The sequence below is a fragment of the Lycium ferocissimum genome, chromosome 7 (assembly GCF_029784015.1).
Source record: "Lycium ferocissimum isolate CSIRO_LF1 chromosome 7, AGI_CSIRO_Lferr_CH_V1, whole genome shotgun sequence".
NCBI classification, from domain to species: domain Eukaryota; kingdom Viridiplantae; phylum Streptophyta; class Magnoliopsida; order Solanales; family Solanaceae; genus Lycium; species Lycium ferocissimum.
Window position 1 is genome coordinate 14,837,669 of NC_081348.1, and position 72,089 is coordinate 14,909,757.

Here is a 72,089-nt window from a genome sequence, read left to right on the forward strand (position 1 = left end):
TCCATTTAAGTTGTCACCAATAATCAGTTGAAACGTTTTAATTATAATGGGCAATTTGCAGAATTGTCCTTTGATGGGGTTGGTTTTTAATTTTTGGCCCTCAAATTAGTGGTCTTTAACTTATAGTCTTCGCTATAAGCTTCTTGATTCCAGGTTCGAACTCCCGCTTAATCAAAAATTTTAAAAAAAATTAAAAATCGCAAGGCATAAGTTGGGATTCGCAGGGCATAAGTTGGGATCCAACTTATGCCTAAAAAAAAAAAAAAAAAAAAAAAAAAAAAAAAAATTGCTGGAATTTTGCAAACCTCTGCCTTAAGGCATAAGTTGGGGTCCAACTTCTCCAACTTATGCCTTGCGAATCCCAACTTATGGTTTGCGATTTTTTTTTACTGAGTCTGGGTTCATACTCAAGACCTTTGGGTGTTAAGCGAAGGGAAATTATTAAAGACCACCAATTTGAGGGGCAAAAATTAAAGACCAACTCAAAAGAAGGGTAATCCGCGCAAAAAAAAAAAAGAATTATAATAGTGATCAGACAGGTACTTCTTCATGCAACTAATGTTGTAAACCGGGATGACCCAAATAGTGCTTATAGGCCAGTTATTTGGACAGAGGCTGGCCAAGCTGTTGGGCCAGGGGCTACACCGCGAATGGGCCAGTCATTTGGACAGCCCAACAAGATATTTGTTTGGGATCCAGGTTGATTTATATATAACGCCTTGTGGGAGCAAATGGGTTCATGCGTAATATGAAAGAAACTGTATGTTTCTCTCGTCCCCTTTCTCTCATAGTCTTAACTTTTCATCCCCATTCTTATCTCTATCATGAGTTACTTGATTTCAGTATTTTTCATTATAATTGAGTAGTTTGAGTGTAAAAGTTGTAATTTAGCAATCAGTGGTTATATATATTTGTGTTGAGAATTCGGGCTTTTTCAACTAACTTAGTAAAATATATGTTTTGCACTTAGACTGAAGGAGTTAATTCCCTAAAAGGTCACCCATATTTTGACAATTGCCTCATAATATCACTTTTGTTTCATTTAGGACTAGAATATGAATATCTAAGGGTGGGATTTCGGGCCGTCGGATTGAATATGAAAGTTTAGGTTTGGATTTTCGGTTTTCGGATTGAAGAAATTACAATCCAAACCCAATCCAAAAAAGCTCGGATTGGATTGGATTGGATTTTTTAAGTTTGGTTTGGATATTTTGGATTTTCGGTTTTGCTTTGAGCCTTTAAGGTAGGCTTACTAGGAATGAAATTCATGTGCCCTGGTTACAAGTTACAGGTCTTAGCATAATGTGAAACCAAATATGTGGATTCATCAAAGAATTGTTACCACTAAACCAAAAGGTATGATGTCACATAGTTAAGTTCTACATTATTGCCTTTGTTTCAATGGAAGCTGCCTTATTCTTATAGTAGTGAAGTAAACTCCAGCTTTGCAAGCTATATTATATTTAACTTAGGGTTAAGGATAAAAACCAAACCTCAAGTATCATTTTTTTTTTTTTTGAGTTTCCTACCTGAACTATCAGATGTGAGAGTTTAATATCACGAACTAGTTTGCAAAACACACCTCAACTATCAATTGTTCACTTTTCCTACCTGAACTATCACTTTTCCTACCTAAACTAGTTTGCAAAACACACATCAACTATCAGTTTTGAGGTGTGTTTTGCAAACTAGTTGGTAACAGTTTAGGCAGGAAACTCTCACAACTGATAGTTGAGGTGTGTCTTTCAAACTAATTGGTGATAATTTAGGCAGGAAACACTCACACTTGATAGTTCAAGTAGAAAACTAAAAAAAAAAATTGATACTACTTGAGATGTGTTTTTGTCCACTAATTCTATGTTGGACTTAATATTATACTGGACCTTAGGACTAATTAGTAGTGGGCACATATAATATGAGTAAGGCTAAATATAAAGTGCAGATATTTTGGATTTTTGGATATCCAAAAATCCAACGTACTAAATCCGATATCTAATCCAAAATTCAAAAAATTTTAAAAAAATATCTGAAGTCCAATCCATAATCCAAAAATCCAAACCATATATCCAAAAAATTAAGATTTCAGTTTGGATTTCGAGTTGGCCCAAACTATGCCCACCCCTGAGAATATCACTCAACTATCCCCATTTTTCTCAAAAAATACTAAACATTACAAACCTCCTTCTCTCCTAGTTGGCATGCCATGTCACATTAAAATTTTATTTTTTTAAGAGAAAAGACATCATTTCCCCCTGGAACTTGGCAGCAAAACTCACTTTAGCAACTAAACTTAACTGGTAATTATTTACCCCCCTAAACAACTTAACTGATAATTATTTACCCCCCTTAGCGGCGGGACCCGGTTGAGTGTATTACACTCGCGCCACGTCATTGCCACATCATTGCCATGTCATTGCCACGTCAAAAATTAAAAATTACCAACTCTTCATTTTTTATTTTTCTTTTATTATTTTTTTCTCTTTCTTCTACTTTCTCCTCATTCTCACCACACTTGCACCACTGCCACCAACACCACCGCCGCCCCACCTTCTTCCGCCCCTCCACCCCCACCCCAGCTGCATTGTGATTTCTTCATTATTGAAGAACATCACCACCACCACGCCAACCCCCACCCCAGCTGCATTGTGATTTCTTCATTATTGAAGAACACCACCACTACCACGCCAACCCCCACCCCAGCTGCATTGTGATTTCTTCATTATCAAGAACACCACCACCACCACGCCAACCCCCACCCCACCGCATTGTGATTTCTTCATTATTGAAGAACACCACCACCACCACGCCAACCCCCACCCCCAACCAAACAACCAAACCCACCTTCTTCCGCCCTCCACCCCACCCCAATTTTGCATTGTGATTTCTTCATTATTGAAGAAATTGCAATGTTCAATTTCTTCAATTGAGGCAATTTCAATTTCTTCATTATTCAACCGAGAAAAAACTATCAACAATTTCGCCACACACACTCCATTTGAACTGTAAAATAACCATCACTTGAAGAAATTTTATTATTTTTTTCTCTCCACCCCACCCGATCCCACCCCACCCCCCCCCTCTTCTTCACCCCACAAATTTTCGTTTCTTTTTGTTTATTCAAAGTCAAATTCGTCTCTTCCCATAAAAAATCTTGACGAAGGTATTGAAACAAAAATCACAATATACTTGCACTCCGTAAAGAAACTAAATTGAAAGAAACAAAAAATTATCCAACAAAGAGGCATATACATTTTCGTGCAATTCATCAAGAAATTAAGCATTTCTTCACCGAAAATTTGTCGCTCGCTCTACTTGGACCATTCCATTTCCATTCAAATTCGAAAAAAATAACTAGCAAATGTTAATGTAATTTTTGCAAAATTTGAAATAGCCCCAACACAATACAAGAGATCGCCGCAATACCATGAAATAGCCCCAAAACCAACCGCCAACCTTCACCAAATGTACCATGAAAAATGCAAATTTAAACCACCCCTTTCAACAAAAAAAAAAAAAAAAAGGAAAACCATTAAGAGAATTAGGATGGAACCTTACGGGTATTGAATAAAAACTTGGAGAAATTGGGGTTTAGAAACTCGGTAGAGGAAGCAAGGATGGTGGGAAGGAAGATGGGTGGTGACGAGTGGCTTAAGGGTGGAGATGGGTTGGTTTTGGGGTGAAGGAGAAGGTGGTTTGTTGGTCGGTTAATGGGCGATGGTAGCGGTGCGGTGGTGGTGTGATGGAGATCGGTGGGTGAAGGTGGTGGTGGGTGACGGTGACGGAGGGCGGGTGTGCGACGGGTGGGTGGGGGGTTGGAAGAAGGAGAAAGGGAAAAGAATAAGAAAGAAAAGGAAAAAGTTAATTTAAAATGGAAAATAAAATATTAAGAAAATCTTAATATATCATCCAATTAGAAGATGACATCTGTACAGTTGAGACCACTTTTAGTGTTTATTTTTTCCTCCCACGCGCTTTTAAGAGATTGAGTACACTTTCTTGCCACGTCACCCGTTAAGGGGGGTAAATAATTATCGCTTAAGTTGTTTAGGGGGTAAATAATTACCAGTTAAGTTTAGTTGCTAAAATGAGTTTTGATGCCAAGTTCCAGGGGGAAATGATGTCTTTTCTCTTTTTTTAATAATAAATTTATGGAATAATTTCGAAGACCTCCCTCTAAGTTTGTCTTGATAACACTTAGTTCCCTTGTGATTTAGGTATTTGCACTAACCTCCCTTATTTCAATTTTTGTAACCAAACTTCTTTAAATAATTAAAAATCTATATTCCAAATTTACCCTTTTATAATTTAATCATGCGAACAATGTTTCATAACAGTTCTCTCACCCTAAAATTGTTAGGATTATTAAATTAATAGTTAGGCTAAAAATTTAAAACTATCTTATATCTAAACAAGAAATCCTAAATTGTAGTGTTAATGTAACATCACTATGAGAAATCCTAAATTCTAGTGTTACGGTAATATTTCTCTTTGTTCTTATAATCATGTTATTAATAACAATATTTAGGCTAAAAGGAGCACATCTCGCTTTTAGTATTTAGAGGGTGAAATGAATAATCCATTTTTTAAATTCTTATAGTTGGATTATTGCAATAAGTTTTAAACTAATTTTTTTTTTTGGTAGAAGGAGCATAATTATATCTATGAAAAATGGTTGAAAACTGTATATACAGCGTGAGACTTTAAAAATAATTAATGAAGTAGTATGAAGCCCAAGCTTTTTGAGTCAATTTTCATATCACACTTGTTGAATTTCATGTTTTAGAGTTCGAGATTAAAATTTTCAAGCACAACAACAACAAAAACCCAACACTTTTACCTATAAAATTTGATATTTATGAATTAGGAAAAATCTTACGATCAATGAGAAACTATTATTGTCAAAAGTTTAAACATTATAAATAAGGTTACAAAAGGGTATATTAGCAACATAAATATTTTTTACATAAATATTTTTTAGTATTTAAAATTAGTTTGGTTACAAAAGAATCAAAATAAGGGAGCCTAGTGTAAAGGGAACTAAGTGTTATAAAGGCAAACTTGGAGGAAGGTCTTTAAAATTATTCCATAAGTCTATTATTAAAAAAATAAATTTTAATGTGACATGGCTGTCAACTAGGAGAGAAGGAAGGTTTTGTAAAGTTTAGTATTTTTTGAGGAAAATAGGGATAATTGAGTGATATTCTAGTACTAAAAGAAACAAAAATGATATTATGAGGCAATTGTCAAAACATGAATGATCTTTTAGGGAATTAACTCAGAAGCGCATGAAGCACTTTAAAATATATTTATCTTCTTTTCTTCAAAATTAATACGTGGACCCCATATCATTCTCATTCCTTCTCCTCCAGTTTTTTCCACCATCCTTGGCCCAACTCCACCTTAAAATTTCAGAGGCGGACCCAGAATTTTAAGACGGCGGGAGCATCATTATCTCAACATAAACGCCAACAAAATTTTTAATAACGATTGAGGGATAATACCCTATCGGACCGGTCACTAATAGCGTAGCAGTGATGAAAATACAAGTATATAGGTCAAATATGTGTAATAAATAAAATTTAATATAGTGAAACAAATGAAAGAGATAGCTCAGTGACTAAGGTTGTGCAACATGTGGTAACAATGCAGGTTCGAATCTTGGCGAGCTCATTTAACGCTTATTGTTTTCCTAGAAATAGGCTCAAAAAAATAATTAAAAGTGACATTCGGGTTCGATCCGAGGTGACATGTAAGGGAAGCAGCAGTTGCAACCAACGTGCCCCAAAAACACTTTCGTTTGTTAGAGTGCACAATTAAATATATACTAATTTCTCAAGATATATACACATATATATACATAATTTTTTCCGAAGGGTGAGAGTGCACGTGCACACCCACCCTTCCATGTGGGTCCGCCTTTGCTTAAAACCATGAGTTTTTGCCATCAACCAACTGAATGATCAAGACTAGGCAAAGTTTCTCAGTAACAAAATATCTTCTTAAAAAAACCACAAAAAGACTCGCCCAAATCTATCAGTATTTGTCAGACCCACCACTTAATTCAATTCCCAACATGGATACTTCCGGGTAGGGGTGTTCATGGTTCGGTTTGGGTCGGTTATTGGTTAAAACCATAACCAAATCAATTTAGTCGGTTTTTAAATGTCTAAAACCATAACCAAATCAAGTAAAATAATAACCACCGGTTTGGTTATTGTCGGTTTGGTTCGGTTTGATTCGGTTTTTCAATTTATGACTAGCGTGACAATTCAAATATTCTCTTTCTACGTTCTTCAAATTTCTTATGACTTTTTTCCTCTCGCTTGAGGGCGAACTTTCTTGCGTATTGAGGGAAAGACATCGTGGCAATGTAAAATGAAAAGAAATAGTAGGATTTTTACTTTTTACCCTTATGCTTACGACTTATTAGAGTTGAGGCTTGGATTGTTGGACTTGGACATATTCTTTTTAGACATGGGCCTTAAAAATAAGTAGACCAAAATTAAATTAATAATTAAAAGGTATAAAATATCTTTAATTATTTATGAAAAGTTAATATTATACATATAAATAATTATAAATTTTATGTATATAATTATCGGTTTGGTTCGGTTATTTATTCGGTTATTTTTTACTATAACCATAACCAAACCAAATATTATCGGTTTTTCAAATTTAAAACCAAACCAAACCAAATGTCGGTTTTTTTTATTCGGTTTGGTTAAATTTTCGGTTTGGTTTTGGTTTTAACCAAAACTGTGAACAGCCCTACTTCCGGGGAAGAAGAAAAGAAAGGAAGGCGGAAAAAGTAGGAGCTTTATGGTTCGGCCGTTTTTTTTTTTTTTAAATTATACCATATCAATTTTTCGGTTAATCTACTGATATAACCAAAATTAGATTTTTCAAAACCGTCAAATCCTCTCAGTTTCTTTTCGATATCAGTACGGTTCGATTAATTTTCGATAATTTATTTAATGTAACCTTATATAAAATTATAGTAGATTTTAATATTACACCTAAAGTATATAATTCTTTATTAGAATGCCTGGTATACAGGAGCGGAGCTATAATGTTAAAGGGGGGTTTGGGCGAACCCAGTAACTTTTGCGTAGACCCTATATTTTTACTATAGAAAAACAGTAAAAGTAGATATTATTACTTGCAAACCCACATACACAAATAAATGGATGGTTCAGTGGTAATGCAGAGAGTAGAAAAGCTCTTTCTTTCCATAGATGTGGGCGAAACTCCACCAGTGCCTATGTTTTTTCATTTTTTTGTTGTAATAAGAAAGATTCTCTTTTAAGTCACTTTTTAAAATTAGAAGAACGGATAAATTCAACTCGTGCAGTTCTTTTCCTTTGGGGGTAACTTTTTCCCTTTTTGTTATCATACATAATAGTATACAAAATTTCTTTTAACACTTTATATTTTAAAAACAAAACATAAAATTGACAAATCAATAAGTAAAAAAGCAAACCGAATTCTCCCGATACTTGTTGTTACCATTCTTTTTCATCGTTTTCTTTCACAGAGCCAAACCCAAAATTAGATTTTCAAAATATATTAAATACTGATACTTGTTCGTTAGTTTGATGGTTGTTATCAGGGGTAGTTCAAGGGTGAAGCTAATAAAACCTTTGCTTTAGCCCCCAAAACTTTTACGGATGAATTTTATGATTTTATTTTTTCTTAGACAATATTGAAGATTGTAAAAAAGAATTACAAAATTTAAATTAAAAGAAGGGAAAAAACTATCTACTTTTTAAGAGAAATATTTTAGAACTTTGAACTAAATTACTCAAAATCTTCATATTATTAAATAACGTTTTTATAACAACATCTAAGGTAATGTATTTAAAACACATGACTAACATCTTATTAACCTTAATTAATCCTCACTATTATAAATATGAATAATAATGTTACTATGTGAAGTAAATGCAACAATTATAAAAAAACAAAAAAACAAAAAGGCAAGGCTAGATTTTTTATTTTATTTTTATTTTTATGTATGTGTATATATTTAAGGTCTCGGATTAAAATTTAGCTTTAGACCATTACTTTTATTGAGACGCCCGTGGTTGTTATACATTAGCTTGAGGTCGGTGTCCTGTCTTAAAATTCCGAACTCCAAACCTCAAATTCTGGCTCCGCCTCTGCTGGTATATATTCTAAATCACTTTATAACAAATGTCAAAATCATACTTCGTTTGCACCATTAGCATTAGAACGAGAAAATCAAAGAGTGAAAACAAGCTCTTCAATTCATAGATCTACTGCCTCTTCTTTCCCATAACCCTTTTGTTTCTTCTAAAGAAAATTAATATAGCATAAAAACTACGAAAAACAATATGAAATAATGAAAAAAAAGTGGGAAGAAACTAAAGGTAGCAAGGCAGCAACCTTTAATCACTGTATCTTGATTCCCAGTATGAGAACTGAAAAGATATGCTGAGTCCTAGACTCTAAGCAGTAAGCCAAATAACGTGTAATTCCTGGTGAGTTTTGATATTACTTATAATTCAACAAAACCCCTAAAGCCCAACGCCCAAGGTAGAAAAATTTTAATGCTTTATAATTTAAACTTAACATATAAAAATAGATTTTATATATATATATATATATATATATATATATATATATATATATATATATATATATATATAAAAAATTTATTCGGTATAGTTCGATATTATTTCGGTAATTTTTATAAAATAAATCTTTTGACCTAATTATTCGGTACCGTTATTAGTATATACTAAAAACCTTCGGTTTCACTAAAAAAAATCTAAAAGTCGGTTCGGTCGATCCGATCGATTTTGCGAATAGCTTTGACACCCCTGACTAGGAAAAAGCAACGGCGGTTGGGGAATGATTTGGATGAATGATGAAGAAGACGAGGGGTTAGGTCCTATTTTTTTTAATTCTAATTCCTTCTATTTATTTGTTGCATTTGTTTTACTTCGTTTTTTTTTCCCTTTCAACACGTGTATTGGATTTTATTGTTAAATTATTGTTTTACTAGTAAATTCAACCACGCTTCGCGCGGTATGAAAGATATCAATTAATTGAGTAGTATCTTAACTTATAAAGCCTACATAAAATTTTCAAGTAGATGAAAAAAACACTAACAAAAATTATTCAATCACCACTTTTCGAAATAATACTCTAGCTAATCAGTCATAAACTTCTATATATTGTTTCTTGAATTGTTGCCTTCAATTCCACTGGTATGTTCCTCACAGTTTTGAATGGAATAAGTAGCAAGAGTGATAGATTGATCTCACTATTCCAAACCCTGAAGAGACACTCACTATTCCAAACCCTGAAGAGACATTCAAAAACAAAGGGAAAATGTTGAAATAATATACTCAAAAGATACTAATAAAGTGGGGGCAAGCAACTGAAAATCATCACGAAAATCACCATGAGAGCTACGAATTGTTATAAGAATAGGAACTAATAATGCTTGAATTTTTCACGGCATAATTAAGAAAATAATCAACGAAACACAAAATTCTCAAAAATATGAAAAAAAGAATGCCAAAGGCTTATAAATGTGACTATTCTTCGACTGCTGGATTCAAGACAATCATTATGAATAGTCATGAAAATCTCAAACGTCACACGCTGGTTCTCTAAACCCCTAACTCTATTAACCTCACAAGACTTTGTTCACAAAACTCCAACTCTGTATGGTAGATTCTTCCTAATAATTCACATGCCTTTTTATATCATCTCCTTAACATATATCTTAGCTAAAGAATACCTTAAATGCAACAAATAATAAAGATAAATACAATGACAATAACTTAGAAAAGAGGTTTCAACAAAATTTGTATCTTTGATATAGCTGCACTTTGGATGAAGTTTTCCTTCATGTAACTCACAGAAGGGCCAAAAAGTAATGCAACAATTATTTGCCCTCGAGAGCAACAACATTTATCAGGTCACAGACTACCGTTTTTTCTCATCAGAAGAGAGTTTAATGCTTAATATTCACCTTGCAAATCAACAAAATGTGCTCATGTATTAGCACGTTAAAATATAAAACATAAACCAGAAATAGACATATAAACAAACTCACCTTTGTAGCTCAACAAACACGACATCCCTGATTTTCCCTTTTGCTTGGTGCACAAGAAGGGTTCCCATAGTCCTATATCTTGTGAACTCATTAAATACAACCTATACAAATGGAAAACTGGCTTTAATTGAATAAAAATAAGCTGATGAGATGAGCAAGATATAAAATGATAGTAAATTACCGATTGGATATTAATAAAAATGGTAAACTAAAGATAAGAGATGATAGATAGACTTTCTGTAACTTAATTTGCATTTACTTTTCATTTTTTTGGTAAAAGATATTTCTATAAAGATGGTTACCATGGAAGAGCAATAATCAAGACAACTCCTACCACCAAAAGATGTGGTGCAGCGGATGGGGCTGCTCCTCCCTTAACCAGATGCCGAGGTTCGAGTCCCGAGATGAAAAAAATCCTGATAAGGCCGCCCCCCAAATGGGGCCACGCGCGCGCGAATCTAGATATAATTGGGGAACAATTCTTGACGAACATCGGGTGGAAAACCAAAAAAAAAAATAAAAAAAATCAAGACACCTCCTGATAAGCAAAAAGAGCAGGACTTACAAAAAGAGAGAAGTTACCACCTCATTCAGTAAAGATGAAAAGATAGCCAGACTTCATAAGATTTTTGATCCCTGCAGTATAGTTTTCTTATCCAGAAAAAAGGACTCATCTGAAACCGATGGGGAAATTTTTTTCTTAAATGTGTTTTCCTCTAAATTGCCTCACATTCCAAGTGATGAAACACACATAAATATAAAAGCTCCACGAGAATTCACAGCCTTACTGGATATTAATAATCTTGATCCCGTCATGACTCGCCTAAAGAAAGTCAATTGGTACGCATTAATTTGGATCTCTTCATTTTGTACTTTGGTCTGCATTCGAAAAATCAACCAATATAATTAAATTTCCCTATTCTCAAACGATAAGCTAAAACAGAGCAGAATATCTAGAAAATAAGAAAATGGATACCTAGAAGCATAAAAGACTTCATATAGAGCCCCTCCTAAAGAAAGCAATTCAGTTTTCTTGAATCTTGTTTGCACTGGAACGTGAACACAAAGTTATGAGATATCAGGGTAAGTTCAACTTTGACATTCAAAGTTAACTTGAAATGTCTAAGGACATTATAAAATAGAGGAAGGGAGAAAAGAACCGGTATATATTTGGAGTTGTAACACTCTTGACTTAAAGGAATAAAAGCTATAAAAAAAATAAAAAAAGAGTCTGAAAAATCAACTTTGCAAGGCCCTTTTTCTTGTAATAAAAAAGAAAACTATTGTTTTGAAGAAGAATTGTCATTCAACTTTTAAAAGGCCTTTTTTTCCTGTATTTAAGAAAAAAGCTATTGTTTTGAAGAAGAATGGCCATTGTACAAACCTTGTCTGTTCTTAGCAGCATTCTTGACTATTACTAATTACACAACCATGATAAGATATTTGCACTTTTATTTCTGAAAGGTTCTTTTTTATTAAATCCATTTCCAGAAAGAGAGTTCAATGATTAAAAAAGAAGGAAATTGCCTGCAGACCTTGCACTACATCGTATGCAAGTATTTTTTTTTAGAATTAGATGTACTGAAGAACAATTGAACCAAGAGAGATAAGCACCAACCTTTATAGTGAAAACTTTAAGGAAATTCCATAAAAGCTCAATTCCTATAACGGGGCTTTCGTTTTCACTACTGCAAGGAAAAAAAGTAGAACTAAGAGACACATTCTCAAAACTAAAACGCAAATTCTTCGGACAGTGCTAAATTTAGAAATTGTACCAAAACCGTGTTTTTCTATTTGTTAATTTCTAATGGATTGATATATAATGATTATTTTTAAATCAGTGAGTTCACTGATATATTGATAAAGAACGATACTACTCAGTCAATAAATTCAACAAATTAAGATTAAAAAAAAAAAAATCCACAATGCAAGTATGCAAAGCCAAAACTGGGGAAAACACCATTTTGTAGGCAATCATAATAGACAAATAGAGCGTTAATCCAAGTACACCAACAAAGAGCACCTAGCAGGCTAAAAATAAATTGAAGAATTGAATAAACAAGTGAATTCTCAAATTTGTATATACAAAAAGAATCAACTGATCAATTCAGTAAAATTTTAGTTCTACCTTAAAATTAAGAAAAAGGAAAGAGAACTGCACCACATATCATCACATTTGCTAAAACATTCAATGTAGAATTTGCAATCAGGGCATCAATGCCACTTCATATGCATGAATTCTCAAATAGACATGTAAAAGAGCAATGGACGAATAATACAACTTCTTCAACACCCATTAGGCAATCTTTAGAGTCTAAATTTTCAAAAGTTGAAAGTTTGAGAAGAAATTTTTCCACAGATGTTACGAAGCAAAACCTCTAGCCTTTGTCAATTGGGAAAAGACTTTAGAATTCATCCACTAATTTTTTCAATAAGGTCTCTTGGTTTCTTCTTTATGGTCCATAGATGAATTTCATTATTATCGTTGTTATAGTTCCTAGGGGTGCAAGAGGCGAAGAGGCGTCTGTAATTGGGAGTTTTAATTTTAAGGCCGTAAAATTGTTTTTTCCCCTCAAAATTCAGTAAAAATAGATAAATACCAACTCTGTGATTCTGTGATGCCAATTCTGCTTTTATATATATATATATATATATATATATATATATATATATATATATAAGATTTATACCCCTCAGTGCTTTTTATATCTCGCGTAAGGGCTGTCGGGTTAGGTGTTCAAAAGACTAATCGTTGGTAGAAATTAAATTAAGGGTCATCTATGTATTTTTTTTCTTTTTTAAAATAACAATGATAATGGTATTCCAGCCAATTTACGCGTATCTCGAGTATTTCACGAGATATCGGTTATCTACTACTTCCTCATTCAATTTATGTGACACTCTTTTCTTTTAGTTAGTCCCATAATGATTGACACATTTCTATATTTAGTAACAATTAAACTTTAAATTTACCTTTTTACCCTGAACGAAATGATTTCTAGCCATAAAAATTTTTATGATTATTTTACATCACAAGTTTCAGAAGTCTTCCTTTATTTGTTAAAAACGGGTCAAACACCCTCATATTAAATAAGACGGAGAAAGTATTTTTTTTTTGTATTTATTCCCCCACGATTAAAATAAAAAGGGCCTAAAATGCCCTTGAACTATCGGATTTGGTACAAAAATGCCCTCCGTTTACCTTTGCCCTCTAAAATGCCCCTGCCGTCAACCTATGGAGCCTAAATTGCCCATATTTTTGACGGTTCCCTTTAAAAAAATAATTAAAAATCCATTTATTACGTGGCACGATCTTATTGGTTTGTTTTAAATTAACCTAAAATAATTATATCCCAACCCAAAATCCGGATCCACCTAACCCACCCCGATTGTAGCGTCACCTGTCCCTGCCGGTAAGCCACCATTAATCTCCACCGTCCCTTTCCTCCATTGAAACAACCCAAAACCTTCATTAAAATCACCACCGTAACACCCCTCATCCAAATGGCTATCGAGCCACCATTAAATAGCCATTGAACCACCAGCCATGAATAACCCAAAACCACCAGTCGATTCCTCCATTGAAACATTGCCCAATTTCACACTTATTGCAACCCCCTTTGATACATTCTCTTCTCTCTTCTACTTTAGTCTTCTTCCTCCCATCAACCCCTCCCTCCTCTAATATTTTCTGTATTTACTTACTTGTTTGCTCATTTTTCAAAAGTAAACCGTTTAATTATGCAAAATTCAATAGTTCAGGGACATTTTAGGCCCTTTTCTGTAATTCCTATTATATACTCATCCATGATATTTCATCTTATTATATAGTATACAATTAATCAACACGAAACGTCATAGAATCTTGAGGTGATGGCTGTGAATAAAAAAGGGCAATTTGCACGATTTCCCTTATTCGGAGGTGGTCTTTAATTTTTGCCCTCAAATTGCTGGTCTTTAATTTTTGTCCTTCGCCTAAAATATCTCGAGATTCTTGGTTCGAATCCAGGCTCATTCAAAAGGAAAAAAAAAAAACACAAGGCAAAGTTTCATTGCAAAATTAGGCCTATTCAGGAAAAATTTAGGCCTAAGGCCTAACTTTTGTAGAATTCTAGCAGAGGTAAAAAAAAAAAAAAAATCTTGCCTTTAGGCAAACCTCTGCCTTAAGCCAAAAGTGATTTTTTTTTTTTTTTGCCGTAAGGCAGACTTTTCGCGAAGTCATGCCTTGTGAAATTTTATTTTTGACTGATCAGGAGTTCGAACTAGGCCTATGCATAAAATTGGTTCAACTCGAATTTCCGAACCAATTCGAAACAATTCCGATAATTCAATTTGGATAATACAATTCGATTTCGATTTACAAATGCAATTGTAAAATATTACAGTTTAACTGTTCGGATACGGTTGGCTTCAATTATCAACCGAACCGACCCGAACAAACCGAATTTATATGCCACTAATGACTAATATGATTAATACTCTAATAGCCTAACTATATATACGCTTAATACTTAATAGTGAAGTAATATTTATTTAACTTCAAAAGTGGTACAAATGAATGTCTGCACGCACATCTTGCACTGGATATTCATGGACTTCTTGTTGGCCTCAAGCTGACTTCCCTTTCGGTCTTTCATCTTTTCAGCGTTCTTCTCACGAGCCATCTTTTTCTGGCTTGGCTAGGTGGGATAGCCGAGCCATTCCCTTTTCTTTCCTTTGCCTTTTGGCCATTGCCTCCACCCATGGCTTTGTTTGTTCTTTGATCTTAGCATGTACAAATTAGAGTTTTTTTTGGTTTTTTTGAGGATGCAAACTGAGTTATTATGCTTGTCTGCTTGCAAGTTGCAAGATGGATTATTAATTTGGTATATGTAATGTGGTGTTGGCGGTTTTGTATGCTTGCACAAGCTGTCAAGCTCTTGTTTTGCTATTTATATGTTATTATGCTTGCAAGTTTATTATTTTTTCTTGGTTAATGTCTTGGTTATAAGGCTGCAAATTTAGGATCTCATTATTTTTTGTTATGTTTACTCTAAAACTGAAATAAAAATAGTTACTTGTTTAAATTTTGAACAAATCGATTTGTGTCACCGAACCGAAATAATAAAAAACGGATCGAATTGAACCTAGAATGGATCGAGTTTAGTTGAGAATTTTAGAAAGTCAAAATTTGAAATTTCAACTCGATGATGGCCAAAACCGAACCGAATCGGTTGGTGCACAGGCCTAATTCGAACCCAGAACCTAGGGTTATTTTCGGCCACTTTTTTAAGCAAAGGGAAAATATTGAAGACCAGCAATTTGAGGGGCAAAAATTAAAGACTAGAGCCTTTGAAGGGTAATCCGTGCAAAAAAGCAGCATGCAGTTATCAATATATATGTGCTAATAAACGACGGGCAATTTGCACGATTGCCTTATTCGAGGGTAGGCTTTAATTTTTTCCTATCGCCTAATATACCGAGGTTCTGATTTCGAACCCGGTTCAATAATAAATAAAAAAATCGCAAGACAGAGTTTCGTAGCAAAATTATGCTTATTTAAGGCATAACTTTTGCCCGAATCAGAGGTTTCGCGAAAGCCTTGCCTTGCGATTTTTTTTTTAATTGAGTAAGCGGTGGTTCGAACTCAGAGCCTCGGAGTATTTTCGTCCACTTTTTAAACGAAGGCCAAAAATTAAAGACCAGTGCATTAGAAGGGAAATCCGCACAAAAAAATGATAAAGGACTGTGTTAACATTTTAATTTTGTTCCTAGCTAGTCGTCCAACATTGCATTTTTTTGTGCGGAGTGCCCTTCAAATGCACTGGTCTTTAATTTTTGTCCTCAAATTGTTGGTCTTTAATTTTTTCCCTTCGCCTAAAATTTTGTAAGTTCCGGGTTCAAACCCCGCTTAGTCAAAAATTTTAAAAAAATTCGCCAGGTAGAATTTGGATTAGCAAGGCATAGTTTTGCCTGCGAGACTCTGCCTTAAGGCAGAATTCTGCTTGAAGGTAAAATTCTTGAAGGCAAAATTCTGCCTTAAGACAGAGTTTTGCCCAGTTTTACCCAAAACAAGGTAGAGTTTTCTAAGGTATAGTTTGCCTGCAAAACTCTACCTTAAAACATAGTTTGTAGGCAACCTCTGCCTAGCGATTTTTTTTTTTTAATTTTCGCCTGAGCAGGGATTCGAACCCGGAACCCTGAGGTTTTAAGCCAAGGGCAAAAGTTAAATACTTTCATTTTGATGGGCAAAAATGAAAGACCACCCCAAAATAAGGGCATTACTGCGAATTGCCCTCATTGTTAAGCACTTGGATTGGACCTACGCACGGCCCTCCCGCATTGTACCTTTTTTTTAAAAAAAAAAGTAATAATAATAATTTTTTTTTTATTACATAAGGAATAGGGAGGGAAATGGGAAAGGGAATTACAATGTGGGGATTCGAACCCTCACCAATAAGATGAAAATTCAGGTAGCCAACCAACTCAACTACTAAGATCCCTACTCTAGTTGACCAAACATGGCTGAGTATAATACTCATCACTTCGGTCTTCGGCTGTATAAATTTGTATATTATATATAGATGTGTATATTATATGTATAGGAATGTATACAAAGGCGGATCTAAGATTTAAACTTTAGGGGTTCAATTTGTTAAGATTCTTAGTATTGAACCCATTGTATTTTAAAAGTTATGGGTATATGTCTACTATATATTGCAATTTTGATAAATTTTTACACATAAATTTATGCTCCATGCGTACGTTAGGGGTTCAGTTGAACCCCCACCTAATATGCTCTATACGCCCCTGTATGTATGGTACAAGTATATTTAATTAAAACTATACCTTTTTTTTTTTTTTTTAATTAAATTGATACGAGTCTCGAACCCTTGATCGAGCGGAAGACATTTAAGCATATCTACCACTAAGCTTGGGGAAGACTCATATATAAAACTCTACACTATCTATACATTGTGTCCTTATTTTATAAATTAGATGGCCGAATGGTGAGTGACTGTAATTTTCCTATGAAAAATATGGTAGATAATGATCGATTCAAGTTAAAACTGACCTCACATGCCATCTCTATGTATGAGAATTACGTATCCAAGTTTGCTAACTCTAAAAACAAAAAATGTTTGGCTAACTCTACTACAAGAAACAGAAAGAAAAGAGATGCCAGCTTTCTCCTGATCTTCCACTTCCCTTTTCCATCATATACGACATAAAGCAAGTCAACAAAGTAACTGAAACAAGTTAGTATTTTTTTTCCCAACATCATGTATAAAATCATCGATCATTGTTACAAAGGTATCTGAAAATAAAGCCTGAACCTCCAAACTTCACCATGAGACCATCATTTTCTCTTGTGATTATGCTACTTTCAATCTTGCTTTCGCCATCTTCATCGGTTGCATTAATTAAGTGCAACGATATAGATGGGCCTATGAAACCTTGCATAGATTGGATGACGACTGGCTACATGAGAACTGGGGTGCCTCCAGAGGCTTGTTGCAACGAGCTGTTTAAACTTGTAAGCATGGGAAGAAACACTGGTGAAAAAAAAGCTATTTGTGAATGTGTCAAGTCTGAGATGCAAGACCTGAACATCAACGATATAGTAGCTCAGTCACTTCCAGGACGCTGTCAAGTGAAATTGTCCTTCCCTGTAACACCAAAAGTGGATTGTTCCAAGTAAGTTTAATTATTATAGGGGTTGATTTAAAACACTAGAAACATCGTTTTAAATCTTTAGTCGAACTATCATTACACTTAAAAACACCCCAAAACTTGGCTAACTACAATTTAGTTCACCCCCACATTGACACATGGCACAGCAAGTGTGCTCAAACTCCAACAGGCGCGTGACTCGCTGCCACATCAGCGTTTTTTATTTTTTTTAGTTTTTAAACAAGAAAAATCAATTTTTTTTTTTACATTTCCCTTTAATTTTTTTTCCTATTCCAACATCTAAATTATCCCCTTCCTCCATTAAAAAGTGGACTTTTTTAAAATTAGAAAAAACTAATTTTTTTTTAAAAATGTGGAAAATCCATTTTTTAAAATATAAATACGAATGGATTTTTTATTAAAAAAATCTGGAAAACTGATTTTTTTTTTTTTTAAAAAAGTGCAAAACCCGTTATTTAAAAAAAAATCTGGAAAATTGATTTTTTTATTAAAAGACCTGGACTTTTTAAAAATCTAGAATACTACTTTTTTTAAGAATAAATTGGAAAACTGATAAATTTTTTCTAGATTTGAAAAATAATCTAATTTTCCAGGATTATTTTTTAAAAAATAAATCCGGGACTGGATTTTTTATTAAAAAATCTGGACGGGATTTTTTTTTTTTTTTAAAAAAATCTAGTTTTCCATTTTTTTTTTGTTTAAATCAAAATTTCCAGATTTAAAAAAAACAATCCATTGTTCCAAATTTTTTATAAAAAAATTAGTTTTACCATTGTTTTTAAAAATAATTTATCTACGTGGAGGACACATAGGATGAAAATGCCAAGTGGACAGCGAGTGCATTCCACTTGCTATGGCATGTCAACACGGGGGTGAATTGAAACGTAGTTAGCCAAGTCTAGGGGTGTTCTTAATTGTGACAATAGTTCAGGGACTAAAGTACGAAAACGTGTCAAGTTTAGGGGTGTTTTCATCAATTCAGCCATTATTATATGCACCCTTTTAACTTAATTTTGCAATTATATACTTATAATAGTAACAGATACTTATAATAGTAACAGAAGTGCAGCAAATTAAAAAGGTTTTTTATCTTTTTTGTTTCAACTGTGATGACCGGCAAGCTTGGCTGGTTCACGGCCTGACTACTTGCTATTGATTAGGCTTAGGTATATATAGAAAGAAATCACCTAGCGCTTTAATTTGTCTCTCTTGAGATTTAAGATGTTGCAATAACACATAATTTGGTGAAGGGGGTGGTATGTAATTGTTATAACGACTATTGGGTAGAAAAGGTATATTATTACAAGCTAGCTATATTAAATTTTGAATAACTAGCTGAAACATTGACTAAAACATAATGTTATTTACTAGCTAGTATAAGTTTAGATGATTGATCCTATCATAATTTTGTGACAGGATATGATGAACCTTGGAGTGATCTCGAGGACTTGAATAAGAAGGATGGAGTGCTGTCAATCTGTCATGAGGGAACTATTTCCTTATTAAAATAAAAAAAAATAAAAAAAGAAGAACAAACAAATGGTCTTGGACATATAATTCCTAGACAATCGTTCTTAAAACATGCAATATTTGGCTAGGACTACGTATTCCTTGATTGGAACTATTGTATTCCTTGTAAAATATCCATTAACCTTTTGCGTGTTTTCCTATATAAAAATTTCACTTTTCAGAATTGTTGCATTGCCTCTTAAAATTATACTTGCCTCCTATGTTTTCTGCGCTTTTCTTTTGGAGGAGAAAATTGGAGGATCGCACAATGGAGGGGGTCGACGGTACTACGAATCAAAATCTACATTTTCTTCTTTTTCAATTTTTTGGAAAAAGTACAAAGAAAAAAGTAATAATGATTAGCGATCTTCTTTTATCGTTGTAGTATTGAATTGCCACACGAAACAATGGGTGCTAGCTCAATAGTATAGTTGATCCTAACTCTTTGGAATATTATGGCCATTTTGTGCCAACTTATTAAATTTTGGCTAATATATGTCAATTAAGTCTAACACTTAGCACACCATGCCAAATTTACTTGTATAAATTTGCAAGATTCCTTCCCCTTATCCCTCTCTAGGGCTATTAATGCAATAAGAAGAAGAAAAAAGGGAGGGAAGATGGTTAGAGCAATGAGAGGTGCATAGGAAGAAGTGCCAATAACTCATCGAAAATATTCAAGGACATATTCTTGTGACTCATGAAACAAAACAGATTTTTTTTTTTTTTTGGGCTGAAAATGACTATATTATAGGTCTAGAACAAAAGTTCCTTTATAAGCCAATAAAAAAGTTCACTGGTTATCTCATTCATTGTAGTCTAATTAATACTCCAGTTCAGTAAATGCACAGTGATTAGGAAACTACTGCGTTTTAAGGCTCAGAAGATTTAAAGATTATTTTCTAAAAAGGAAGTTAGCATAAGCTTATCAACCAAATTTTGTAAACAAGAGAATTCACTATCTTAGACATTACAAAAGGAAAGTGTTGAAGACAAAAAGAATATGGTTGAAGCATCTTATCAATATGCAGTCACATTAGGAATCTCCTTTTAGCCTTCCCACTAACCTAAAGAGATTCTCACTCTGAAAGCTATTAACCTTTTCCCAGAAAAAAATAACATTGAAAAGGGAAAAACACACCATATGAATCTCCTCCATTAACAAACATATGGCTCCTAAGACAGGAGCAAACAAACAATTACAAATGTAACATCTAAAAAGGGGATTATTCCTTTGTGTCCCCAACGACATTTTCATGTGGAGACCTTCTAATTAAAAGAAAGGGGAAAAACTTTTCATACAATTAAAGATCAACGATGATTCACATTTTGCTGCAACTAACCTAGCCCCTAAAACAAAAGTTTTACGAAGAGTAAAACAATGACCATACAAGAACTCATGTCAAGATTACAAGTTTTACTACATTAAAAGACCAATAGAAAAGATTAAAAACACTTTAAGGATCTTGGTCATGGACAATTAGGATTTCTACCAGGTCCACCATAGTAAAAGTAGCTCCCCCAGTCATTATTCTTCCCTAGTTGAACATCATAGCAACTGTTATCCTCAGTATAAATCGCAAGGTCTTGAGGAGCTCTCAAGTTATTTGAATCATCAACTACCTGTTAACAATGGCGAAATCAGGAATTTCGCTAAGGATGTTTAAGATTTCTAAATATATATAATTTTTGACCTATATATGCGGTATTACTTTCTATATACACAGTATAATTTTTCAACGACAATGTTCAACTGACCTGTACATTCCTGAAATAGCTAGATTTCCCAAATCCTTCATCAGGGAAATGGCCACTCCCCATTTGAGTTGTGGTGTGAAGTCCATCAGATTCTGAATTCACCACCTCCCCACCCCATTCAACCATTGTAGCATGGTCTGTTAAGTAAGAAAACAAAAAGCCTGGCCAGTATCCCAGTACATAGTCATTCCCAAATTGCATCCACCAGTTTCCCTCTTTTGGGTCCTAAATAATTTCAAGATAAGTAAATAAAAGTTAAAAAACAGATTTTTTATGAATTAAATGGCAGAAGAGTACACTAACTCAAAAACAAAGAAAAAGAAAAGCATGGACTCATCAAGAAAATGTCAGAGATTCTCTCTGTCTTCACATAATTTAATCAATTATGCATTCACATTCAAATAATGGACGCCTCAATAAAAAATGCAGAGGAACAAACTAGGGTGTACTTTTCTATAGAATATGAGGTATAATTGTTGAATGCAAGATTTGTGAATCCCATAAAATAAATTACCTTCCAGACAAGAATGCTTATATCATATTGTGAACCATGATAGCTGGAAAGAGGGTTAATGGTGGCCCCCATTGCTATTTCATTATTGATTTGAATAAAGCCTGAGCATAGCAGGTTGTAGCAGCCCGTGGCTTGATAAGCATCACTCTGTGCAAAATAATTTTCCCAAAATTTCAATTTCATAGCACACATTCTTTGATTTAGAAATTTATGTGTATGCTAGCAGTATTTTTATAAGAGAAGAAAAAAACATTTCACTTACAGTCCAGTAGGTGAAAAGTCTTGTGTTGTTATCTCCATACAAATCAGGACTAACCTGTTTTTACCCCCAAAAGGACAAGAAGTCACCAGACTAATAGATACAGACATATAATATGACAATAATTTCACTCTCTAATTGTTCAAACAATAATTGAATTGTCATCTAAAAAGACAAACTAAAAAAGGAATATATTTACCTGCCAGCCAGCTTCAATACTATTAAGATCTGAATCAAAAGAACCACCAAGAAGCCAAATCTGAGATAAGCTAAACTCATTGGGTTGCTGAATTTTAGGTTCCCAAACGTTTATGGTTGCTTTTGCACCATAATACTTGTCTCCTTCAACATAAGCTATTGCATGCTAAAAGAACTCCAAAGGAACAGAAACAGAAAACCAAAACAATTAATTCAATGAAACTTCATATTCTACTTAACTATAAAGAGAATTAAAGAAGTTAATTTAGTGTACCTGATGACCAGTTTGGCTAACAAGGCCAGGTCTACCAGATTGTGGTTTAGCAATGGTAGAATGTTTATTCTTCCTTCCATAGCTTTTCATGTTACTTGCTCTTAAAATGTCATCTTTTTTGGTTCTTCTAATTGGAATTGTTCCTTCTGGACATTTCCCATTCAAATGCCATAGTTGTGTAATTGAATTTGACCCTTCATTCTTGGTATTTGCTTTAGACATTTTTCCATTACGAAATAGGCCTTCTGGATGATAATTTGGCATCATCTAGTACCACGCAAAAAGAAAAATACTCAAAATTTTCCCACCAAGATTACTACTACAAAAATTGAATTCAAAGGGTTTTTTTTTACTTTGGGAAAAGCTAACCTGTAAAGTGTGATTCTTGAGTAAAGGATGATCAAAAGCTGGTTGGTGAGACATATTAACACAATCAATAATATCACCATCTGGGCTCTGTTATTTTTTCCCAAAAGAAATTACCATCAATAACAAAAGACAGACAAAAAAATGGAGCAAAAAAGGGTATATTGTATTAACCTTGATGGACTTGATTGGAGTTTTGTTTAAACGATTCAAATGCTTTTGAACCTCAAGTTTTTGTGCAGAAAGAGACATGCCCTGTTTGGCTTCTCCAACAGACACCATGAAAAGCAAAAACAAGCAAAACATCCCTTCCATATTCATCTTCACATTGTCAAAGCACACCTTATCCATTACAAACTCTATTTTCCAAGCTTTTTGGTGCACTCTAACTGAACTGGGGCTTCTTGAATTCTTCAACCATGAATATGAATATTTGAAAAACAAAAAGGGGACAGAAAACAACAACAAAATTTGCCGACGCTCGTGAAGAGTGTAGGGGTAAAATGGGAAATATATTCCAAGAAAGGAAGAGGAAGTAAAAGAATGGATATGGAATGTGAAGAGGTGGAGAGTAGGGAAATGTAGTTTTCTGTGATACTAAACATAAACAGCTGCAATTTTTTGTCCTTTTTGTTGTACTGTTTGATGTGTGTGAGAGTGTGGACCAGTGATGTGATTTTAGTCTTGCTCCACATTAAAAATAAGGTGAGGAAAATAGGAATACTAGTATGTAATAGTAAAAACATAAGATTATGAATATCTGTAAATTTAAATAATTTTGTTATTTTTTTTAAAAGTAAGAAATTAAGTTTTTGGATAGTATTTTCTTGTAACAATTAAATAAGTTTTAAATATGAAATGTTATTATAGGCATATTGTGCCAATTTTAAAAAATATATACATAAAATACCTAATTTTGTGGAGAGACCATGAGTTTACGTGCTTCATAATTCCTTATATAAATTCGCCCGAGAATATAATCCTCCCAACCATTGTAGACAATCTCTTCATGTCGACTTGTTGAGTATGATTTTTTTTTTTTTAATTTAAAACTATGAGTCTATTTTTTATTTTTATTTTCTTGCATTTAGAAAATAGATGAAATCACCATTTTGAATTGAAATTCTACCTTTTAGGTGAATATGACATTTGAAATAAAAATTACAAATTGAAGTCGAAATTTTGTTCAAATATCGTAAACAAATACAAATTTCAAATCAAATCTTCAAATTTAAATTCTAAATTGCATGGCCAAACGAACCCTCGTTTTTAGAAATTAGAGCAAAGTAAATATTTTTAAAATTAAAATAAGAAGAAGATTGTGACCCAGAAATTAAGAAAGCTATTATATATAACAGAACATTAATTTTCAAGTCGTAATGTTTATTACTGATATTATTAGTAGTGGACTAGTGGTTACTCGTTGGGGATACGGTGGAGTACTTACATCGCTGAAATTAGCCTTATCATTACTTTTCTTTTTCATCAGAAACTGTCTATAGAAATGTTAACTCATAAATATTCTCCAAAACAAGAAAAAGCTTTTTGTGGTCCAATTTTTTTTGTTTCCTTCTATTAATTGTTTCCAAATCTATAATACCGTTTAACCAGTTGTATTAATTTCCCATCACTTTGTCAACTACATTAATCTAAGACTATATATATCTATATATCTACCCATATGCCATGCATCGTCTTTACTCTTTAGTCTTTCCTCATCAAGTCCCCCATATGTAGGCACATTGTAATGGCACTACCAGGGAAATTAAAGCCCTAATTAAGTTGAAACTTTTATCCATAACACACAACACCACCCCCCCCCCCCGGCGCTGGGGGGATTTTTACGGTAAACAGCAGTCCAAAATGGCCCATTCAAAAAAATAATCATAATTTTTACAAAATATTCACCATATACTTTCATATGCAGCCCCTAAACTTGTCTTTTTTTTCATTTTTGCACCTCAACTAAGTATTGTTCCTATTGAGCTCCTGAACTCGGTCTCAAGTGTGTCTATCAAACACAATCCGACTTACATAACATATATGAGTTTCATTTTCTTTAGTCTTGCGCGTGAATTAAAAAATGGGTGGGGGGTTTTAATTGGTTGAATTTTCCACGTAGGATGCGATTGACATTCACGCGCAAGGCTAAAGAAAATAAAACTCACCATATATGTTATGTAAGTTGGATTGTGTTTGACGATGCACACACGGCGCTTGGGGTTGATAGGAACAACAACACTTAGGAGTGCCAAAAAAAAAAAATAAAAAAAAGGCAAGTTTAGGGGCTACATATGCATTAAGCCTTATACACACACACCCATTGATTATACAACTATTATATATTTATTATACACTTGCTATACATCGAGCTAGTATACACTGTGGGCGGATTTAGAGTCCCCGAACAAACGCAAAAATTAGGCCGGTGGTCTGCGCTGTCAAAATCGTCTCTAGTGTCCCTGTTCGATTCCCATTGACAACATTATTTTTTATATTTGGCTTTTGTTATTTTTTTTAACCCCTGAATGAAAATCCTGAATCCGCCACTGTATACACTTGTGCCCCTATTAAAGGTTACAACTAGGCACACGTAAATAACTTTTAGCCATCTAAACAAAACTTTAAACTTCTTTTTTTCTCTCTCAAAACTTATATCTTTCAAAGCCTAGGGGAATACGACTAACGTAGGTTCCATGTTGAATCACAAGATAATATTGCATTTTGACGAGAGAGGATCCTTTTCTCTTGCTTGAAATTTATTTCTCAAGATAGGATTAATTATGCCTTAACTTTGTCAGAATAACTAGTGGTTCATCTAACTAATAATGAAGATGTATATTTGACCCATTAATTGATGCAATCATTATGTAATTTTAATTTGAACTCAATGGATGCGACAAACTAATATACGGCGACAACAGAAACGGTACCACACGAGTTATTGCTAATTTGCTATCTTTTCCCCTTTTTCCTCGGGTTATATCCATACTTTTCTCCGTCTAACAGTGCATTCCGCCCTAATATAATTATATTAGTTTTGATTAAACATGAAAACTAAAATAGTAAACATTGTTTTTTGAATTGTATAATATTAAATTATAAATGTATGGAGTATATACAAACATCCTTTGAATGTCACAATCTTAAATAAGTCATCCAGAATGTTGGAATTAGAGAATTATCAAATATAAAAAGAGGTATTTTAAAAAAGAAAATAAACTAAACCAAAAAATAAGACACTTAAATTGAAACAGAGGAAGTAGTATATATCGAAACTTTATTCATCTTGTAATTTACATTCAACAAAGTAAAATTCCCTTTAGCATTTAGTAGACACAAATTGTGTAATTTGAAGACAAACACATTGAATGCAATTTGTCTTTAGCTTGTGGAAGTGAATAAGACTATAGTGACTATAGTTAAAAAGTTGTAAAACTTTATATGTGAACAACGATACATACTTGTGACAAGAGGTGCCCCCATGCACCCTATTTTACTTTATAACACACATGGGTGATGACATATTCATACAAAATTTAGTTAGTAGTCCATCAAATCGGTTACAATAATGGGGGGTTGGGTTTGACCCACAGTTAGGCTATCATCCACTTTTGTGAAGCAAAATTGCCTATACGCTCCACTAATGGCCAATTTCATAATGGATGCTAGCTAGGGTTTGTATGAACGGTAAAGGCAACTCGTAAGGTCCATATCTTTTGAAAAAGATGAGGACATAGATTTGAATGGGGGAATTTGAATTGTTTCCAAAGATAATAAGGACTTGATCCTGTCCTTTTGCAATGGAAATTAATTTTCTTTTTGTTGCTATTGTTAGAAAAATCAAGAACTTTTTGAAAAAATTTGATCCTTATATAAAAAACTTTTGAGTTAATGTCTTGAGAATTTGAGTTAATGTCTTGAGAAGCTAAGCTTTGATGGTCCAATATTTTCTCAAGGGAGAGTCAAGAAGAAATAGCGGCTAAGTTTGTGGTGCAAAGGGTTTTTAATTCATTTCGCCCGAATTGTATAAGCTAGTTTGGTGTACATATTTAGCACCATTACTATATATAAGAAGGGTCAATATAACTTTTTTGTAGTACTTAGATAGAGTCCTTAGTTACATTACAACTAAGGGTTACCAATTAAAGATTTCCTCTTCCAAATTTATCCCTATATTTGTCATTTATTGTTTCCTCTACTATGGGGTATTTTAAAAATATTAAAACACTTTCAAGCCTTTTTTGATTATAGAAAATCCCTTTGACTAACTTGTTTGAAGTAAACGTGACGTGTACTATAACTTCTTCATATGCCTTATTTTTACTCCTACTTTATTTTTTTATTACTTAAGGTGCCACACCAATTTTGGTAAATTTAGAAAATTTTAAGGCCCTCTTAAAACGCTTAAGAATTGTGAATTGTCATGATGTCAATAAAAAAAAAACACATCACTATGCATAATTTGAGAGAATACACCACATTTGCAGTTACATTAACTAAAATATGTACTGTATTGATCACAAAAATTGAAATTTCTCTAATTAACAGCTCTTTAATTGTTCAGTGTGAAACTTTAAAAATTTAATAGATAAAATTGGTCTTCATTTGGATTAGATATTGTTACCTAAAATATTTATTTTTATCTAATCATTTGTTAACAATATTTAAATTTAAATCTTTTCATAGGCATGTCTTGTTTGTTTGTACGTTGATTACCCATATCGTTCTTGCTTAAGAAATTAACTTTCTCTTTTGGATATTATTTGGTGTATTATGATTCTTTATTTTTTAAATTTATATTTACACTTAAAAATTACATAAAAATAAATTATAATATGAACTTGATGGAATAGCTTAAATGTTGAGAACATCTTTGAAAAATATGTAGTTAATGAAATAATTTTTAGTTTTTCAAGGTAGTAATGTCAAACATCTTGTGACAAAAGGAAGTAAACTTTTTATGTTTTTCAGTATCATTTTTTTTTATGCGGGTAAAAAATATGTTAGGCGGTGTCTGTTAGTATAGGGAAACATGATTAAATGAATCATGAGGCATTGAATCTTCATTTGTGTTTGAGAAAATAATTAAAATGTACATTTTATAAAATAATGTACCATTTGAACTAACAAGAGGAAAAAAAAATGTCATTTTCTCATCACGTTAATTTTTAGAAAGTAAAAGGAAAGTCTAATTATATTAAGAAAACTAATTAATTTTTTTCTAATTAATTTTCTTCATCTTTTCAGTATACTTTGTATATAATTGAATTAACATCTACAAACATTTGCAAAATATGAAAATTTATTTTTATTTATTTGAAAGTTATCTTTGTTTATAAGTAATCTCATTAAAATCTCAACAAAAGAATAAATATAGCATATCTAATTGATATCTCTAGAACCAAACTATCTTTCTTTTTTTTTGGAATAAAATGTTATAGTTCATATTGGATGTTGTTAAAAAATTAAGAGACTTTATATCATGCATTTGTTTGAAGGTCAAAAAAAAAAAAAAAAAAAAAAAAAGTTCTAAAGTAAGAGGAAAAAAAGAATTTTGGTTTAATTTTCAAATATTTTTATGCAATTTAAATATAGAAGCCTTTAATTTTTAAGAGTTTGCAATGAGTTTGCAAAAAATATCAAATTAATCTTTAAATAAGTTAATGTGACAAAGAGTGGGATTTTTTTTTTTTTTTTTAAATTACAAATTTAACTTTTAATCTTGGTTTTGGGTCCGTGCTAGATTTTGCAGAAAATATCGAACTAATCTTTTAATAGCTTAATGTCACAAAGAAGCGGACAAAAACTAAAAATAAGTACAAATTTAACTTTCAATCGTAGTAAGCACGGGCCAAAAGCCACTAGTATGTGTATATAAGTTAAAATTATTGTGTTTTGCATATATAATAGATGCATAGGCGGAGATAGGATTTCGGGCTTATGAGTCTGAGATTCTAGTCATTTAAAGTTAATGGATTCTAAATTAGTAATTTGTACATAGTCAATAAAATTTTAATATAAATATAAGGCTTGGATCAAAATTATTGGGTTCAGTTAATTACGTAACTGAAATGTTATCTCTGCTCCTGAATATATGTTGAATTCCCTTTGATTTTTGATGTGTTTATTTCCTAATATTTTAAATTTCCTTTAGTGAAAATTTGGCTCCGCTGTCCTAAAGAGAGAGCAAAAAAGATTAGACGAATCGGACGTGCCCCTGTAAAGTATGATAATTTTGAATTTGATGGACCGGCAGTGTTCTACTTTAATGGATCGGATGCGTAAAATAATAATTAGATCAAGATATCAGATTATCATTTGGATAAAATTTAGAGAAAAGCGGAGAGCTCCAAATACTTAATCAATTTGTTAATCATCACTTCAATTTACAATATGATTAATGAAAGTTGCACTACGAGAAGAGGACAACCTAACTACCTAGTGACAGATCACCCCTTTAAAGGCTGATGGAAAAGGGTGGGGAAATTATAATAAAGTTTGGTACTCATCCAGCTTTTGGAAACAAAGTGGAACCTCTTTTTAAAATTTTATTTTTATGAGCAGTTCTGATTTTGCCATCACAAATATTCCTGTTTTTGACACATGCTGTTTAGTTGTCAAGATTCTTATGCTATTTCCTGATGCGCTTACCACCTTAAAGAAAATAGGAAAGGTAAAATCTACACACCTATAAGTAAATATATTTAGAGGGTGTTTGGCTAAGCTTATAAGCTGGTTTGACCAGCTTATAAGCACTTTTTAATTTATCTACGCATTTGGTAAACATCAAAAGTGTTTATAAGTCACAATAAGCTATAAGCTATAAGTTGGTCATCCCTAACTTATTATTTATAACTTATAAGCACTTTTGGTTTGACCAACTTTTTTACAATTTATCCCTAATATTCTTCTGCAATTCCTTAAATACCTTTTCTTAAATCAAAACCCCTAACCCGTTAGCATTAGTACTTTTGCAAATTCTCTACACTTAAAATTTTCTCTACATCTTAAACGTTAACAAGAATTCCTTTACATTCTCGTTAGCATTATTTGGGGTAATAAATTTATTTCTTTTTACATATTGTTTTATGAAGATGCATCCTGGAGTATTTTGCAATTTCTCTTGAACCCCTTATCTTGTCTTGTTCCTTCTTGATATATTAATGTCATCCATATATTTTTTCACTTATGCTTGTGCATGTATTCTTTTAATTATTAGTATATAATTTGCAGCAGTGATAAATATGATATGTTTTTGTCGTGAACTTGCATGTGTGTCATATTAAATGTTACATATACTTATGATTATATTTTTGCTTATTATAAGATAATTTTATAAAAATAATTTTATCTAATCAATTTTGTATTAAAATAAAGTGAGACATAAATTATTTCACATTTGAAATAATATAAGATTTTGTAAAAGTTAAGGACATTATAGTCATTTTAACAGAAAATATGCTTATCAACACTTTTTTAGGAAACGCTTCAGCTGTTTCTTATTAGGTTCAGGACTTTTATCCAAACAAGCAACTGCTTATTTATTAAATCAATTTCAGCATTGAAAAGTAGCTATTTAAAATCAGCTAAGCCAAACGGGCTCTTAGAATTTCTTCCAACTATTTGTTTTCTTGTTACTGGGGTTTATAGCTAGCTTTACCAATACTAAAGGTGTGTTTGGTATGACTGGATCCGAAAATGTTTTTCACGAGAAATGTTTTTTCAAGAAAATATTTTCTAGGAAAATAAGTGATTTAATTTCCTACTCATTTTCTTATATTTGGTAAGCAAGTTAAAAAAAATGTCAATTTAAAAGCATTTGCATTAAACACTATAAAGTTTTTAAATTCGGAGTGCAACTTCTAGTGGTGGGTGTAGGTTGGATGAGAAGTGGGGGTAGACTACGGGGTAGGTTGCGAGGGTAGATTAGGTGGAGGTGTAGCAGGTAGGCGGCCATTTGGGTTGGTGGAGAAAGGGAGAGGTAGCCGGGGTTTGGGGGATAGGGTGGGGGTAAGTGGTAGCCGGGGGATGGGTGTGGTGCGGGGGTAGGATAGTGGGCAGGGTGGAGGTGATGGAATATAGGCATAAACAGCAAAGGCAAATAGCCAAAATCGAACTTGCATGTAATATAGAAAACATATAGCCACCGATTTTAATCAAAAGATAAAATTAATACTTATCTCTTGAAGCGTGACCGCGACTGCGAATCAAACCTTCAATCACGAGCAGAAACCATCAATGAGATCATCCTCCAGTTCCACGGTTTGCAGTCTTCTGCTATGTAACCTAATTAGCTTTTAAACAGAGAATACTCGTGTGGGCGAGTATTACGGCTAAGAAAAGTGTATGCCTCTTAGGGCTGACAAGTAGTCTATATATAATCACGTTTTGGGGTGTCAACCTTAGTCCAAAATGTGTAGACTACTTTTCCACCAAGAAACTTATTTTTCGAGTCCATTAATTAATTAGGCATAGCAGAGACCACAGAATAAATAACGAGGCTTCCAATTGCCGCATTAATTCGAAATATGAACGAATTATTCTACTACAATAAATTACAGATTATTCCACTAAAAAATTGCAATTGCACTCCTCAGTTTAATTTTGAAATCTTTCATTAAATCTTATTTAACTCCTTGTGTTAAGATTACAGATACCAATCAAATTAAATTATTGAAAATTTAATTCATTGACTAATTAAATCATTTATACTTCCGCTTAACTTATTTCATGTGATGGATACAAAATCCACCTGCAGGGTTTTCATATGAGACTTATAAGCATCCACAAAGGGGTATCATCAATCTCAAAGCCGAGACATGAATTCTATCAACTAATTATTACCCTCTCCGTCCCAATTTATGTGGCACCATTTCCTTTCTAGTCCGTCCCAAAATGAATGTCACATTTCCTTATTAGGCAACTCTTTAATGACACCATCTCTATTTTACCCTTGTTGGGTCCCACTTACTTTTAAAGATGTGTACTTGTTGTGAAGAAAAGTCAACAAAAGTAGGCAATTTGGTAAACATAACAAAGTCTTCCCTTATTTCTTAAATTCCGTGTCCGGTCAAATGGTGCCACATAAATTGAGGTGCCACATAAATTGAGACGGAGGGAGTATTTCACAAATGTATGTTGCCATATCCAATTTATCGGGAATATATTGACTTGCAATTGAGTCGCACCTTTTAATCAATCAAAAAAATGAACAAATCACATTGATTATAATAATCACATCAAGATTAAGAGCATAAGCACATTTAATGAGCTAGAGAGATTGTTTATATATTCAGTACAAAAACACTTATTTCTACTTGGTCCGTTCAATACACACAAAATGTACTAGCACAAGAAGTCGGAACTATACCGTTCTCATAATGAAGATAATTATATTTAATCTTGTGCTACAATACTGATAGCTTTGTCCAATTTCTATCTTATATTGTGAACATAGAACTTTATACTTAGAAGAACTGATGATTTAATCTTTCGTGTATAAGCTAAACTCTATACACTAAATCATCTACTATATAAGTAAAAGACACACATACTAGTACATGATCTATTTAACTCTTTATTAAAATTGAATAAATAATAGTTTTATAATAAATACTATATCCAAACACATGGCTAATAGTATATATCCCAACAATCTCCCACTTAGACCTTTAACCATGACAATTATTAAAATATACCATATCTAAAGTCTAAACGCATGGTTAATGGTATATTCCCCCAAGTGGTGGTGGGGTGGGATGGATAGTACGGGGGGTCGGTTGGGGATGTCGTTAGTGTGTTTTCATTGATCTGGAAAATGTTTCCGTTAAAATTATAGGGAAATTTTTTTCTCTTATTTTGAGGAAAACACTTTTCAAGATATTTAATACAACCAAATAAGAAAAAACAGAAAAACATTTTCCATCATTACCAAACACGCTCTAAAGTTCGGTTATTTTCACTTATTGGAAGTCTTCATCAGAATTATTAGATCTCAGCTTGCTAAGTGTAATTATATTTCTCTTGCAACAATTTATTTCGCTTGAATAGATTTGATTTATTTAGATGTTCGACGATGTCTCAATATCATTGCAATGGTGTTTGTCCAAAGATTCGTCTTTAAATAACATTTTATTACCACTCTATCCACTCAACCGAGCAACGTAATTATAGTTATTATTTCTACTAATCTTGGTAACTTTATAAGCATTGGATAGAATGTACATATTTGGTCTTAGACAATTCTCATCTCATGAGTTTGTTTTTGAAACTGAGTTTGGTTCAAGGTCTATGTTATATGATATCAGAATTTCATCCCAATTTTCATAATTTATCTATATTGGACTCCCATCTTATATTTTCACGCTTCAAATGCCCAATCTTGAACATGTGGGTATGAAGGAGGGATTGAATTTCCACATCAAATGGAATATGAGTATTTAGTACCTTTATATGATTCTACCTAATTCTCACTTTATGATTTAACTTTTAGAACCGGGTTAAACTCAAAATCTATTTTCTTATCAAATCTGTTCTCCTCTTATATAAACTCTGTTTTTTCCTTTTTTATCACAAACACCATGAATTGCCATAAAATAGGCGCATAAGAAAAGGGTGGTGCACAACCATAGAAAGAAAAAACAAAAAGAGGAGATCGTCAACTAAAAGAAGAAAGAAAGATCCTGTGAGCAGTTGGAAGATCTATTAGCACTTGAAAGTGATGTTCATTCTATAAAGAACACATTTAATAACAAAAAGGTTTCTTTTACTTTTTCTAATACTTTGTTGATATTTAAATATTATTTTATTGAAAAATTCGTATATATTAATTTTAAATAAAGATAAACTACACACATTCAAGTACTGGAAAAAAGAAACAGTCTTGATTATCTAGTATTGAATTTAAAGGTGATATATTGAACATATATAAGAATATGTATTCAAGTTCAGCCATATTAATCTTAAAAAATAAACGACCCTAAGCTCTTTTAAGTAAAAAATTTCATTAAGATGTCATTATTTCCTGACGGTGTATAAAGTTTCTTGTAATTGCAATGTTTTGCCAGTTTAAAGCAGACAATATTAAGGATATAAAGACTTAGAAATGCATAAAGAATGAAATTCACTCAAATGTGTCTTTGACATTTCAAAAGTTTTAAATTGACAACTGTTAGGTGCATGTATATGAAAAATGACAATGTGAATTCAAATCATTTTTCGTGTTGAAAGATCAAACACAACCATACTACATGAAATGACTTCGATCTAGTACGTCATCAGTATGTAATATACTAATTGGAAAATCCATCCAATCACAACTCACCAATTAAAATGTTACAACTCAACTTTTTATTATTTGCCTCACGCCGAAAAATTTTCAGAAATCTTGTAACTTCATAATAGTTCAAAAAAATAAAATCAGTTACGGGTACGATGTCACTAAATAAAACAGTTCGTCAAATTAACTAAAATTGTTTTTATATCGGAGCAATTGTCAAACAAAATATCTATGACTTGAATGACTAGGAAGATAGCATTGTTACTCCACTGCTTAGCTGGACGACACAACTGAGAATTATTTTCTCAATCAAGAGATTCAAGAGTTATATCATTGCATGTTTATGTTTCTTTAAGCATTTAGTGGGCATCACCTACCAAAGTGCAAAAGTCTACACAAAAATTATATGTTCATTATTCTCAATCTTATTGCAAGGGTCAACGTCAAATTTTAGGTTTATATTTTTCCCTAATAAACAAATAAACGAGGCAAAACCCTTTAAAAAATGGTTGGGCTAATGGAATACAGGCACGCACAAGTGAGTCAAACATGTAACCCTACAATATCTATAAAAGCATAAACAACTTCACTCTTGTACGCTTTATACGCGGATATTGTACTATTGCTTAATAAAGTGACTAGAGTACCCCTTAAACTATTTAAGTCATGATTTTGCAAACAAACAGCTACACTTGCATGTTTGAATAAAATTATTATTTTAATAGATAAAATTCAGTCATTTTAATGTGATAATTCTTTTTCCTGATTTTGGTATTATCGTGGATGAATTTTAGTGACAATACGTGAAATGAACCTGCTTTATAACATTTTGAAATACAAGAATTATGATTTGCTCATTGCGAAGGTTTATACATGATCCAATTACTTTTGTTTAAAAAAGAGGGGATGTAAAATTCGATTAACCCGGGGCCTTCTCCTCTTCTTTACCAAATACTGGGCCTCCTCATCATGAAGAATCTAAAAGTAGTCCAAACTGTTTTTTCATTTTGAGCTAATGATTGTTATGCTGACATGTCGTTCAAATAGGGCTACATCTTCAAATTGAAACTGGACCAGCTAGCCCTTTTCTATATTGAGCCGTCCAAATCCTTGTCCAAGTTTAATGTTTTCTTGAATCAACTTGAAATTGGGTCAGCCCTTTTCCTAATTCCGTTTGCAGAAAAACTGACTAACAGTAAAATATGGAGGATCTAATGAAGACATTATTACTAATATATAAAAATGGCAGTTGTAGTGGACGAACACTGCAACAAATTATTGTACAAAAAGCATTACAAATCGTACTATGATGTTGGGCCTAATACATTGGTAAATAAACACATGTAATACTCGTATCTTCCTACCCTTAAAAGACCTAACAACTACGGAGTATCATCATATAATCTAGAACTACTAGAATCCCCTTTACCTTTCTCTTTCACCTTTGATTCCACCGCCTTGACCACAGAGCTTCTCTTGGATTTTGGTATTGTCCGACTTTTATTGTGCAACCACTTTGGAATTGATAAATGTTGAGAATTGAATTTCGAAATTGATGGTTGAGTTATTAGAAAGTGGAGTTCACGTAAATGGTAGAAATTGGGTTCATGGATTTCTTCACCATTGTCTTCACATATCCTCTGCTCCTCAGGTATTTTATCCAATTGGCAGAATTTGAGTTCTTCTTTAGGTGCAATTTTTTTTTATTTCTGTTGTTGTCGCTCAAATTTTTTCCTGTGGCCTTTTTACTGGGCTACTTTTGTTCTTCATTTCTTGGTTTCTTGTGAAGTTTCTCCATTTTGAGTGAATTTTGTTTATGAATATTACGGTTTGCCCATAGTTTAGGTTGAAAGTATTGAAAAAAATGTGTAGGATTTAACAATTTGGATGTTTTTTTTTTTTTTTTTTTTTAAAGGTACTCATGCATAGATGGTGCATGTGATTTTTACTGATTTATTATCGTCTGATGATTTAATTAGCTGTGTAGGAAGATATTACTGAAGAAATTGCTTGAGATCTAGGCAGTGTACATGAAAACAACCTAGCATCCGGCACCCACTCCTTGCCAACTTTTTACATCCATGTACTATGTTAAGTTCACAACTGTTTATGGCCACTGTTGATCCTTCTTTTATACTAATTACCTTTACTGCTACATTGATGGTCATGTTCTCTAATATTTCTTGAGTAAAAAGATTGAGATAGTTGGTTTCTATTAATGTACAAGAGATGTATCAGTATTCTTACCCTCTATCTACAAATATAATTTTGGGTATAACACTACTATCTTTACATCGTTCTTAAGAGACAAGAACTGCCTAAAGGGGGAGGACATTTTATGAAAGTTTAAATTGTTATATGTGTTTATTGTTTACCAATGAACTAATAAGTTTAATTGAGCCCCTTTTATTATATGGTTGTCATGATTTTTTACTACACATCTCAATATCATATGTAAATAGATAATCCTTATCATACGGTTGTCGTGTTTTATTGATGTTTACCTGCTTTCAACATGCATGCTTCAAAGAATGGCAACTAAAGAGCTAATGTGGTGTTGATAGAAAGAGAGATGAGGCCAGTGTGATTCAGCAACATGTAAATACAACATGGTTGCTGGCTTTAGAGTTGCCTGAAGTTACTGAAACACCGTCCGTGAGGGCTATGCGCCCTGCACGAACGATCCAGATGGAGCCAATTGAAGCAGGAGCCGCTCGCAAGATGACATGGTACGACCTGCAGGTACTTCGCCAAAGTTCTGTGAAGCTATTGTAGGTACAATAACAAATAGAAGTGAAAAAATATGAACAGTAGTAGTAGGATTAGAATGCAGGGATTTGGAAAAATCCCTATTGCTGTGAACTCTTTAGTGATCCTTTTCTTTACTAAAGAAGATAGGATAAGTAGCTGAACATGGTTTCTATTACTGTATGGACTCTTAAATGAAGAAAGTAAATACATTTACACAAATCTTATTCATCTCTCCCAGTCAAAGAACCAAATGTTGTTTTTCTTAAAAGTTTAGGTGAATAGTTGGATGGTCAAGATAACAGAGATTGGAGCTTCAAGATAATTGTCTTCACTTCGCTCTTGGGAAGAGCTGCCAACTATTTCCCTCCAGATGACATGATGATCATATCATCCTCAGAGTAGTCATCAGTGTTTATCAGACGAAAGTAAGTTCCTTTAAAGCATAAATTTATAGTAGTAATCATAAGAATTTAGCTTGATAATTTCTTCAATACATCGTCGATCATCTATGCACCATAGCTCGCACGACAACTAATATTATAAATGTTAGTAAGCTGAGTCATCCATTGTACTTACGTTTTTGTATTGATATGATATGACTTCAATTAAGCATGGGGCAAAGAAAATAAAACGAGTTTAATCATGTTTTGGAATATGTCAAATAGGAAGGCCCAATGACATTATTATCCCTTTTCTCTTTTATTTATTTCTTGAACTACTAAGTTGGCCCCGACCATTTGAGAAAATTGCTTTAGCTATTTGTCGAAAAGACACCAGTGAGATAATTATTCTGGTAGAAATAGAATTAAAAACCAAATTAGCCGGAGAAAACATTACCTAGATTTTAGTCGTTGAATACTTTACTTTAGTTTTGCAGGAAAAATTGTTGAGCAGAAGATATGAAGGTACTCATAATTACCTCACTGGACTACAGGAGATGATGGGCTATCCTTCCGGCTCTGCAGTTTGTGCCTAACAGATTGACTTCCTTCGATTTAGTTTTGTCTCAGTCGTTTCAGTTTGTCTCAAATATTCATTTCTTCCTTGGGAAAATAACGGGAAGCTTCAAGATCAAGGGTAATCAATGCACAATCTGCAACAAACAGAACTGGTAACGCAAACCAAAACAGGACAGTTAGAGATCACAGTACTGTTGAAAATATTGATGAGATTGAAACAACAGCCCTTTCCCAATTGAAAAAGGAATTAGGTCTCTGATGGGATTGAATTGATATTCCTTGTAAATAAGAGCAACAATATATTGTGCAACATATTTTTGGTTGTGTCTAGCTGCAAAACTCAAATGGTTCACCTGCTTTGAACATGTACCAGCTGAAAGTCGCAAAACGGCTTGATTTATTTTCCTTGCATAGTGTTGTGATGGACAAAGTCTTTGATGGGATTGAATTGATATTCCTTGCAAATAAGAGCAACGATGTCTTGTGCAACATCCTTTTGGTTGTGTCTAGCTGCAAAATCAAATGGTTCACCAACTGAAAGTCGCAAAACGGGTTGCTTTATTTTCCTTGCACAGTGTTGTGATGGACAAAGTCTTTGCACTAGCCATGCCAGTACAACTGGTACTCATGGGGAATAATGTACCTATGATGTTCTTGAAGATGCTAAACGGTTCCTATAATTTGTTGGTATTATATCTTATAAGTTGTAATGGTTGACTACAATAATTGGCGGATACAATGTTCTTGATCATCAACAAAACAAAACAAAAAAAGGCAGACACAATGTTCTACGTTGTATGGAAAACTATCTTACTGCACAAGATGTGCAAATTAAATAAACTCTATTAGTTATCATTATGTATTTTCGTATCTGTACGGAGCAGCATTACTGATGTTGCCACCAAAATATTTGAAAAAAATAAAGGCTTAGCAACTTAAATTGTCGGTAAATGTTCGGTCAAAGACGGCATTGCCTTTCTAGTAACTATATATGAGAGTGGGTTTATCACTCGGATCGTCGTCATGCCTATGAGGGCATAGTTGACTTTTAAGAGCATCACTTTTTCTTTCTACTTTGTTCTAATCTCTTCAAGATTTTTTTTTTCATTATTTTCTTCAATAAATAACGTGTTAATAAATTTTTTAAGTCTATTAGTAAAGACACAAATAAATTACATATTGAAAGTGTAGTAAATTATAATTGATAGTTGGTTGGTATGTTTTATTAAGTAAATTCCGTACATTTCTTATTAATAAGTTTCAAAATATATGTGTTTCAAAAATGTTTATCCTCTATTTTAATCAAATGCGAGATTAAAGATATTAAAAAAATATTAACCTCTTCATTAAGTTTCATAAACATAAATATATAAAAGCTTCTTTTTATAATTTATAATTTACATTTTAATAATTATATTTTAATATACTTAATTACATATATGCCTTACATGGGGTGCATGCGTAGAATTTTCATAGTATAGGGCGTATCCGTATTGAATCATAGTGGGTTTACCACTCGGATCGTCGTCATGCCTATGAGGGCATAGTTGACTTTTAAGAGCATCACTTTTTCTTTCTACTTTGTTCTAATCTCTTCAAGATTTTTTTTTTCATTATTTTCTTCAATAAATAATGTGTTAATAAACTTTTAAAAATATTTAAGTCTATTAGTAAAGACATAAATAAATTACATATTAAAAGTGTAGTAAATTATAATTGATAGTTGGTATGTTTTATTAAGTAAATTCCGTACATTTCTTATTAATAAGTTTCGAAATATATATGTTTCAAAAGTGTTTATCCTCTATTTTAATCAAATGCGAGATTAAAGATATTAAAAAAAATATTAACCTCTTCATTAAGTTTCATAAACATAAATATATAAAAGCTTCTTTTTTATAATTTATAATTTACATTTTAATAGTTATATTTTAATATACTTAATTACATATATGCCTTACATGGGGTGCATGCGTAGAATTTTCATAGTATAGGGCGTATCCGTACTGAATCATAGAAAGTTCATAAAATAATAAAGTTAAGCTTAGAGAAAATTAACATAAGAAATTAAAAGGAGGAGGAGGATTTAGATTGAACACAAAAAAACACTAAGTGTGTGCACATATTTCATTAAAAAGGATTAAGATAGAGTTGTTCTGTACTTTTATTAAAAAATTTCTATTGCATCCGGATAGGGGGGAATAAGAAAAAGAAATCATGTTACTAATGGATTCGAACCCTTCACTCCAATCGTTAAGGCAGGGAGCTCGCCAAAACTAGCGCTCAACCCATTCGCTTGTACCTAAAAACAAAGGGCTGTAACAAATGCTATTTAAATTGATTGAATTGTAATGTGTTTGTATAATAATACGTTCACAATTTTATTACTAAACTCATTTTTTGTGTTTGGCCCGTGCTTGCACGGGCTTAGAATTATCTAGTTCATGACTAAGACAGACATATTCTTAACCAAGACAAACGAGAGATTTGAAATTCAAAATGCTGCCACACTACAGGAAAGTATAGAAACGGCAACAGCTCTTTTGGCAACAAAAATAATATAGTTGGCAAAATTCAATATTTGGTAACAACTTAGTTTTATTGTTGACATATATGATGAATCTTTTAATAATGAAATTTTTTTTTGTGCCAAACAATTTAATTTTGTTGTCATAGTATTGATTGTTCTTGCAAAAAGTACTTTTGGCAATAACAAAAAAGTTGTTGCACATCGCTGCAATAACAGCCGATGGAAAAAGTTTATGCAACAACAAAAAAAATATTGTTGCCAAAAGTACTTTTTGCACATAAATAAATTACATATTGAAAAGCAGTTTTTGCACCAAAGAGTTATCTATGGCAACAAAAATAGTTTTGTGCCACTTGTAACTTGGAGAAACAAATGGGACAAATGACTATTACTTTGACTGAGAGAACTCCAGAAACACTTCCCAGTGACATAGAGAAGAATCTAAAGTAACTGAAAGCAGTAACTATGCGATGTGGAAAGACTGAAAAATTCTTGTAAAAATTCAAAAACTGAAGTGATGAAGAGTCAAGAGGTGACACAATTGGAGCAGAAAATTCCAGGTGTGCTAGTTGAAAATGGGGTGACCGACGACGTCAAAGGGAAGAAGGTACTCGAAGAAAAGAGACACATGCTTGCATTCAGGGGCAGATCCAGTGTAATGGATGTGGGTTCCCAGGAACCCACACCCAATAGCCCGAACCCTGTATTTATGTTGGGAGTCTGTTAATTATATAACAAATTGCTAGTTGGGAACCCATTACTGAAAGAAGTTGTTGGCTCAACGGCAACGAAGGAACCTTGATTCAGCGCTCATGTTCTCGACGTAGGATCAATTCCTCTTGGAGTCCTTTTGTTCGAATATACATAGTAGTTCATTTTACTAGGAACCCACAAGCTTAAAATTCTGGATCCGCCTCTGCCTGCATTGCCCTTTCCTCAGAAGCTAAAGAGGGAAAAACTTCATAAATGTGTTCGCAAATTTCTTAAGACGCTGAAATATAAACATCCCATTCACTGAGGTGCTTACTCATATGCCTTCATGTGTTAAATTTTTGAAGGAGATCCTTTCCAGCAAGCGAAAACTAGAAGAAACATCAGTGGTGAAGCTGAATGCCCATTGCAGTGCCATCCTTTAATATAAACTTCCTAAAAAATGTGATGACTCTTCAAGTATGGTTTTATAGTTTAAATTTGCCCTCCGTCAAAATTTGGGATCAAATTTGTCCTCCCCATTAGGATACTTGATATATTTGCCCTTTTATGAATGGAAGTCCACATCACCAAAAAAAAAAAAAAAATAGCCACGTTGAATTCACATTAGATCCACGTAGGCAACTCATAGTCAATCCAAAATCTAAAGCCTCGAATCAGGATTACATATTCTTCAACTTCACATGAAACAAAATTCAAAAGGGAGAAAGATTTAATCCTTTTTTATTTATTTTTGGGATATCGTCGGTTTGTAATATTTCCTATTTTTTTTTCACAGTTTGTATCTTGGGATTCGAATTTTCATTATATTCATGGCTAGGACAAAAAATGTATCGAAAAAAAATCGAGAAAGATGAATCAACAAGTATGTCTAAATAAGTATATACACATACATAAAAAACAAGTTGGTTTTGCCTTTTTATTTTGTCATACTTGTTGTCTTTTACTTTATATAGTAACATTAATATTTATAATAGTGAGTATTAGCTCAAGTAATAAGATACTAGCCATGTGTTGTAAATACTTTACCTTGGATGTTTCTGTAAAATTTAGTTAATGATATGAGGACTTGAGTAATTTAGTTCAAAGTTCTAAAATATTTCTTTTAAAAAGTAGATAGATTTTTTTTTATAAAAAAAAAAAACTTGAGCCATCCATGCCTATTGCATTCGGAATACAAAAAAGTTCCTTCAAAATATAGTTTTTTGTACAACTTTAGTATGAAAAAATAAAAAGGCAACACTAACCTTTTTTTTGATGTATGTATGTATACTCACTTTTTAGATCTTTCCCCGGTGAAATCTCCGGTTGTGCCATGGCGACCATGTTACTCGCAGAGAAGAAGAACATGATAGCCACGAAAATCTTCCACATTTTGAGAGAAAGTTGAGATATTTTGGGAAAGCAGAGTGACAACTGATTTTCTAATTCACTCCTTTATATATGGCTGAGTAAACTTACAAACCTTTCTTTAACATGGAATAAATAAAATGCCACGTGCTTTTTCTTTTTAATTTTTTATTGAAGTGATATTTTAAGAAAACAGTCCAACTTGAATAAACTAAAAATAACCGAATAAATAAATGTATATTATTAGCACGGTTTATCTATTGTAATAGGTATTTATATCAATTCTAATAAATTTTCATAATATATTTGCTATTAAGATTTACATGTAGTCATCCGGACCTATATCTTGTAAAAGTGGTGGCTTTGGGTACAAAATGTCACGGGTTCAAATACTATCATCCCTACCCATTAATGAGGGATCAATTGAGATCGCTTTAAATTGGGTCCTAGTGGGTACTATAACAAGCTCGGGTGAGCTTGACTTTGATCGATGTTGTAGTAAGCTCGGCTGAGGCTCGCCTGCCTGCCTCAACACTCAAGGCCTAATCTTAGCATAAAATCCGACACAAGATATTTGTTATACCCCGTATCTTTGAAGAAGCATTTATCAAATTTGAAACGTAAGTATGTTGGGTTATGGTTAAGTAAAACCACTTCGAAATATAAGCAAGCATTATTAAGTACATTTAATGAGTGAAGAATGTATATAAGGTATACCGGAAGGTTTTATAAGGAAATGAGTGGAAGAAATGGAGTAGTACGACTTTGGAGAAAGGATGAGTAAAGTTTCGTGTGAAAATTTTGGTTCAAATTGAGGGACAAATATCTCTTAGCATATGAAGTGTTTTGAAGTGAAACAAAAGCCTAAAATGAAGTTCATCGAGTCTAGTTTCCAACGCAACAAACCGCTCGTCGATAAGACATCGGAGTAGAAAATTATGGACGTTACAAGTTTGGCTGACAGAGCAAAAATGTGTGCTACAGTACTGCTACAGTGAACCCGACCCGAATTTGACCCCTATATAAAGGGTAATAACCCCCTTTTTTCATCAGATTTGCCCAGAAAGTTCCAGAAATTTAAAGAGAGAGACTGGGGGAAACAAAAAGTGAGCAATTTTCAAGTAGCGAAGTAGTGGTTTAGGTCCGGGTAGCGCATGGTTGTGATTCTAGTATTGTTTTGCGGTGGATTTTAGCGTGGATATTGAGGATATTGCTGTCTTAACAAGAAAAAAGATATGAATCTTTCTCTTTTGGTATTATTTAAGGCTTATTCTCGGAGACAAAGTCGTTAAATAATTGTGTAGTAAGTTGGTTAGTTATGGAAGTTGAAAATAGTGTGGGTCTGTTTTATGGTACATATTGGTGTTGGAAATGATGTTATTGATGTTGGTATTGTTATTGTTGTTGTTGGTTCTTTGAATTGAGATTAGGCTAGGCATATAAACGGGGAGATCTTTGCCCGATTTTCACAGGATATAAAATAGTTTGACTTGAAAGCTTAGCACAAATATACTACGATGAGTCTAACGATTGTGTGAATCCTCTTAAATGTATACTTGCGAGCTCGGACGAATAAGTGTAAATGATAATTGGAGGTAGATAATTGGGTATGTTAAGGCTCGTCCCTTTCTTTCAAAGGCATGATTCCTATGGTATGAGTCCATAAGTGTTTCCATAACCTCCTTGATTTAAAGCTTCTTATGATGTTATGACTCTTAAAGTTTCTTATGATGTTAAAAATGAGAATGTTTTTATGAGGATTACGTTGAGGATGATTTTATGCTTAAAGGTCTCAAATATGATTTCAACGATGATGTAAAAAAAAATGTTAAGCTATTTCATGATTTTCTCGATTAATTTCATTGTTGTTGATCTCACCTTATAAATTGTTCCTTCAAGGTGGGATAGAGCGATAGTTTTTATTTGAACTCCTATGCATGCCATGAGTATAATATATGTATATAGCTATTTTGTGACATTACAGAGTTCTATTATTTTATTTTGATTATGCACTGCACTCATTTTCATTCCTCGTATATATAAGGCACGATTGATAGACGGTGACGTTGTGATATATATATATATATATATATATATATATATATATATATAAACGGTGGTGACGCCGTGACCTTTGTTATATATATATATATATATAAGGCACACGGTTGATAGAGGGTGACGTTGTGACCTTTGTTGTGTATATATGTATATGTATGTGACGTTTGTCGGGGTGTGTATATGTATGTGTCCGGGGGGGTTGTTTCGTATGTGTGTGTTGTGATGTGTATATGTATGGCACGTTGTGAGAGGGTGATGCTATGTGTACTTTGTCGTGATGTGTATATGTATGGCACGATTGACAGGGGGGGTGACGTTGTGGCCTTTGTCGTGCGTGTATATATATGGCACGATTGACGGGGTGACGCCGTGCCTTTGTTGTGTGTGTATATATATGGCGCAGTTGACAGGGGGTGACGCTGTGGCCTTTGTTGTGATATTTCTATGGATATATGTGTTTCTTTGATATAGCTGTACTGATGCATTTATTTTGCCCATTCATTGACATGTCTCAAATATTTTCTAGGATTTTATGTACATGTTGATTTCATGCCTTACATACTCAGCACACTATTCGTACTGACCCCCTTTCTTCGGGGGCTGCGTTGAAACGCGGGGCGGACACTCGATGCAGTGATCCTCCCAAGTTTAGGACTTCACTCAACTGATTGGAGGGCTCTAGTGTTCCGGAGCTCGAGTCGTTGTGGTACAGATCCTTTGACATAGGTTTTGTTATACACTTAGAGGTCTGTAGACATGTGTGGGTTGCGTAAATATGGTTTGATCAGCTATGCAGATGTAGGTCGTTTTGAATATTCTCATGCATAGTGGCAGCCTTATCGGCATATTTTGTTATGTTTGGTTAGCATGGCTTCTCAAGTCTTTTTAATGTATGATATGATGAGTTTACATCGTGCTATTACAAATTGCCATATTGTTTTCAGTTTCAGTCTGATCATATCGAGTAGGTTCGTATACGGGTGTCCAGTTCGGGCACTGGTCATGGCCCATCGGTTTGGGTCGTGACAATATTATATTGTATGGTTTAATTATAGAAATACTCCCTCCGTCCCAATTTATGTAGCACCATTTCCTTTTTAGTCCATCCCAAAATGAATGTCACCTTTTCTTATTCTAAGAACTCTTTAATTACACCATCTCTATTTTACCCTCGTTGGGTCCCACTTACTTTTAAAGATAAATCAACAAAAGTAGGCACTAAAATAAGGACAATTTGGTAAACATAACAATCTTCCCTTATTTCTTAAATTATGTGTCCGGTCAAATGGTGTCACATAAATTGGGATGGAGGGAGTAATTAATTCCAGGATAAAGTCTTGGGGAAGATAATAATACAATATTTAATTGACGGTATTAAATGTATTAATTTATAAGGGATAGAATGTGAAATAATAATATGTATATTAGTAAATCGCTCTTTATAATTATAGCAATTACTATGTCAATCGCAAGCAAATCCTTGTCGATACATTATAGACACTCAAATACGCGAGGATACAATATCCAGTTCCAATTGCATAGAAAGCTGAGAGCACAAAAGGAATAAATATTGAGAACTGACTTGAAACCTCTTCTATTTAAAGCGCCAAGGAGGGCTTTGTGATAACCTACAAGGGCAAAAGTTGCATAGAACAACTTATAAATATCAAATGAAGTATCGACACTCCGCGCAAAGATCTGATCACGTTTCATTTGATTTGAATATTGAAGATCAGACCATGTTTTCAGAACTGAGACTCTCCCTTTCCCAAGAGCAAAGTAGAGTCCCAGTCAACAACCCCAATCGAATCTTTAAAATTCATCAGAGATTACCAATACCATTATCACCAGTAATCACACAAGAACACTGGCCACCACTGAAATGGTGAAACCGATAAGGATCCCTCAATATGATTTCCCTACTAATAATGCTGCTTACGCCCTTGAAAACAGAATGGCAATCGCCACAGACTCTAAGGTTCTTGAATATTCGAAGAACTGAACCTTCAGGAGTATTAATCAAAGCATATGCTAGTGCAAGTCTTTCACTATGCATCCATAAATTGTGCTCCTTCTGTTCTTCATCCGTGTCATGCAATGCATAACTTGTATCAGCAATATAACCAGCCTCCTGAATCTTTTTTCTCAGTTCTGTCAACTTCCTGTATATTTGCTCTGACTCCGGGTGAGACAAGTCTCCGATCCCAAAGGTGCTAATTTGGTTCTTTAGCTTGACCCAACTGCAAGCAGGCTGCTTTTTAACTTTATGTTATTCCATTTCAGCTCTCACATTCTGAACGTCCTGCCAGCTCCCAGAAGTTGCACAAATGTTTGAATAAAGAACATAAGCCGAGTCATCCGATGGGTTAGACCTCAAAAGATTTTCAGCTGCTACCTTTCCTATTTCTGAATTTCCGTGCATCCTGCATGCTGCCAACAAGCATCTCCCAACAAAGTCGTTTGGTGGAACTGGCATATCTTTAATAAAAGCTATGGCTTCACGGAACCTTCCAGATCTTCCAAGAAGGTCTACTATACAAACACAGTGCTCTATGGCAGCCGGGACTCCAAATTCAAAAGTTATAGAAGCAAAATATCTAAGGCCTTCATCTACTAGACCACCGTGACTACAGGCTGATAGAAGAGAGACAAAAGTGACATGGTCTGGTTTTGAACTTTACTTTACCATATCGTGAAAAGTATCCCTAGCTTTCTGGAAAAATCCATGTCGGGCAAAAACGGATATTAATACATTTCAAGACAATCTTGGACGCATAAAACGGATATTAATACATTTCAAGACAATCTTGGACGCATATTTGGTTCGGGGAGTATTTTCAGCACATTATTCATTTCGCCACATTTTCCATACATATCCATTGTAGCATTTTCAACAAAAGAATTTGAGTCAAACCCAAGTTTAGTAGATAAACAATGAATCTGCTTTCCCTCTTCCAAGGATGCCAAGTTTGCTGCAGCTGAAAGTGCAGCAGAGAGGCTGAATTGGTCAAACTCCAGTTTTTCCCTTTGCATCTGCAGAAGAAGTTTCAACGCTTCCTCCCAGAGACCACGACAGGCATTCGCGGCAAGCATAGCATTCCAGGTCACCGATGTCTTATTTAGTAGTGAACTAAATATAAGACTACTCGTTTGCTACAAATTTTGACATGTGGAAAATAAACTGCAACCACAAACAAAATATGAAGAAACAAAGATTTTATTAATGAATATTGCGAGTACAAGATCGTTTCTTTCCTTGATTCTTCAATCCTAATATTTCTCCGTAATTCTTCGTTCCGTAATTCGAAGCTTATTTCTCGAACGTAGGATGGTTTGGATTTGGATATATGTGAACTTTCTAGGAATTTGTTTGATCTCCATGAAAGGATACTGTGGATCTTCTTGAATTATTTGGTTGTCAAGAAATATCCGACCACATACTGACCTCTTTTTGAATACTCATGAGTTTATGGGATATTTGAGATGCCTTTCTTAGGAAATATATGTCCATTTATATAGGCGTGAGTTAGGGTTTAGGATAGAGTAACCTCCAAAAAACCCTAACACATATTGGGCTTATCTTGTAGAGTCCCACAAAATTACAATGTCTACGGGAACAACTATAAAACTTGTTCAAACCAACAAAGATAGGCAATGTACGGGAGATTTTCCCCTGCGGCAGTGTTTAAATGCTAATGGTCAAAGGGCTAGTATTGTTTTGAAAAGTAGGACAAGTGCACGTATAGCAGGTTTTGGGAGTCCTTTTCTTGGTGACCACCTTCCACAAAATCTAGTTAGAAAGTAAGAAAATTTTCTCCTTCCCTGATTCAATCTTCTCCGTTCCCATTTTTCGGCTGCCGGAGATTCGTCGGTGTCGGTTCTCCCGGCATTGGAGTTTGCCAGAGAAGTGTGGCGGCATCGTAGTCGGCACGTCCAGAAGTTTGGGTAGTAGTCCAGTGAGAGGGGGAAGAAATAGAGGAGAAAGTGAGAAAGTTGGGTTTACTAAATTTGTCTTTATTTTGAACCTAAGGGGTATTTTGAGTCATTTGCTTAAAATTCGGTCTTTTCTTTTTGTTGGGGGTCATTCGCACAAATGTCTTTAATCCTGGGACTATCTTTAATTTTTGCCCTGCGACACTTTAAATAATAAAAAAGTGGCCGAAAATATCCCTGACATTGAAAAAGCAAAAAAAAAAAAATCGGCCTACCCACCTAATTTCGCAAGACATATATAAGTTTATAGAAACTTTGCCTTGTCCGGTATAATTTCTGTAGGAATTAAATGTTCCGGCATAAGTTGTGTAGTAACTAATTCGATCGACACTACACAACTTATGTCGGAAATTTTAATTCCTGCGGAAATTATGCCGCACAAGGCAAAGTTTCTATAAGCTTATGCCTTGCGAATTGGTTACTACACAACTTATGTCGGATAATTTAATTCCTGAAGAACTTATGCCGGACAAGGCAAAGGTACTCTCAACTTATGCCTTGAGATTTTTGGGTATGGAAACAACAAATTCATCGCCGCCTCTGTTGGGGATCGAACCCAGAATCTCTGGTTTCATTGACCAGCGAATAAGGGTACTTTGACTCACAAATTTTCATCAAATGAGGAGCAGGGACAAAAATTAAAGATCAGCGATTTGAGGGGCAAAAATTAAAGACCAGTCCGTATGAGGGGAAATCCCCGCAAAAAGAGGTTTCATTTTTTTTTTTGCGCAGATTGCCTGAAGGCAAAACTCTACCTGATTAGACAGAGTTTCAAACTCTGCCTGAAGGGAGCAAAACTCTGCCTTGCAAATCCAAACTCTAACTTGAGATTTTTTTATTTATTTTTAACTGAGCGGGGGTTTAAATCCGGAACCAAGGAATTTTAACGAAGGGTAAAAATTAAACACCACCAATTTGAGGGGCAAAAATTAAAGACCAATGCCTTCGAAGGGCAATCGTGCAAAGGACACTAGAGGTTTTGCTGGTGGCCACACCATGTCCTTTGTACCCTTTTTTGTATTCCTAATGCAATTGGGATACGGTCATGAAAACTTACCATATGAATCATGAGCGGTGCTTGTAGCTATTATATATAGGGATGTTGATGACTAATCAAGAGTTACCATGGCAAACAGAAGAAATCATCGTAAAGAAATCTTCAACGTTTGAAATTATATCTGAGCAGCGTGATGGATTCACACATGATGATTCTATCACCCTTCTCAGATGTGATTTCAACCTTTGAATCAACATCAACAACACCTATTTTCTACTAGGTGTGTAGGTTTGGTTTAAGTACGTTCTTGTTTTTTGTTTGCTAAATAGAGTGATGCATGTTTAGGGTTTTAATTTTTATCTTTTCACTCTTCAATGGTTCTTCTTCTTTTTTCAATCAGAAAGGTCATTTACTTTTTCACAAATCTTGATAATAAATTTTTTCTAACTGATGCTCGAGAAATAGCCGCACCCTGTATGCGATTCAAGTTCTCCCTAAACTGTCGCTATGAAGAGTTCTCGTTGATTAAAATTCATTCGGAGAAACTATGTTGAACTCTCCTTGCGATACAGTAGGGATATTAAGTCATAATTTTACGCCACATGAATTAATGTCTCCAACAGATATTTAGAATTCAGATGGAAGCAACTACGCCTAACTTCCGCTTGGAATCTTGATGATGTCCTATGTTTACAGTTCATGTTTATAGTTCTCTTGTTTATGCATGATGTTATAACAACTATCTTCAAGATCTGAACCCCCCCCCCCTTTTTTTTTTTTTTTTCTTTTTGTTGCGGCATGATTGTAAGACCAACTAGAACTCAAGGAAACAATAAATTTCCCTGTACTTTGGAATTGGAAATTACTTCCAGGAGCAGGAAGAACGAGTTTCATAGATCCTATAATTATGTCAATTAACCAATCAAGAAAGGTTAAAAGGATCAAGAGAGGTGATACAATCCCAACACAAATCTTGTTAATTCTTGTTATTGATGGTTATGACTCACCTCTACATCTAAAACCTTATGTTCTGAGGCTAACAGAAGGCAATTGCCAATTCCACCACCCTAGCGATTATTGCCGTCTGGCTCATGACATTGAAAAGCAGTATTTTGTGCATACCACATTATTTGTTATTACTACAAAAGATGCAAGCATCTTCCAAAAATGACCAACATATGCCATCCATGTTTTCCCTCAACTTGACCAACATATGCCATCCATGTTTTTCCTAAACTGGCACTAGGAAACTAACAAACTATGCCAAATAACTAAAATCAATCACTGCTTCAACACAAAAGAAATAACTGTAACCAGATTAGAATCCAAAGAAACAATTAGTCCACTGTATGCCAACCATGTTTTCCCTAAACTGGAACAAAGGAATAGTCAATACCTAGTTTATACTATGTACATGAATGTGTGGCTCTCACTAGTTAGAATTCAGATGGGAACAACTGCGCCTAACTTCTCCTTGTGATCCAGTAAGAACACCAAAATCTGACAATTTAGTCATGGCATGAGCAAAATCTGTCCTAAATATAGTCCCATCGTCCGAAGCATAATCAATTACCACCGCCGCTGTCTTCTCATTAGCCATCAACTGTTGATCAGCAAACATATCCCTCTTCCTCTTATCAAAGTCTTGTAGTAGTGATTAATTGATTATCAAATGAAGCTCCAAATGTGGACAGTCTCTCAGAGTATAACATAGCTGACTCACTCTAACTCATAGATATACATTCATTGAACATATTGTTTATGGTGCTTTTACCGTCTGGACAGTTCCGCTTCAACTCTTCAAGGAAGTCGGAAGGAATTGTTGGATCAGGCAAACCTGTCCCCATGAAGTTACTGAACCTTGGCCGAATGAATTCACAACCAATCTTCCCAATGTTATGTCCTCCTTCAGGTAATGAAGAACAAAAAAGAATACAAATTTAAAAAATGTATATTCCAAAAAAAGGTGCAGTATATGAAGATTAAAGTAATGGATTTAGAAAGATTACCAAGGAGAGCCACAGTTTACCTCTCATCAAATCCTCTCAAGGAAAAAAGCCTAAGAGTTTCAGCGATATTCCCGTTTGGTCGTGGAATTTCAGCCATGGCCTTATCAAAGAATGAGTCCGTACTGTCCCTTCTGCCTGTTATCACAGGATAATATGTTCCACCAGCCTAACATGTAGGAAAGCAGCACGTAATAAGCTTGCAGAGCACTAAGGGTTTATTAATTTATAAAACGTCAATTCTGTTACTTTTTTTTATCAAAAAGTATAAAACGTCAATTCTGTTATATAAGCTAGACGAAAATTCCCATGATGCATAATTTTACAATATTATCCGAACTTTGATTGTTAACAGATAATACCACGGAAAGATGTTATTTTTTGTTAAAAACACATTGAATGTGCACCACAAGATCATTTAACTAATATAATTTAAAGAAAGATGACATACTTGGATATTTGTATTTCAATTACTCCTTGAATAGAGAAGACGTAATAGACTCATGTAAAATAGAATATAACTATAAGAATAATAAGGAAGAAACTTAAGGTGGTGTACGATAAGCAACAAAGAATAAGGGCAAATTCATACCACAACAATGCTGTCTCTTGTTGCAAGCACAAGGATATCAGAGCAAGAGACTACCTCATCCTTTATCATGTCAATGAATTAAATCCTTTTAGGGTCCTATTCGGGATGGCCTCACGTTCGACAGTTCCATTATTGGTACTGTCAGCTAGCATAACAGATGCATCACAACCCCGAAAATGAACAGAACCAAAATTCCAAAAATATAAGAACTCAGAAAGAAACAAGGAAATTACATCAATTCACTGTCAATATTGACCAACTTTACCGCCCAAAAGGAAAAAAGTATTGTCTATTCATTTAGAAACTAATATGCTAAAATCATTAAGACAAATTTATGAAGGTAGGGATGATAACAGTAACAGCCTCAATTCTAGTGCTACAACCTTTGACATAAAAAAACTGACACAAAGCACGAATAAAAAGAAAAAAAAATACAAGGAACTAAAGTACACAATTCTATGAAAAATTAGAAGTCCATAAAGCAATTGATATCCAGTAAACTGAATAAGCCCAAAGAAGAAAGAAACAAGGTAAACCACAATTGTTGCTTACTTGATATCCAGTAAATAAATCAGTAATTATCAAAGTGCTTTCACCAACATCGTATATGCCACAAAACAGTACAGAAACACCACAAGACTCCTTTCTCCTTTAATACCATTTCAAGCCTTTTTCAATTCCCTTTCTCTGTTTGACTAGAAGTCCTAAATCCTTTTCTTCATAGGACTCAAAATTTCTGTCCTACCACAACCCCCAAAAGAAGAAAATGAAAACCTAAAGAGCTCGGGGATCTTAGCATGCTTAAATTTCAAAAAGAAAGAGTGCGCACACAAACAGAAAAATTGGTGAGAAAATGAGACGAATGATACTAGAACCCAATGTGTACTGGTAAAATGCAAAGCCGAGACTCGAACCCATAATGCACACATCAAGAATCAGGAAAATGTAATGAAAAAGAAAAGAAAAGTGGAATACGAGTAGAACAAAACCATAGGCTCACCAAGAATACGGGAAAGAACAATTTATAGAAGACAAAGAAAAAGGGAACATTTTGGAGAAAGTACAACCTTTGACATAAAAAACTAACAAAAAGCACCAATAAAAGAAAAAGTACAAGGAACTCAAGCACACAATTATATGAGTAACTAGAAAATTTTCCCGCACTTCGCACGGTCGTGAATGACTGATTTCATTGAGCTTATATAGAAGATCTTTTTTAATGTTTAAATATTAAAAAGTAACAAATAGATAGATTCTTGTAAAAATTAACATACTAAGAATAATGTTTCAACATAAACCTTACGTTATCACATATCTCAAGGACTTTTAATGAATGAATGTTAAAGTATTACTCTTTGATCCCTATCTTTCAAAAACAATTACAGCAGCAAGGTAAAAGTTAAGCTAATCTAGTCCTCTTAGAACATCTATACACAACTTCCTGTATTACTTGTCTCATTATAGCTTGGCTAGTTGTCATCTTCTTTTGAAATATTCTTTGGTTCCTCTTATTCCAGATGAACAGACACCCTGCCAGTGTCACTCTACACGCTTCATCCACTGCCTTCTTTGTGTTCCTGTGGTCCTTTGCCCATTGCTTCTCCAGTTGCGAGTTGAGAGATGGTCTGTGGATTCCCTGCCAGTGCAACTAGTTTCAAACTGTAACATTTATTCTTTGATATAATTGTCCTCTCAATTAATTGATTTTTTATGATATAATCTAGCATCAATTTATTTTAAAAAATTTCATGTACATGAAAAATATATGGAATCTTCAACTTCATAATGTACAGTATACTCTCATTAGCTGCCTCTGCAGCTGTAAACCATATGTATATTGGTTGTAACATTCTCTATTATATACATGAGAAATAGGGGCGCCTAGTTGGTAGAGCCAACCAACTATTTTTGACTCTGTCACATTTTGTACCCATAGAAATAAAACTAATTTTGTTATTTACTTCCTTGACTTCATATAATACCGTCTTGAAACTAATGTTATTTACTTCCTTGACTTCATACAATACTGCCTTGTAATTTACTTCCTTGACTTCATACAATACTGCCTTGTAATTTTCTGAACATTAAGAAATACACTCAAAATGAAAAAAGAGAAAAGGAAAACCCCAAAAACTCAACCTCTGTACAAAGGCAACTGTTCGTGAACCAATGTCAAAGCCGCCTTCGACTGCCGCAAGACCTCCATTGGACTTGAAACATGCCATCCTTTCGACTTCGCCGGCAACTTGATGGCATCATCTGCAAAGGAAACTGACGTTATTGCTACACTCATTGACCTTGATCTCATCATCATCCTCGCAAAATCCTCAATTTTACAGTCAGTAAATTCATTAATATTGTCATGATGAATACTCGCTTTTAGTTCTTCCTTCTCTAATTCTCCGCTTCTCTTACTCTTACTCAACTTGAAGGCACTATAAGTAGAAGAAATGTATCCTGGGAAAAAGAAGAGGAACACAAGTAGCCACAATTAAAAGGGTTAGCAGTACTAATTAAGAGGATTTAATACAGAGCCTATTAGTATTTGTTTTTTCAATGTAGAACGGTTCTCATCATTGATAGATCATTTTTTGTACACCATCAATAGAGCATTTGGATAAGAAGGAAAAGAAAACTTGCAATAACATTAGAGGGTTAGCAGTAAAAAAGACGTTATAGTGTCAGTTATAATAACATAAAAAAAAATCAAGGAAAAGGAGGAAAAAAGACAAATGGGATTCCTGATCATTGAGGCATGCCATTTTATTGGGCTAATGTCCCTGTATTATATATATATCCAAGTCAACACAATTATATGCTGGTGAGTTTACTATTTCTATTTGGAAAAAGCAATTACCTTGGCAGAAATAATAGCATGATCAAGGAGAGGAAGCATGTTGGGATGACTAAATAGAGACGGACCCAGGCTTGCGGAAGACTCCTAATGGTCTCTGTTTGATTGAAGGGCTTCGAAGACAACAAATTATTGTTGAGGAGTTATTGGAATATGGCAGATAGTGAGAGCGAAACGTAAACAAAAGGAACGGGCGCCGTTCCAGAGAATAAATGGAGGCTTTTCAGAAAAGATACAACGGATACCCATTATGAGGAAAGGAATTAACATTAATAGTCAAATTACGTAGAAATTAAGTGAAATAATGCAAAAATCTGAGAAATTAGATAAATAGCAATTCTGGCCTAAGAGAATGCCACGTCAGCGGGCCTAAGTCCTGCTTTATATATAGATATATATATAGATTAGAAGGCCTATATCAATACATAAAGAATCACAATGCTAATTACATAAGAAATGTCAACAAAGCCATAAAAGAAATACAAAAAATGAATTCACATTCTACAGATGCAAGTGAAGTGTATCGGAGGAATTATAGTAAGGAGAGACATGAGTACACATTTCTATTTTAAAGTAATTTAGGACTTGCTTCCCCTTCAATTTCCTAAATCATTTTCTTGACCTCTGTTTTCCTCCCTTTCCCCAACCGTCCAACCCCAAGAAGAAGAAAAAGAAAACACCCGTTTGATTGAAATTAAAAGAATCAAATATACTGCAAGAAAAGCAAAAAAGAAGGGCTCACATCAAGAATCAGGACATTGCAAGAAAAAAAGAGAACATTGTTGGAGAAAAGGTAAGGTACCCCAATGAAACAATCATGGAAGAGAAGGCGCAAGAGCTGTACAGGTGCATTGTGTTGGAGCTGGATGATTCTCCGCATCATTGACCACACAATATGCTCCACATCACTTGTGCATTTCTCATCATAAAAGTCATATCTGAGAAGCTCTATGGATTCAGAACCTTCTGGTCCTGGGTCACCATTGCTTTCACAAGCAAGAATGAGACTACTGCCATGAATACCCACTTCTTGCTCCACATTTTTTGTGATAATGGAAAATGACTTGAGCACTCAAACCTGACTTTCCTTCTATTTCAGTCACTGTATATATAGTGGACTACTCTAGCACACGCCGCAGTTAGTTTGTTGTCTATTACCGGTAAATGCTACTACTACTTGTTTTGTTTAATTAATTTAGGTAGCATACTGTCCTTTTTATTTTATAAACAAAAAAAGAATTACACATTTCTATTTTTAAATAATTTAACTTAGGATTTTCATTTTAATCTTAATAAGTTGATTCATCAAATATAATTGTTGACTTGTTTTAGATATTAAGTTTCAAAACTCTTTTTTCCTTTCTTAAATTTTGTGTCCATTCAAATAAAGTCACATAAGAAGAGATGGAGGAAGTGTTGAATAGATATATCTGCAATATGCCATTATCCCTTTAATTTGAATTGACTTACTCTTCTCACAAGTTTGTAAATGAAATCTAAACCAAAAAGTAAAAGTGTCATTTGTAACGTCATGTTGGAGGGGAAATTTAATACTTAAATCGCTCTCATAATTAGTACTCATCCAAATCCTTTTTATGTGACAATAGCAATGGCTATTTCTCAATCTCAAGCAAATCCCTGTTGATGCATTATAGACAATAAATTACGTGGGGAATACAAGACCCAGTTTCTAGTTCTCCCTTGCAAACATAACTAGACTTTGATCAGTGTCCCTGTATTTCCACCAAGGGTCATTGTCTCACCTTCCTGCTTGACTGCATAGGAAGCTGAGAACACAAAAATAATAGTTAATGAGAACTGAATTTAAACAAATTCTTCTATTTAAAGCGCCAAGGAGGGCTCTGTGATAACCTACATGGCAAAAAGTTGCTTAGAAAAACTCATTAGCATCAAATGAGGTATCAGCACTCCATCTTTGCCACGATTCACGCGCAATGATCTGATCGCGTTTCATTTCAATATTGAAGATCTGACCATGTCTTCAGAACTGAGACTCTTCCTCTCCCAAGAGCTAAGTAGAGTGCCCATTCCAAAACCCCACTCAAATCTTTAAAATTTATCGGAGATTACCAACACCATGATCACCAGTAATCACCACAAGAACATTGGCCACCACTGAAATGGTGAAACCGGTAAGGATCCCTCAATATGATTTCCCTACTAATAATGCTGCTTACGAACTTGAAAACCGAATGACAATCGCCACAGACTCTAAGGTTCTTAAATATTCGAAGAGTTGAACCTTCAGGAGTACTAATCAAAGCATATGCTAGTGCAAGTCTTTCACTATGCATCCATAAATTGTGCTCCTTCTGTTCTTCATCAGTGTCATGCAATGCAAAGCTTGTATCAGCAATATAACCGGCCTCCTGAATCTTTTTTCTTAGTTCTATCAACTTCCTGTATATTTGCTCTGACTCCGGGTGAGACAAGTCTCCGATCCCAAAGGTGCTAATTTGGTTCTTTAATTTGACCCAACTGCAAGCAAGCTGCTTTTTCACTTTATGTGATTCCATTTCAGCTCTCACATTCTGAACGTCCTGCCACCTCCCAGAAGTTGCACAGATATTTGAATAAAGAACATAAGCCGAATCATCCGATGGGTTAGATCTCAGAAGATTTTCAACTGCTAGCTTTCCTAGTTCTGTATTTCCGTGCATCCTGCATGCTGCCAACAAGCTTCTCCAAACAAAGTCATTTGGTGGCACTGGCATTTCTTTAATAAAAGCTATGGCTTCAGGGAACCTTCCAGATCTTCCAAGAAGGTCTACTATACAAACACAGTGCTCTATGCCAGCCTGGACTCCAAATTCGGAAGTCATAGAAGCAAAATATCTGAGACCTTCATCTACTAGACCACCGTGACTACAAGCTGATAGAAGAGAGACAAAGGTGACGTGGTCTGGCTTTGAACCTTGCTTTACCATATCGTGAAAAGTATCCCTAGCTTTCTGGAAAAATCCATGTCTGGCAAAAACAGATATTAATACATTCCAGGACAATCTCGGACGCAGATTTGGTTCGGGGAGTATTTTCAGCACATCATTCATTTCACCACATTTCCCATACATATCCATTGTAGCATTTCCAACAAAAGAATTTGAGTCAAACCCAAGTTTAGTAGCTAAACAGTGAATCTGTTGTCCCTCTTCCAAGGATGCCAAGTTTGCTGCAGCTGAAAGTGCAGCAGAGAGGCTGAATTGGTCAAACTCCAGCTTTTCCCTTTGCATCTGCAGAAGAAGTTTCAATGCTTCCTCCCAGAGACCACGACAAGAATTCGCAGCAAGCATAGCATTCCAGGTCACTGATGTCTTATGTATTAGTGCATTAAAGATAAGATTACTTGAAACGACATCACCACAGTCGGCATACATTGTTATGAGAGAGTTCCTGATGTATTCGTTTGTCTCAAAACCAGTCAGAATTATGTAACCGTGCAACGGCATGCCATACTTCAGCAGATCAGTTTCAGTTGAGCAAGAACCAAGAACATTGATCAAAGTAATGTAATTTGGAGAATCCTCTTCCTCTCTCATTGACTTAAAAGTTCTCACTGCCTCAAGTGTGTTCTTATTATCTGCATAGCCACCAATCAATGCATTCCAAGTGACTAATTCCCTGTCAGGCATTTTTTGAAATACCTTTTTAGCCTCCCTCATCATACTACACTTTCCGTACATGGTGACTAATGCATTGCCAACTATTAAATTGTCATGGAGCCCGTGAACAATTACAAGAGCATGAACAGTTTTGCCTTCATCAAGCAATTGACCATCCGAACACGCAGCCAAAGCACTAGCAAAAGTCACATAATTAACTATTCTTCGCAATTGAAGCAGTTCAGCCAACACTTCCAAAACCTTGAAGTACTCACCAGCTAAAACATAACCAGCCATCATGGAGTTCCACGAAATCACATCCTTTGCTGGCATTGCCAAGAACAAACTTTCGGCATCTTTGTCCCTTGAAGCCTCCAAATACATGGAGAGAAGAGTATTACAGACACAAATATTAGAATCCCATCCCAATTTCAAAGACAAACCATGGACACCTCTTCCTAAGTTTAGACAGTCAATAGTTCCACAAACAGACAACAATGCAGAAAGTGTCGTTGAATTGACATCGTCGTGGTCATGACGCATTCCAGAAAAGGAGCTGAACGCTTTCTCGTATAATTGGTTATATGCTAGTGCAGAAATAATTGAATTCCACGATATAGTGTCACGCTCGATCATCCCCTCAAAGATATAAGAGGCATCCTCAATGCAACCAAAACTACCAAACATCGAAATAAGAGAATTTGATACAGAAACATTATCCAGGTATCCAGATTTTACAACCTGCCCTAGTACTTGATAACCCAAAAAATCATCATCAAGAGCTACACAAGAACTAATAACAGCAGTAAGCGTGTTTTGATTACCAAACACCTCCGCATGCTTCATTCTTTGGTATAAATTTATTACCACTTCCGGGTAACCGTTATCCGAATCTGCAACCATCAGAGAAGTCCAAGTAACAACATTCCTTTCAGGCATTTCCTCAAACAATGTTTTAGCACTACAAGGTAATCCACATACACCATAAAAATGGAGAAAAGAAGTGCCCACAAAAACATCATTCAACAAGCCATATTTCAAAACCAATCCATGAATTTGAAATCCTTCTAAAACCATATTTTCCAATTTACTAAATGCAGTCAACAAACTAGCTATAAAATACCCATTTGGTTGAATTCCACAACCCCACATTTCAACAAAAAGATCCACAGCATTCCAGTAATGACCCATCTTAACAAACCCAGACACCATATTATTCCAAGACGCAGAATTTCTCTCAGGCATTCTATCGAACACATGGCGGGCAGCATCAATTCTTGCAAATTTCCAGTACATATTGATCAAAGTGTTGTAATGGAAAATGCTTAAATGGGGTTGTTCCTTTAAGCAAACTGCATGAACTGCCCTTCCAATTATGTGTTGGGTGATATTGGAGAATCCCTTTTGATGAAAACCAGATATTTCTGGTTCTTGGTGGTCTTGCAGGCATTGAAATGGGCGGTTTATTGGCTGTTGTTGACTGCATTGGACTGAGATTGTGCTGAAGAATTTGAAGTAAATGTTGAAAGCAGAGAGTTTGTTGTTAAGACAATTGTGTCTGGTTCTTGTATGATAGAGCCTCAAAGCACTCATAAAATCAGTTGGAGAAATAAAGCTGTAGATTGTAGTATTATTTCAAACTTTGGGGTTAAATTTCAGTTGCCAAAGTAGTAAAAGTGTGAAATCAGATTTTATCTTTTTCTGAGCCCGGCACTTTTGTAACCTAAAAAAAAAAAAAAAAAAAATGGAACCAAACTAACCCATTTAAAAAAAAAAAAAAATCAAACTGGCTTCACGCACAAATTCTGTACGTGAAAGGGCCAACGTGTACATTTGCACTTTGATCCTTTCACGCACAGAATTTGTGCATGAAACCCCTACCAAAAACCCCCGACCCCAACACATGCATGCTCTTCTCTTTCACTTCCTCCATCTTCACCCTTTTAACCCACTTTTGCACTTCCAAAAACATGTCTCAAAGTTTTGAAACTTCAATGTTTGCTATACAACCCGATATTTGTGAATGCAATTATCGTAAACTAAAAACATCAAAGACCCAAGATAATCCGGATCGCCGTTTTTGGCCTTGTAAAGTGTCCAAAGTAAGTGTTTTTACATTTTTTAGTGTTTTTTTTCACGTTATCCATATATTTTACTTTAAAAAATTGATTTTCTTGTAATGTTTATAGGATATGGGCGGTTGAAAACACTTTCGGTGGGAAGATAGCATTCATGTGGATAAAACGGTGGCGGCGAAGTTTAAAAATTCACTGATAGAATCTGCGACTTCACGTATCTCTAGAGAGATACCACTAAGTTGGACTCAGCAATTTAAGCTTGTGGAAGCTATAGAAAAAATTGAACGTTTGGAGGTCTTGCTCACCGATTCCGAAAAAAAACGAATTTTACTGAAGGCTAAACTTAGAGAGGCTCAATACGAAAAAATAGCTTTGAAAGAAAAACTTAAATTGTGAAAGATTATTTGTGTTATCTTGTTGTTGTTCATTATTTATATGTATTTTGTTTATTAAGTTTAATATTTCTATAGATTATGTTTTTTTTACTAGCTGTACATTTTTCCCTGTAATGGAATCGGCACCCTTTATGTACTAATTTATTTGTGTTTCTTTGTGAAATTGTCAATTAATAATAGACTTTAACAATAAACTTTGAAGAATTAAAAACATGTCAAACTAATTCAAATTTATGACTTCATCATAAAATAAAAATACAAATTAATAGCCTTAGTCCGAAACTTAAATGACCCATAATCTAAGACGGTGAGCTTAAATAGACCCTAATCGTCATCGAATAAAGTTCTCAATATCGTCCTCGAACGATATTGGCGGTCTCTTAACACACATCTTTTTCGGGAGATGTTAGTTCTCTACCTAGTTGATAATCTTGTTCTTGACCAACTTTAGCATGTAAAATCTACAACGTCTTGCCAACATTTTGTTGTTTTCTTTTCTAATCCTTTGTACGGCAAGCTCGGGAGTTACTGGACCTATTCGAGATATGGTTATTGAGTGCCTTGTTGGGATTGGAGCGTTGAGATTTTTCAAGTCACGAACAAGACATTCTGATTCGGCAATCCGATGTGACCATTCTCGGCGTAAACCGCAATAATATCGTCGCGGATCTGAATATTTCACACTGCAGAAATCATCATTACGCTCTATAAGAAGGTGCAGATTTAGCTCGTTTAGTTTGAAATCACCGGTATCACTCGAAAAACTGTTATGATTTGAACTCTCATCATCACTGCTATTTGGTTCTATTGGAAGGAGTAAAGACCAAGATGAGTTTCTACTACTCGACATTGAATACGTTGTAATCTAATAACAAAAGAAAGGGCTACTTATATAGTTGCAAACACCCAAGTACCCTCGGGGGCGGGGGGAGGGGGGGGATCTTTATGACCCCACCGACTTACCTTATTATAAGAAAAATATTAATCTTTATCGAACATTTCACAGTCCGAATCCCACTTAGATCTAAATCTTGTGCTACCAATACCATATTCTACCCTATGGTAACGTATTTGCATCCGATTGTTCTCTTCGCGAAAAGGATTAAGAGCAAAATTAAACTCTTTGTGGAGTTAAGTGAGGCATTGACATAGCACGTTTTTTGGCGTTTAAGCACTATTGAAGCTAATTTTTGCTCCAATGCTTCCAATACTTACTTAACACACCAATTTCACGCCTCTCTCATTGTTTTATTGTATTCTTGATTGAATCTTTTGTTAGGGTTATTTGAGTAATGAAAATCATCATCATCTAGTTCCCATGTCCTACCCATTGCTTCAAATATGTTTATTGGGGTAAAACACGTAACAGAATCAAGATTACCAAATTGGGTGTAAAATGTTATGATAACTCGTTTTAAAGTGAATACTAGTTATTTGTCAATCATGCTATATATAGTACTGCATTTTTTGACCGTTTATTTGAATTTAATTCATATTACGCAATGTTTCAATGCACAATAGAACATGATTTGACAACACATCATGCATGCCAATTTCGGCTTTTTTATGACACGTAAATGACCGATTTGACAATACAATGCTGCATTTTTTGACCGTTTATTTGAATTTAATTCATATTACGCAATGTTTCAATGCGCAATAGAACATGATTTGACAACACTATCATGCATGCCAATTTCAGCTTTTTTATGACACATAAAGGACCGATTTGACAATACAATGCTGCATTTTTTGACCGTTTATTTGAATTTAAGTCATATTACGCAATGTTTCAATGCGCAATAGAACATGATTTGGCAATACATCATGCATGCCAATTTCAGCTTTTTTATGACACGTAAAGGACCGATTTGACAATACAAAGCTGCATTTTTTGACCATTTATTTGAATTTAATTCATATTACGCAATGTTTTGATGCGCATAGGGTCAATATGAATCTATTTAAGAACATCAAGGACGAGGTAAAAACTCATCCATTTCATAAGTTTAATTCTCTTAAGTCATTCAAAAAAAAAAATCAAAGTTCCTACAAAAAATGGCTCAAGATATTTCACCAGTTAAGGTTTAAATACATTGCAATGGTATTATCCTTGATGACAATAGTACAGTTCGTTACAATAAAAGACTAAACGTTCATGTTAAATGTCCACTTGAAATGTCTTATGGATCACTAGTCACTTACATATATGAAAAAATGAAGGTTAGTACAGATGAGTATGAAATCTCTATAACAGGCAGATATTCACAATCAGTTTCCAATGGTATAGTGCTTTATGGTAGACACTATATCAATGAAGATGATTCTTTGTGGATTATTTGAATGCTCCAGAAGAATTAAAACATTTAGTCGCCCTTAATGTTCTTGAGATGTATGTTGAAAAAATACCCCGAGAGGTCCCGCAAGAACAGCCCAATCAAGCTAACACGTATGGAGATTTTAGTTCCTAGGGGGGGTATTTTGAGTGGCGAGGTGCCGCTAGAAAATCTCTCCCAACAATTAAATCAAACTTGGTAAATATGCATTCTTATATTATTATTTTGTGTAGTAGCACGTGTTTATTATATATATTGGTAAATAATCATTTTTAAATCATTGTAGGGGTTATAGACACGATACCGGTAATATTAGGCAATCATCTCAATTTAGTGGAGCAACTCATTATTATCAAAACTCTCGATTCGGTGGGCCGATTATTATAATAATTCTCGATTCGGTGGAGCTGATTATTATAATAATTCTCGGTTCGATCTGCGAATGATTATTATCAAAACTACCGGGCACCAACTATGGATGAAAGGCAGTCCTCTCAGTTTGGTGGAGTTGGTCATTCTCCACACTATGCTCATTATCAATATGTGTAGGTTCATCACTTTGATATTAAATAATATATATATATATATATTTGAATTTGAAATTTAACATATGCTTTTTATCGTGTAGGAGGAGGCCTTTCTTAGATGGCGCTGATTGTCCAAGTTATGTGGATACATCGAGAGAGTGATGGCAATGAACCGGCTAATAATGCGGAGGTAACCGATGATGAAGATAGTGAAAGGGATGAAGAAGATACGCATTTTAGTCCCCGAAGCAACCGAGACCAACTCACCACCATATACCACCTCCCCTCATGGCGGAAAACCCGATTCCGACGGCCCAATGCGGTGTCATTTGACTATATTCTATATCTTGACAGTCTCCAAGGTCGTAAGGATGCATTTGTCTTCACAAGAGATGATGATAAAAGTCGCCAAAAAACGTGGATTGAACCAAAAAATCCAATGACTGATTAATGCGTCCTTGCAAAGGGAATGCAGTTCACATAAAAAAAGATGTTGCAACGGTCATCGAGAATGTATTGTATAAAGGATATGAGGGAGTTTAAGGTTGATGACTCAAACAAATTGGTATGGAGGCTGATTTGTAAGCGACATACTCAAGGCTGTTGGTGGTTGTTTCAGGGAATTGCTAAGCCTGATGGTCTGTGGGAAATCACAAAATCCCACCCGAAGCACACTTGTGATATGGGACAAAGTCGAGCAAATCATTTTAATTTGGATATAAACATGATTGCTCATGTGTTACTTAAACACGTTGAGGAAACTCCAAGGTAACTTATCTGACCATTTACATTATATATCTTATAGCAATTAAAATATCATTGTTAAATGTTATTTGTTTAAACTTATGCAGGATGCCTACCAAAACTTGTATTAGCATGGTCCACTTAAAATATGGTTAAATCATAAGCAAAAGAAAGGGATTTCTCGGGCGTAGATGTGCTTTTAAGATGATCTTTGGAACTTAGGAATCCTCTTTTCAGGCGTTGTCAGGGTATATGGCGGCTCTAAATATGCTACATCTGCTTGCCTTTGTTGTACGGTGGCGGCTTTTAGAGGGTAGAATTTTTGACTTCGTCTTTTGGGCATTCAAACCAAGTATTGATGGTTTTGCTCGCTGCTTAAATGTGATATCGATAGATGGGACGCGTATATGGCCGTTATGACATTAAGCTCCTATTTGGTAGGTATGGATGCCAATGGGTCAATATTCCCTCTTCGCAATTGCCGCCAACGAGAGTAACGAGACATGGGGGATGTTCTTGACTCGTCTACAAACTCGTATATTAAGGGTCGTCAAGGCATATGTGTTCTATCGGATCGTCATAAAGGCATATTGCACAATATGCGTACTGCGGAAGGGTGGCAACCTCACATGCTTACCATCGATATTATTTAAGGCAACTAATTTGCAAACAAGGTTGGAAATGTCACTGTAAACAAATTGATGTGGGGGGCTGCGATGCAGCATCAACAAAGAAAATGGGTACGTAAAAATGGAGCTGCTAAGGGAAGTGAGTGAAGAGGCATATGTTTGGTTGATGAAATTAGAAGTTGAAAAATGGACGTTTTATGTTGATGGAGGAAGGAGATGGGGCATGCTCACAACGAACAGCTCGGAGTCTTTCAATGGACTCCTCAAATCTACTCGAGGACTACCTATCACCGCAATGGTAAGACTAACTTTCAGGCAGGTCGTGAAGCGATTTGCGGATAGGACAAGGCAGGCCAGAGATATATTAGCCGACGAGGGAACATAGATGCCAAAGCCCTACAAAAAGATGGAGCACCATAGAAGAAAGGCAGAAGGTCACCAAATGACCGAGTATGACGTCGTTCAATGAGTATATGAAGTTAGAACGGGTTATTGCGATGGCAAAAGAGGAAACAAACATATCATTACTGAGCGTACAAAATCATGCACTTGTGGTAAGAGGCAAACGTACCACCTGCCATGTTCTCATGCAGTCAAGTGCTTTGAGAGAATGGCCAGAAATGTAGAAATATAACTGATTATGTGGCGGAGGAATATAAGGTCGTAAAATACCTTAAAGCATATTCCGGCCACTTCCGTCCCCTGGTGATCAAGCTTATTGGCCGTAACCGTTTTATGATTGCGAACCAGAACCATATCCGTAAATTCGGAAAAAACAAGCTAAGCCGTTATCACAATCAAATGGATATTAGCGAAAAGACTTACTCTCGCAAGTGTTCGACATGTAAGCAATTTGGGCATGATAAGCGTTCTTGTGGGCAAAACTCCCGTGGTGGCGACATCTGGAAGTAGAAGAGTGTCTAGAACTTGATTTTTTTTTTTTTTTAAGTCTATTGTAATTTAATGATGTATTTCGTTGCTAATGGAATGAAATATTTTTCAATTATTATGAACCTCTCGTATTGGATGAATTATTTTTAAATATTATATTTATTTTGCACATTCAAAAGGTGCGGATTACACAATACAATAACAAAATAAAAAAGACATAAAGAAAAAAAAAAAAAAACTAATACAAAGTTATAATTTTCTTTTCTATTTTTCTTGAACCAAAAAAGTACTTTCATAGCTTTGAGAGTAAAACAAAAGTGATTAATCAAAACCCTATAAAATATGACACTTAAACCTAAATATAACAAGTTTTCAAATGTACTTCGGAGCACTTTACAACCCATAAAACGATGATCCAAATGTATATGTATACTTGATGTAATGAGCCGATATTATTGTACACTAAAAAAAATATTAAGTTTTATATAAAATATTTATATTCCGGTGTTTTCAAACGTGACTAATCTTCGTTCAAAGTATGAAAAAAAAACCTTAATTTTGAGTTTGATTTCCAAAGAATAAAGGTTGGGGCCGGGGGTTTTTGGTAGGGGTTCCACGCACAGATTCTGTACGTGAAGCCTAATTTGGTTCTTTTTTTTTAATGGGTTAGTTTGGTTCCAAATTTTTTTTTTTTTATTACAAAAGTGCCGGGTCCGTTTTTGTTTTCATAAAGACACATAAAACGAAGAGTAATTGAAAGAAAAGCAATGCAAATTAAGATCTTTTTACAAGGAACAAAAAAAAAATGGGATTCCCAAAATAGTATTTTAACTTTGTTATTCATATAAATAAATACTTCTCTAAATTGTCACTTATCTCTACTTAAATGTCTAACTTAATTAATACTCCATTAATTGAAGAGTCAGTGTAGATCTAAACAAAAAAGTAACAAATGATCTTTTTTTTTTTTTTCCTAAGATGACAAAAAAAAATTAAGTCAAAATTCAATTTGCTAAAACGATTGATACTTGGACGAAGAAAGTATTGTTCCATAGACACTGTAGAGAAACGGAAGCAACATTTTTTTACTTTTAGCTTCGTCATTATTTTAAGAAAATACTAGTAGGAGCAGTATTTTCTGAGTCGACGAATGATTTATAACTTATGATTCAGAATCGATTGTAGTTACTGCATTTTACCTTATTTATGTATGGTAGTTACTGCCTCTTTTTTCAGGTTGCTTTAGAATGTCTTTTTTGCTCTCGTTATTTTCATTTTAATACTGTTTTGATCTACTTGCAGAGGCGGACCCAAATGGGTGGGTGGGGGTGCACGTGCACTCTAATTTGGAGAATCCTCTTCCTCTTCCTCAGTCGTCATTAAATTTTTTGTTGGAGTTTATGTCAAGATAATGGTTTCGTAAATCTTAAAATCACCGAGTCACTTCTGTCTCTTGTCCGTATCTAACCTTTTTTGTCAAACTTTCAAGCGGCCAAAAGTCTTTCAAAACACCTCTCTACCTTCGAGGTAAAGGTAAGGCAACGACACTTTCTTTCACTGCACTTCGCATTATGGGATTTCTCACAGGTAAGTTGTTGTGGTTGATTTAGAACTAGTTAAAATTTCATGAGTCAAGATGAGTTAGATTAACTAGACCTAAATAATACGTCATAATCTAATCCGTCCAACTCAAAATCATATTTTCACTAACTTTTAGTTTTTATTAATTCATTTAATTTACAGATGAAATTAAAACAACATTTCTTTTCTTTATAAAGTGATCCCACCTTTCAGATGGGCTAGTTTGAACTGTGTTCAAATTGACCCCTCTATAATTTATTTTCAAATCCGTTTAATCCAAAGTAAGACAAACCAACTAACTAACAAAATTTCCCTCCCAAATCAGTAACTAACTCTTTATTCAAACTTTAACTAACTAACTTGTATACAATTACACGTCCATTTTACACATGAGGCACTAGAAATGAGTAAAATGGCCCAGAGAAATGAGTAAATCCATTAATTTTACCTTTCAGATTGATTGCTCAGGGATGAACCATATGAAATTGATAATTACGAGTAAAATAGTCCTCTTTTTAAAACTTAAAAGATAGGATTTCCTTCACTTACAAATGTACCATAAAGTGATGATCATCTTATTTTAAATAGGTTAATAGTGATTGAGAGTAAATCCTAATTTTATACTTTGTGATATCTGACTAAGTACATTTAACCTTTAGTTACATGAAATGTGCACGTTTGATTCATTTGCCTTTGAATATTCATAAATTTTCATAATTATTAACCGTTTCACTGTTTAATTATTCATTTGTTGCGTTTAACTTGTACTGTTACTTTATATTTAAGGGTAATATACTTATCAAAATAGTCCAAATATAGCATATTGCCTACATAAAGGGACCAAAAGCACACATTTTAATTAATTGAAGGTTAAATATGTTGAGTCGTAGATCACAAGGGTCAAAATCTTAATTTACCAATAACTTGGTGACTAAAAGTGTTTTCCTCCCTAATTTAATAGGCGTGGAGTTGATAATTGCCATTACCATGTCGTGTATTCAGGTGGATCTGATGTTTTGGTGGCTTTGATTATTGGAGTTTTGGTTTTGACCTCCAGTTTCTTGCCATTTCTTTTCAACAAATCTTAACAACCAGAAGAGCAAAGAATGAATGAGGCAATTTATTGAATATGGGCAACAATAATATTTTTGCGTAAAACATAATAGGACCGACAAAATCAAGGAAAATCATTCATTCGACAACATAAAAGTGCTACTTCTTAAAAAAATTATGATAACAGAGTTGAAGAAGAAGGAAATATGTTGTTCATATATTATTTGGGAGAACACAAGCAAGTGCCTTGAACATCAAATAAAGTTTTTGTCAGCCACTTCTTAAGAAAGAGAAATTTGTAGAGTCAGAAAAGAGACTATTCTGAATAGTCATCTTACTTATGAGCATATATGTTTATTTAACTTCTTTGAAAAATCTTTAAAATACATGTTCATTTAAACTTAATTTTAGTTTTTAAAGTAAAAGCTGAAACTTCCGGCACACAATTATCACACTACTAGTGAATTGGTTCGCACTTCACGCTATTCTAAAACTTTTATTGAAGATATGGAATATATTTTTAAATATCTGAATATTTAAAATATTTAAATCTTTTTTAGTCTTCAAATTGAAATGGATTAGATTATTGTCACTTAGTTTTATTCTTTTTCTTTAATTTTTTTTAACAATTACTGTTTTTATTTTTTATATTATATAATCTATATAGATGGAACATTGTTTACTTTATTATTCTACTTTATGGGTTTTAATCTCCTTATGTTGATATGCTTATAAATTTTAAATATAGTTTTCCTTTGTTCATTTAATATATTAAGTATTTATCTAACTTCTCGTCCTTACCTTTCAAGAGATACATTTTTTTTTTTTTTAAATCTTTAAAAAGGAAAATGCGCCAAAAACAGTGTCTACTACAAAAAGAATAAGGAAGGGGAAGAAAAGTATACGAGTGAAATCTCTTCGATCAATTTTTGTCGTATTCTTTTCCTTCCTTTTACCCTTTTCCCTTCTATTTTCTTTCTCTTATTCTTTCTTTCTTGCTTTGTCGCCCAATCAATGTTTAATTTTTCTCTTTCTTCTTTTTACCAAAACATCACATTATTTATAACCAACAACTTCACTCTAAAGCTACTCTTTTTCATTTTCAAAATTCTTGAAACCATACAAAAATTTCATAAAAACTAAGAAATTGCTCATTTCATTTAAAACATTTTCCTATGAATTCAATACAAGACATCATCAAAAAATGAGAGAGAAGCCAAATAGAACGGAATTTCAAGCTTCAATTTCATTGAGAATGCTTTTGACAATTGAGAATTTAATTATTTACTAATTTCATTTCATTTAAGAGATATAAAATTATATATAAAGCTAATTGTAAAATAACATTTTTACTTACTGATATACTCCCTCCATTCCATAATAAGTGACTCTTTTAGCTCATGCATACTCTTTAAGAAATTACTTACTTCTAGAAAATTATGAGTATTTTTACTAATTTACCCCTAATTAATGTTTAGAAAAAGAAAAGTTATTTAAAGATTCTTGATTATAAATAAGGGTAAGTTTGAAAGAATAGGATTAATTTCTTCTTGAAATCCTAAAGCGACACTTATTTTGAAACAAAATAAAAAGCCTAAAAGGTCACTTATTATGGAATGGAGGGAGTAGTTTTCAACCTTAGCAGTTAATAGCTACGCAACAAAAACATGCTTAAACTATCTATAAAAATACAGGATAGAAGAATAAGAAGTACACATTATTTAAAAAACAACAGAAAATAATTGGTATAAAATACTTTATTGCCTGGGAAATCCGCTTTCGATTCAAGAAAGTTCATACCCATTAGAGATCAAAAAAGAAAGAAGAAGAAAATAACACAAATAGAAAATCATAATAATCCGCCAAAAACATTAGTATCACAAAATCACCAAAAACAAAAAGGGGAAATGTTGCATCCACATATAAACTCATTACTCACCTATTTCCAATTTGCAAAAAAAATCACAGTCATGTATAAAATATAACATTATAATGTTCCAAAATAATTAAAAAAAAGTATAACAACATAATATTTTAATAATTTAAAATAATAAAATAGAAACAAAACCAAAAGAACTCACTGGTGTGAGAGAATGGCAAAATCGGCTAAGACGTAAGAGTGTAAAAAAATTAAATTTGTGCTGCATATTATATGGTTGATAAGAAATAAGTAATAATTATATGTAATCAAAGCTAAAAAAAAATAATAAAAAAATTAAAAAAAAAACTTTAAATGTACCCATTTATGGGTTATTTAGTTGTTTTTTGATCGTGGGCTGATTCAACAAAAGGTTTATTTGGGCTGATTTAGACGTGGGCTTAAATGCCAATAAATGGCCGTTATTAATCCATACATTAGTAGCAGAAATTAACCGAAAAATGCAATAAAAATGCAAAAAAAATTTCAATGCGTTTATAAAAGATAAGTGCAAATGCTAGCCATAGAGAGGTGCCACATCACCTTATCTATGCCTAGCTTTATATTATATATAGATAGATTCATGCAATTTATTCTCAAACAATAGTACCTAAATGTTTGAAAATAATTGCACTGTATTTCATTTTAAGAAGAAAAATAAAAGAAATTGGCCCCTAGATTTTTAACTGTGCATTTATGCTACACTAGATTTTTAGTTCAACTAAAAACGAGTCGGAACTCCTCCTAACTGGCTAACTCAAATTCTAACCAGTCACACAAACCACAAACAGTTACATGACATGTTCAAAAACAACCAAACACGTAAAACATCAAAATGAAAGGTCCACCTAATATCAGTTAAGCATTTGAAAGCACTTTATTAACATTCCACCTAATATCAGTTAAGCATTTGAAATCAAATTCTTAACATTCTTAAAATTAAAATAAAAAATCAGTCAAGCATCTAGGTATAGACTATAGTCACAAGTTTTAAGATTACAAAATTGGGAAGTCAAGATAAATTTGACTTGTGCTAAGTTTTCTGTGTTAAAATTATTTTTTTGAGGAATCCATACAATTGGATTGTGGAGTTTATTTCATTTTCAAATTTGTGGTCATATTTCGTATCTGAAAAGTAATTTTTTATTTCATGTTTTAGTTCTATCATTCTTTTAAGACACAAACAGTCTCCTAATAAATTCTTAACGTGTATGTTGAATAAAATATTTGTGGATTAAAAATTAGTTGAAGCGCATCAACTTCTTATTAAAAAGTAAATTGTTAAATTATTTAGACTTCTACAAGTATTACAAAATTTAATTTATTTTTGGACAAGAAGCGCATCAACTTATTCTAAAATTAAAAATATTTTTGTCAAATTGAAATGTTAAATTTCGCTATCGCCAGATTACAGTGATGTCACCTTTTCAAATTTTATATTTTTTTAAGTTCCTGGATGGGATAGTCAATGACTCATAGTTACTACACTTTCAACCTATTCTTTCTTTGGAGAAAGGACGGAAATCCTTATAAGTTGGAATTCGATGTTTCTCTTTTTTTAAAAAAAAAAAAAATTACTAATTTCTAATT

General features: G+C 33.8%; 4 protein-coding genes and 2 long non-coding RNA genes across 8 annotated transcripts; 2 read left to right on the plus strand and 4 right to left on the minus strand.

Moving 5' to 3' along the window:
* Nucleotides 1-9,028: 9,028 nt before the first annotated feature.
* On the minus strand, nucleotides 9,029-12,570 carry LOC132062547 (uncharacterized). Of its 2 annotated transcripts, none has more exons than XR_009416202.1 (6): nucleotides 12,252-12,570; nucleotides 11,709-11,778; nucleotides 11,067-11,139; nucleotides 10,879-10,969; nucleotides 10,091-10,191; nucleotides 9,029-9,328 (listed from the first exon to the last, which is right to left on the minus strand). It is a non-coding gene; the product is annotated as an uncharacterized LOC132062547 (long non-coding RNA). The 2 variants fall into 2 exon arrangements; XR_009416203.1 differs by having other exon boundaries at nucleotides 12,219-12,570.
* Nucleotides 12,571-17,249: 4,679 nt separating this feature from the next.
* Nucleotides 17,250-19,457, plus strand: LOC132062548 (non-specific lipid-transfer protein 1-like). The gene is made up of 2 exons (XM_059455099.1): nucleotides 17,250-17,767; nucleotides 19,181-19,457. Exons 1-2 carry the CDS (start codon nucleotides 17,421-17,423, stop codon nucleotides 19,185-19,187), a joined length of 354 nt encoding a protein of 117 aa, XP_059311082.1. The 5' UTR covers nucleotides 17,250-17,420; the 3' UTR covers nucleotides 19,188-19,457.
* A 937-nt stretch (nucleotides 19,458-20,394) lies between these two features.
* Nucleotides 20,395-23,304, minus strand: LOC132063468 (protein neprosin-like). Its single transcript, XM_059456015.1, has 8 exons — nucleotides 22,817-23,304; nucleotides 22,646-22,732; nucleotides 22,277-22,543; nucleotides 22,004-22,168; nucleotides 21,808-21,861; nucleotides 21,546-21,692; nucleotides 21,032-21,256; nucleotides 20,395-20,896 (listed from the first exon to the last, which is right to left on the minus strand). The coding sequence occupies exons 1-8, from the start codon at nucleotides 22,991-22,993 to the stop codon at nucleotides 20,744-20,746; spliced, it is 1,275 nt and encodes a 424-aa protein (XP_059311998.1). The 5' UTR covers nucleotides 22,994-23,304; the 3' UTR covers nucleotides 20,395-20,743.
* A 12,280-nt stretch (nucleotides 23,305-35,584) lies between these two features.
* LOC132063469 (uncharacterized) lies at nucleotides 35,585-38,339 on the plus strand. 2 transcript variants are annotated; one of them, XR_009416383.1, is made up of 3 exons: nucleotides 35,585-36,665; nucleotides 36,944-37,099; nucleotides 37,544-38,339. It is a non-coding gene; the product is annotated as an uncharacterized LOC132063469 (long non-coding RNA). The 2 variants fall into 2 exon arrangements; XR_009416382.1 differs by having other exon boundaries at nucleotides 35,586-36,665; nucleotides 36,949-37,099.
* Nucleotides 38,340-46,107: 7,768 nt separating this feature from the next.
* On the minus strand, nucleotides 46,108-47,378 carry LOC132061946 (pentatricopeptide repeat-containing protein At3g57430, chloroplastic-like). The gene is made up of 3 exons (XM_059454620.1): nucleotides 47,158-47,378; nucleotides 46,592-46,912; nucleotides 46,108-46,525 (listed from the first exon to the last, which is right to left on the minus strand). The coding sequence occupies exons 1-3, from the start codon at nucleotides 47,376-47,378 to the stop codon at nucleotides 46,108-46,110; spliced, it is 960 nt and encodes a 319-aa protein (XP_059310603.1).
* An 8,920-nt stretch (nucleotides 47,379-56,298) lies between these two features.
* Nucleotides 56,299-60,045, minus strand: LOC132063470 (pentatricopeptide repeat-containing protein At3g24000, mitochondrial). The gene is made up of 2 exons (XM_059456016.1): nucleotides 56,604-60,045; nucleotides 56,299-56,514 (listed from the first exon to the last, which is right to left on the minus strand). Exon 1 carries the CDS (start codon nucleotides 59,938-59,940, stop codon nucleotides 56,830-56,832), a length of 3,111 nt encoding a protein of 1,036 aa, XP_059311999.1. The 5' UTR covers nucleotides 59,941-60,045; the 3' UTR covers nucleotides 56,299-56,514; nucleotides 56,604-56,829.
* Between the last annotated feature and the right edge of the window lie 12,044 nt (nucleotides 60,046-72,089).

Coding starts and splice junctions, on each gene's coding strand:
- LOC132062548 (XM_059455099.1), top strand. CDS start 17,421: ATGAGACCATCATTTTCTCTTGTGATTATGCTACTTTCAATCTTGCTT.
- LOC132063468 (XM_059456015.1), bottom strand. CDS start 22,993: ATGGATAAGGTGTGCTTTGACAATGTGAAGATGAATATGGAAGGGATG. Junction 22,733..22,816: donor CTCCAATCAAGTCCATCAAG/GTTAATACAATA, acceptor AAAAAATAACAG/AGCCCAGATGGTGATATTAT. Junction 21,693..21,807: donor GACTTTTCACCTACTGGACT/GTAAGTGAAATG, acceptor TATTTTGCACAG/AGTGATGCTTATCAAGCCAC.
- LOC132061946 (XM_059454620.1), bottom strand. CDS start 47,378: ATGCTTGCCGCGAATGCCTGTCGTGGTCTCTGGGAGGAAGCGTTGAAA. Junction 46,913..47,157: donor GAAAATGCTACAATGGATAT/GTATGGAAAATG, acceptor ATCAGCCTGTAG/TCACGGTGGTCTAGTAGATG. Junction 46,526..46,591: donor TGTGCAACTTCTGGGAGCTG/GCAGGACGTTCA, acceptor GCCTGCTTGCAG/TTGGGTCAAGCTAAAGAACC.
- LOC132063470 (XM_059456016.1), bottom strand. CDS start 59,940: ATGAGTGCTTTGAGGCTCTATCATACAAGAACCAGACACAATTGTCTT.